This window comes from Rattus norvegicus, chromosome 20, assembly GCF_036323735.1.
Source record: "Rattus norvegicus strain BN/NHsdMcwi chromosome 20, GRCr8, whole genome shotgun sequence".
NCBI lineage: Eukaryota > Metazoa > Chordata > Mammalia > Rodentia > Muridae > Rattus > Rattus norvegicus.
This window is the reverse complement of record NC_086038.1, coordinates 36383284-36455372: the sequence shown is the minus strand read 5'-3', so window position 1 is coordinate 36455372 and position 72089 is coordinate 36383284. Positions and strand designations below refer to the sequence as shown.

General features: G+C 41.4%; 1 long non-coding RNA gene and 1 pseudogene across 2 annotated transcripts; one reads left to right on the top strand and one right to left on the bottom strand.

Moving 5' to 3' along the window:
* The first annotated feature begins 21895 nt into the window (after positions 1-21895).
* On the top strand, positions 21896-69851 carry LOC108349074 (uncharacterized). 2 transcript variants are annotated; one of them, XR_005497556.2, is made up of 3 exons: positions 21896-22804; positions 28529-28815; positions 69213-69851. It is a non-coding gene; the product is annotated as an uncharacterized LOC108349074 (long non-coding RNA). The 2 variants fall into 2 exon arrangements; XR_001842481.3 differs by lacking the exon at positions 69213-69851 and adding an exon at positions 37435-39144.
* On the bottom strand, positions 47229-47837 carry Rpl15-ps15 (ribosomal protein L15, pseudogene 15; annotated as a pseudogene).
* Positions 69852-72089: the final 2238 nt, after the last annotated feature.

Genomic DNA, 72089 nt, shown 5'->3' with positions numbered 1-72089 from the left:
GAAGAACAGTTAAGACTATCTCCAGCATTAGTACCATTCCAAGCCACAAAGAAAAATGGAGGAATTACACAGGTGAAGGAAGAGATATTAAAATTTTTACTAAACCTACTATTTCAAATTTAAGGAAACCTTCAAAAGTGACAGACATATTCCAAGAGGCAGTGGAATTAAAAGTTACCCCCGTCTTAACATCAGAGGAGCAGCATCCAGGTATGTAAGAGGACCACAAAAAAACATTACAGGGAGAAGTGGAGGGAACAATGTGTCCTGTCTATAACTATTCTTGTACAAGTTTATGTGCTGCCTCCGATTTTTCAGAGGAAAGGGGCCACTGTTCCACCCATACAGAATCATAACAGGAGGCAACTTAGCAGTGGCCTCCATGATAAACTTCCTAATCCTGTCCCATCTGCATGGTCTCAAATAACTAGGTCACATCAGACACAGATTGAGAGTCCCCTTGTAGGTACCTACCAAAACCCTTACCGGGGGCAAATCCCTGTTTTTGCAGCATCCTCGTACTGGTTGGGTGGTAACCACTGCTCCCATATCATGTAAAATGTCCCTCCCCCATCCTGCAGCAGCATCTCTTGGAGCTGTCTGGGTGCACTGCTCCAGACATTCTCCTCTTGATCTGAGACAATCTCCCCCCCCAAAAAGCACCACTCCACACAACTGTTACCAATTGGAGGGTGTACAGTTTAGAATTGCAAAGGATTCAAAGATGGCCTGAGTTAAAGGAGCATGAGGTTAATAAGCTGTCACTGCCTCTCTCAATAGTTTCTACATCCTCAAAATTCAAGGGATTGTGTTCCCTCATCAACTGACCCTGAGGGTTCTGAGTCTCAATCACTGGATATGTGACTCCCCCTAAAATACCCTCTAGGGCAGCCCAGGCCAATTTTTCCAAATCAGGGTATAAAGGATTAGTCTTGGAGGGGCTCAAACATTTCTCTTTACTTTATACCTTTTCAGTTTCTTAAACAATTCCTCTATCTCTTTCTCTAGTTTCTTCTCCTCCTTTCCTGAGGAAGAAGAGATTGACTCATCAGAGGAAGAATCATCAGACACCTGTAAAGATTTTTTGGAACAGTCGTCTTATGCTATTTCAAAAGTTCTATTAATGTCAGCCATTTGTTCTTTCACTTTGGTATTTTCACTCAGTAGAGTGTCCCTTACCAACAGCCAATCAGGAACATTCAACCCTCCCGAATGTTATTCTAAGCTTGTAGTTTCTAGACTTGTAATGACTTTTTTAGTTGTTTTAACCTTATATCAGTCCCCTGCTGTTTTAACAGGTCAACCAGCTGATCCACAAGCTGCAAGCTTGAGTGGTACCCATATTCAATTCACCCCTCTTTTCTTACCTGCTGGTCAGTCTTCGGGGCCATCCTTCAGGAACTCCTTTCTTTCCTATCTCGGTAGGACCTCCACATGGAGGAGAAAACAACAAGAACATTTAAGACAAGTCATTGCTATGCAGCCCAGGAAGATTGGCCTGGAACTATATATGTACCTAAAATAGATTTTAGTTCATTCTAGTCCTCCAGCCTCAGCTACCCTAGTCTGAGATTACAGATGTATACTACCATGTCTGGCTAGAAAATTTATTTTTAGTGCTTCATAAAAATTTCCTCTCATTTGGGTCAAGTTGCAAGACCATAAAGAATTTGCTTCAAAGGTTAGTCTCAGCTACCAAGTGAATAAAGGCAAGAGCTTAATATTAAAGTTACATCTTTTACCACTAATTCCAAGCTCTAGGGCACTAAGACACAAGAGCAGATCATGATACATGATAGATGGGTGGGTGGATGGATAAATAGATCCATTCATACATATGTACATATATACATATATAGATACATGATAGATTAAAATCCACTTATCTGAGACTAAGGAGAGTTGATATTCTGGAACAAATTCAGTCATAAGAATAATTATATATTTTCCGATTGTACAAAGTCATAGAACAAAGAGTAGGTTGACCTGATATGACATTGTTGGTCAAATTTTCTCAAATTCCTACTATTTGTGGGACATTGGTCTGGGAATTTGTGCTGAATGTACAGCCAGGGATTAAATGGCTTCAAATGTGGATTGAAAGCTTGCCGAGTCAGGCAGATGACAAAACAAGGCTTTGTAACCTTAGAAGAGCTTCCTCCTACCCTCTCTTCCCTAATCACATACTAGGAACATTTGTGTGGTAGCACCAAAATGATGGGTGCTAGAACTAATACATGGGAATTAAAGGAAATGCTGTGATCATGAAAGGCTATAGCATGATGAATAAAAGGAAAGGATAAAAAAGTGAAAGAGAGGTCAGAAGTCCACTGCGTAAAACGGAAAGTGGCAGAAGTGTATGGAAATCCTAAGGTTTTATTAATTGTTCTCAAACACAATATGATAGTAGTATTGATGTTGACATTTACTTTGCTCCAGATTTTGACCCATCTTCTATTTTATCCTGACTTGGGTGACTATGGACTTTCTGTTCCTATGGCCAGTGTGGGCAGAAATCCTGTAAAACCAGTTCAGTGTAAGTCCCTACCTTTGGTCTTTAAATACATGTTTTGTCTTGTCACTCTGGGGTGGCTTCCCTGGTGACCTTGTCAAGTTTGTACCTATAAATACTTTACCCTAAATTTAATTGGGGTGACTTACAGTTACATATCATCATGGCAGGAGGTAGGGCAGCATGCAGGCAGACAAGGTGGTGGAGGAGCTGAGAGTTCCACATCTGGATCTGCAGGCAACAGGAGACTGTAGGGGACAATGAATTTAGCTTGAGCATAGGAGACCTCAAAGCCTGCCCTGACAGTGACACGCATCCTCCAAAAAGGCTACACCTACTCCAACAAGGCCATGCCTTCTAATAGTTCCCCTCCCTATAGACCAAGCTTTCAAACACATGAGTCTATGGGGGCCATACCTATTCAAACCATCACAACCTCCCAAGGCATAATCTACCACACCAGGGAGCATACTTTTTTGAATGATTTTTCATTAATATACAAAATCATGAGTTTTATACAATAATTTCATACATATCATTGTAGTCTGCTCATATTTTTCACCCCATTAGTCTCCATGCTCCCTCCTGCTCAACTCCAAGTGAAAAATGTTTTTTGAAGGACACAAAGAGTAATATAGAGACATATTTTACTTATTACAGGCCACATGGTATTCATTACAACTATTCATCTCTGTTCACAGCTCAAAAAAGACTACAGATAAATATATCAACAAATGGCATGTGGCTGTGTGCCAATAAAGTTCTATTTACAAAAAACCAAGCAGCCAGTGGACTGGTTCATAGGCTAACCCTTATATTAGTATGTAGATTTATAAATTAATGAGATGATATAGTTTATGTAACCCAGGTTTATTTTTTATACTTTTTTTCTTTTATTGAATTTTTTATTTACATTTTAAATGTTATCTCCTTTCCTGATTTCCCTCCAGAAACTCGCTATTCCAACCCTCGCACCCCCCGTGCTTCTAAGAGGGTGATCTCTCATCCACCCACCCACAACCTCCCACCTTCTCTCCATAACATTCCCCTACACTGGGGCATCAAGTCTTGACAGGGCCAAGGACCAACAAGGCCACCCTCTGCTACATATGCAGCTAGAACCATAGGTCCATCCCTGTATACTCTTAGGATGATGATTTAGTCCCTAGGAGCTCTGGGAGGTCTGGTTGGTCTATATTGTTCTTCGTATGAGGTTGTAAACCCCTTCTAGGATGATATTTCTAGTTCCATCTAGTTCAGCTCCTTCAGTCATTTCTCTAACTCCTCAGTTGGGAACCCCATTCTCAGTTCAGTGGTTGTCTGTGAGTATCTGCCCCTCTAAGGAGGCAGCTATATCAGGCCCCTGACAGCATGCATGTCTTGGAATCTACAATATTGTCTGGGTTTGGTGTCTGTTTATGGGATGGATCCCCCAAATGGGGCAGTCTCTGGATGGCCTTTCCTTCAGTCTCTGATCCATACTTTGTCTCCATATTTCCTCCTGTGAGTATTTCTGTTCCCCTTTCTAAGAAGGACTGACACAGCCACACTTTGGTCTTCCTTCTTCTTGAGTCGCATGTGGTTTGTGAATTGTATCTTCAGTATTCCAAGCTTTTGGGCTAGTATCCACTTATCAGTAAGTACATACTGAGTGAGTATGTTCTTTTGTAATTGGGTTACCTCATTCAGGATGATATTTCTAGTTCCAGATATTTGACTAAGAATTTCATGAAGCCATTGTTTTTAATAGTTGAGTGGCATTCCATTGTGTAAATATAACACATTTTCTCTATGTATTCCTCTGTTGAAGAACACCTGGGTTCTTTCCATCTTCTGGCTATTATAAATAAAGCTTCTATGAACATAGTGAAGCATGTGTCCTAGTTATAAGTTAGAGCATGGTTTGGGTATATGCCCAGAAGTGGTATAGCTAGGTCCTCAGGTAGTACTATGTCCAATTTTCTGAAGAATCTCCAGGATGATTTATTTCCAGAATGGTTGTACCAACCTGCAATCACACCAACAATGGAGAAGTGTTCCTCTTTCTCCACATCCTCGCCAGCATCTGTTGTCATCTGAGTTTTTGATCTTAGCCATTCTGACTTGTGTGATGTGGAATCTCAGGGTTGTTTTGATTTGCATTCCCCTGATGACTAAGGATGTTGAACATTTCTTTAGGTACTTCTCAGTCATTCAATATTCCTCAATAGAGAATTCTTTGTTTAGCTCTATTGTCTACTTTTTAATGGGGTTATATGATTCTCTGGAGTCTAACTTCTTGAGTTCTTTGTAGATATTGCATATTAGCCCTCTAATGGATGTAGGATTGATAAAGAACTTTTCCAAATCTGTCCCAATGACAGTGTCCTTTGCCTTATAGAAGTTTTGCAATTTTATGAGGTCCCATTTGTCGATTCTTGATCTCAGAAGATAAGCCATTGGTGTTCTGTTCAAGTAATTTTCCCCAGTGCTCATTTGTTTGAGGCTCTTACCCACTTTCTCTTCTATTAGTTTCAGTCTATCTGGTAAACCAGGTTTATTAATTAATCAAACATTGGTTAAATGTGGTTCAATCTTCATATTTTTAGCTAATCACTTATTTATTAAAATGTAAATTTTATAAGGGCAAGTCTTTGCCTACCCTTTTTTTTCTAGCACCTGAAAATGTCCCTGTCACATTGTAAACAGAATGCAAATATATTTCATTAATGAATGATCAGAACTGTTTTCCAGTCAGCAATGTTTACACCACATGAAAGCTAATGAGTCTCTTTCCCAGAGTCTTGAAAACTCATTTTTTTAAATAAAATTTCTAAAATTTGTCCTGTTTTGTTTACCAACTAAATAAATTTCCTGTCCAATCATCCCTTCCATGCCTATTAGAGAAAGGATAAGTTATCTATGTTTTAAGTCAACACTTATATTACTTAATTTTCTTGACAAGTAAAAGAACCATTTCTTTGATTTTGAATTTCTTCTTTATTAATAGTGTGGAACACATTCTCCACTCCCTGTTCTGTTTGTTCTTTTTTGCATTTCTTTTGTAGCAGTCAATACTCATTCTGAGCCTACAGAGAGTATTTTTGCCTGTCACAACCGCAGAACAAAGAAAAGAGAAAGGGAAGTTTTAACATTCATTTTCATGAGTATTTTATAACAGTGAACGTGTGTGGATAGTAATTCAGTCGTCCACCTAACCAGTGAGATATAGCCAAAGTGTTTGTCCCATTGTCCCCTCTCATCTGAGCATGACACTAGGTCCGGACTCTCCAAAGGTTTACTGGCCAACTTGGCACTGTGTGGCAAGATTATAACAGAATCCAGGCTGTGAACAGGAGCTGTTTCACAGACTCTTGCATAGGTGTCTACATGGCAGTGGAAGAAAGGAGGTATTCAGCAAAGTCTCAGGATACACATGCTGAATAGTCTTCTATGAGGTAGGCAGCTGAAATGTAAGGTCCATCCACAGTAGTCTGTACACTCTGGTTCCGTGTGTTCCCTGTCTGAGTTCAGCCAACTTACTCAGCTCTGCTGAGTCTATTGCAAAGTCTATGTTTCCATGAGCATGTGCTCTCCTAAACGTCATCCAGTGCACATGTATGCATGCGTGCACGCGTGCACGCACGCGCACACACACACACACACACACACACAGAGAGAGAGAGAGAGAGAGAGAGAGGGAGAGAGAGAGAGAGAGGGAGAGGGAGAGAGAGGGAGAGGGAGAGAGAGAGAGAGAGAGAGAGAGAGAGAGAGAGAGAGAGCTTATAAATCTGGAGAAAAAAACAAGGTTCTACGCTCTTTAGAGTATTGTACTACCATAAATAATGGTTTTCTACCCTTGGGTTTCATTGATTGATCGATGTTTGCTGTGCTGGGAATGAATGCCAGTCCTTTCAGTGTTCTAAGCAAGTGTACTGCCACTGAGCTCTACTGCTACCCCATGGTTTTTTCCTGAATTCTCGGGAGACTGAAAGTTTGAAAGGGAGTGTGTATCAGGATCCACCTCAAAATTTGGTCAACGAAACAAAAATTTTGCCCAAGTCCCTGGAGTACAGCCCACAGTGCCAACACACAGGCATATACACATGCACAGAGAAAGAGAGAGACAGAGACAGAGAAAAAAATCTTTCTCCCTGGATTCTTTGTGTAACTCCTTTCAGGCCTCAAAGATGATTCTGTTGCCAGAGAAAAGGTCAAAAATAAAGGACGAATTCAGTACTTTATGCATAAGGGAAGCAAGAGCCTTTCTTGTGGCCTGAAGGACTTACAGGATTCATCCATGTTTCTGATCTCACTGATCTCTACTGAATCTCTGCCTTCCACTCACTCCATTAGAGAGCTCTGACTTCTGCCTTTTTCTCAAAAATGTCAAACAGCATTCACTTGTCAGGGACTTGGTACTCCCTGTGGCCTTTGCTCAGGATTCCTTCTCACCCTCAGGCAAAGTCTCTGAATTGTCTGCCTCTTTCTTTCAAACTCATTTCTTAGCAGGAGCTTCTTTTGTCCCTTTACCCAAAATTACAGGCTTTCCTAGTTTTATGTGTTCTTGTTCCAGCGTTTGTCCCTAGCTAGCTGACATCCCTTTATCGTATTTATTTTACCTTGCTTACTGTCAGCCCCCTCCTCCAGAATGTCATGCAGGGTTTTCTCTACATTTTCTCTACATTTCAGTCCATAAATGATGTTCTAACATGTAGAGGCACAGCATATTTATTGAATGAATCAATCAACCAATGTTTGATTTCTTTTGAAAGAAGGAGCAATTTTCCAACGATTACTGTTTGCTGGAAGCAAAGGAGATTTATTGGTTTAAAAGTGTGATTTCTGGGGTGGGGATTTAGCTCAGGGCCTAGCAAGCGCAAGGCCTTGGGTTCGGTCCCCAGCTCTGAAAAAAAGAAAAGGGAAAAAAAAAGTGTGATTTCTAGAGGCATTTCTTGTGCTCATTCTAGAATGTTAGTCACCTCATTTTACAGGTAATGTTGTGACAACACTGGGCATAAAAATACATGGTGTTTCTCCGTGAAATAACCATACAGTCCTGTTTAATTCTTATGACAATAGGAACTTATTCATACAAATGTGGTCATTCCATATGTGACAGACAGGCATCGCCTTACTCTCTGGAATGAGCTGATGAGACATGACACATGATTGACTAGCAGAACCCTTCCATGATTATAAGATATCCTGACTCAGCCTAGAGACAGAGCAGGTCACTTAACAAAAAGATTTGATAAAAATTCCTATTTGCATAAGGTTTTTGCTATTCACATTTATGAGGTTTCTTGAATCATCTAATCATTGTATTAAGCTTTTAACATAGACCTTTGGAATGTGGAGGAATGTTTTTTGTAATAACAATGTCTCAAGAGACACAGACGCAAATATCCTGGGATTTTGCTGTGATGAAATTTCGCCTTAAGTTCTCAAGGTTGTGTCCAGCTGCACGACAGCTTCAAGGACTTGAGCTCAGCTCTTGGAAACAGTTGCTCAATATGCTCTTTGTTTGTTGGATTATGTCTATCTCTGTCCTAGAAGATTTAAAAACCAGTACAAGTGCCCTTCAATCTGAAATTCAACATAGTATCACAGTAAGTGAACAAAAAACCGAAGCAACTCTCCTTTCTAAATGAATGAGAACCAATACAGTAGCATTTGGGAGTAGCCAAGCCATACTCTAGTTATCATTTCTATGTTCAGTGTGTGCCTCAGCAAATATATTCACTCTTTAATTACAGTCACAGATTGATGTAGATCATACTTTCTTGCTTATTCCCAACCCGTGCCACCACCACATACAAGTTTTCGGGTGCATCAATGGGTGCGACTCAAAGGCAGCTACATTAGTAAAAAAGTCTTACCATGGAATGGGTACCAACTTTCAAGAGGCAGGCCACTGAAGTGTTCCCACCTCAGTTATGTCAGTCAGAAGTCTCTCAGTGAACAGAACTGATAGAATGGAGGTGTGTGTGTGTGTGTGTGTGTGTGTGTGTGTGTGTGTGTGTGTGTGTATACATATATATATGTGTACATATATATCACATATTATATTTATTATATATATATTTAAAGGTTATGTATTCGACTGGCTCACAGATGGCATCCAAGTGTTCCAACAATAATGAGAGAAAGGCTGAACATCCAATAGTGGTTCAGTCAATGGAAACGAATGTCTCAGCAGACCCAATATAGAACTAGTGTTCTAGAGGACTCCTGGAGAGCTATTGTCTTCAGTCTGTATTGGAAACCTGAAGAAATTGAATTTAATACCAGTCACAGCAATAGGACAGACACACTTATCAGTGAAACCACAAACAGGCAAAGCTTCCTTCTTCCCTGTCCTTTTACAGGAGCTGCTGCCAGAAGGTGTCACCTAGATATAGGGTGAGTCTTCCTTCTTCAAATAATCTAGAAAATCCCTCAGTGGAGTGCCCAGCAGCTTGGGTTCTAGTTGATTCTAGCTGCAATTGACAACCAAGATTAACCACCGTACCAGTCAAAACTTTCTCTCTTATATATTTTCATATGTAAAACCACGTGTAGCTGAAAAGGAAGGGACTGCTGGATAGAATCTTCGTTGAGGTTCTGCTGTCCAGAACCTCTGTCTTCATACCAGGGATGTGAGCAGCCAAGCCAGGACCACAGACCTCGCTTCAGTTATACTGTTCTGCTTATTCCTGTACCATGATTGATATCAACATCTTCTTTAGGTCACACCATGGCTTCTCTCCTTCATGGTGACAGACAGTCATATTGTGACCTGAGGAAATGAATCCACTAAAATAATCAAACCACTACTAGATATATAACTTTTCTTAATAATGATCTTTTTTTTAAGAGATGGTATTTGAGAGTACTATAATAAAGTAGATGTCCCAGAATCAAACAATAAACATATTGCATAGATACACATAGGTATTCAAAGTGATGTAAGACTGTAATCTCTCAAGGAGCAAACATTACTATATTGACTCTTTCTAGTTAGGCGTCTTTTATTAAATCATCTCTAATCCTTTTTATTTGGTTTTGATTGGGACAGGGTTATCTGTGTCTCCAGCTGTCCCTCAACTTCCTATGTAAAGGAGGTTGCATTTGAGCTCTGAACTATCCTGCTACTACCTCCTGAATGCTAGGCTTATAGGCCTAGGCCTCCAAGCCTTGTTTATATGGTGTTAGGGATTGAACCCGGGGATATTAGGCAAGCATTCTACCAGCTAAGCTACTTCCCCAGCCAATTTCCCAGGGGGAGAAACAAAACAAAACAGCAAACAATAACTACTTCCTTCCTTAGGAGTGTAACAGAAGATGCAAAAACAGTGAACAGTGAACCGTTTAACAGAAATGTAAAGTATCATTGGGTAATGGATCCAACATCCAGCTTAAAAATACACAATCACCATTTGGATGGGGTGTGATGGCCATAGAATTCAGTTTTTCTCACTTCCAAGCCTCCATTAAAAGTATAATAAAATATTTTTAAATCTATCCAGACAAAACTATAGGGAAATGAGAACTCAGGGAAGCTACAGAGCAGATGTAGGAGTAGCAACTGATTTTTAACAGATCTAAGAAAGCCAAAAAGGAGTATTATCTCAGGAGTGGCTTGAGGGCCGTGGCTCAGGAATTAGAAATAAGAGTTTAATCTCCCAAGGAGTACAAGGAGGCAGGGAGGGAGAGTACAAGAGAAACGTATCAAAGCAATTAAGCCTCTCCATCATTTCTTTTCTTTCTTTTTTTTTAAGAGCTGGGGACCGAACCCAGGGCCTTGTGCTTGCTAGGCAAGTGCTCTACCACTGAGCTAAATCCCCAACCCCTCTCTCCATCATTTCTGTAGGTCCAAGACCTTGGTGACTGTCAATTTCTCAACAGAACATTAATGGTTCAAAAGACAGCAAATCAGAGGGCATCCTTGACATAAAAGTCACAGGCAAGGCCAGACACTGTTCAAGCAAGAGTGGAAAAGTAAATGTTCAAATACACACTAAGGGATTTAAAGACCAGCCCCCTACGCTCTTCTCTTTACAGTATCCTAGCAAGTTTTAGTAAAAGAAAGCTTAATGATTCTGGTAAATAGTCTAAGCAAATTGTGTTGGTTTGACACAAGCTAGATAATGGACTCATTTTGGAAGAGGGAATTTCAACTGAGAAAATTAGATTTTGGTCAAACCTATGGTTCACCGCCTGCTCCTCCCATTGCTCATCAATGTGGGAATGCCCAGATCATTCTGTGTGTTGATACCCCTGGGCTCTTCATCCTGGGTGCTCCAAATACAAAACAAAACCCCCAAAATATCAATAAGCTTCCTTACAACCTTGAAGGAAATGGGAGTGTTGAGGCCAGGCCTGTGAGGAAGTTCTGCAATCCTAGTGCCTTATGAGACTAAGGCAGGAAGATTGCAAGTTCAAGGTCATCCTGGGCTAAATGAGACTCTGGGTCAAACTGAAAAGTAAAAAAGAAATGGGGATCCAACTCCATAATAGAGACATTTGCTAGCAAATAGAGACATTTGCTAGCAAATATGAATGCCTGGCTTGAAGGAAGGGGAAGTGAAGGAAGAGGAGGAGGAGGAGGAGGAGGAGAAGGAGGAGGAGGAGGAGGAGAAGGAGGAGGAGGAGGAGGAGGAGGAGGAGGAGGAGGAGGAGGAGGAGGAGGAGGAAATGGGTCTACTGTGAAATTAGGGACATTTTCATTTGTTCACTCTCCTCTGGTTTCTAAGATGATCAAATAAAATTCAAGTTTAGAGCCAGAAATGTTGGGGCATGCTTTTAATTCCAGCACTCAAAAAGCAGAGGGAAATGGATCTCTGAGTTTGAGGCCAGCTTGCTTTACATAGCAAATTCCAGAAAAGCTAAAGTTACATAATAGAGAAACTCTACTGTGTTTGGGGTTGAGAGGTCAGGTCATAAAGTTTGGAAAACAATAAGAACCAAACAAGCAAGCACTTGATTGTATTTAGTGATTTAAAATGTTACTATGGTTCCATTTTTACTTTCAGTTTTGGTGTGTATTAGAGCCTAGGTCAGGAATTTAGCCTACACAAAAACCTTCTGTAAATTTTGTTGAACAAAGTAAATGAAATAATCTATCAGTTAACATCATTGAAGGTGTAGAAAAAAACTACAAGGAAAAGATATTGTAGAGGGAAGGAGAGCTAAACCTTCAGAGAGGCAGACACGACTGGGAAACCAGAAGAGACTGCACTCTGCACACATTACTGATTCCAGAGGAAAACACCAAACACCATCTGGAACCCTGGTGCACTGAAGCTCCCGGAAAGGGCGGCACAGATCTTCCTGGTTGCTGCGGCCACGGAGAGCTCATAAGCAACACGACATGAGCAAACTTGAGCCTCGGGACCACAGGTAAGACCAACTTTTCTGCTGCAAGCGACCTGCCTGGTGAACTCAAGACACAGGCCCACAGGAACAGCTGAAGACCTGTAGATAGGAAAAACTACACGCCCGAAAGCAGAACACTCTGTCCCCATAACTGGCTGAAAGGAAACAGGAAAACAGGTCTACAGCACTCCTGAAACACAGGCTTATAGGACAGTCTAGCCACTGTCAGAAATAGCAGAACAAAGTAACACTAGAGATAATCTGATGGCGAGAGGCAAGCACAGGAACCCAAGAAACAGAAACCAAGACTACATGGCATCATCAGAGCCCAATTCTCCCACAAAAGCAAACACGGAATATCCAAACACACCAGAAAAGCAAGATCTAGTTTCAAAATCACATTTGATCATGATGCTGGAGAACTTCAAGAAAGATGTGAAGAACTCCCTTAGAGAACAAGTAGAAGCCTACAGAGAGGAATCACAAAAATCCCTAAAAGAATTCCAGGAAAACATAAATAAACAAGTAGAAGCCCATAGAGAGGAGTCACAAAAATCCCTGAAAGAATTCCAGGAAAACACAATCAAACAGTTGAAGGGATTAAAAATGGAAATAGAAGCAATCAAGAAAGAACACATGGAAACAACCCTGGATATAGAAAACCAAAAGAAGAGACAAGGAGCTGTAGATACGAGCTTCACCAACAGAATACAAGAGATGGAAGAGAGAATCTCAGGAGCAGAAGATTCCATATAAATCATTGACTCAACTGTCGAAGATAATGTAAAGCAGAAAAAGCTACTGGTCCAAAACATACAGGAAATCCAGGACTCAATGAGAAGATCAAACCTAAGGATAATAGATATAGAAGAGAGTGAAGACTCCCAGCTCAAAGGACCAGTAAATATCTTCAACAAAATCATAGAAGAAAACGTCCCTAACATAAAGAAAGAGATACCCATAAGCATACAAGAAGCCTACAGAACTCCAAATAGATTGGACCAGAAAAGAAACACCTCCTGTCACATAATTGTCAAAACACCAAACGCACAAAATAAAGAAAGAATATTAAAAGCAGTAAGGGAAAAAGGTCAAGTAACATATAAAGGCAGACCTATCAGAATCACACCAGACTTTTCGCCAGAAACTATGAAAGCCAGAAGATCCTGGACAGATGTCATACAGACCCTAAGAGAACACAAATGCCAGCCCAGGTTACTGTATCCTGCAAAACTCTCAATCAACATAGATGGAGAAACCAAGATATTCCATGACAAAACCAAATTTACACAATATCTTTCTACAAATCCAGCACTACAAAGGATAATAAATGGTAAAGCCCAACATAAGGAGGCAAGCTATACCCTAGAAGAAGCAAGAAAATAATCGTCTTGGCAACAAAACGAAGAGAAGAAAAGCACACAAACATAACCTCACATCCAAATATGAATATAACAGGAAGCAATAATCACTATTCCTTAATATCTCTCAACATAAATGATCTCAACACCCCAATAAAAAAACATAGATTAACAAACTGGATACGCAACGAGGACCCTGCATTCTGCTGCCTACAGGAAACACACCTCAGAGACAAAGACAGACACTACCTCAGAGTGAAAGGCTGGAAAACAACTTTCCAAGCAAATGGTCAGAAGAAGCAAGCTGGAGTAGCCATTCTAATATCAAATAAAATCAATTTAAAACTAAAAGTCATCAAAAGAGATAAGGAAGGACACTTCATATTCATCAAAGGAGAAATCCACCAAGATGAACTCTCAATCCTAAATATCTATGCCCCAAATACAAGGGCACCTACATACGTAAAAGAAACCTTACTAAAGCTCAAAACACACATTGCACCTAACACAATAATAGTTGGAGATTTCAACACCCCACTCTCATCAATGGACAGATCATGGAAACAGAAATTAAACAGAGACGTAGACAGGCTAAGAGAAGTCATGAGCCAAATGGACTTAACAGATATTTATAGAACATTCTATCCTAAAGCAAAAAGGTACACCTTCTTCTCAGCTCCTCATGGTACTTTCTCCAAAATTGACCATATAATTGGTCAAAAAACGGGCCTCAACAGGTACAGAAAGATAGAAATAATCCCATGCGTGCTATCAGACCACCACGGCCTAAAGCTGGTCTTCAACAACAATAAGGGAAGAATGCCCACATATACGTGGAAATTGAACAATGCTCTACTCAATGATAACCTGGTCAAGGAAGAAATAAAGAAAGAAATTAAAGACTTTTTAGAATTTAATGAAAATGAAGATACAACATACCCAAACTTATGGGACACAATGAAAGCTGTGCTAAGAGGAAAACTCTGAGTGCCTGCAGAAAGAAACAGGAAAGAGCATATGTCACCAGCTTGGCAACACACCTAAAAGCTCTAGAACAAAAAGAAGCAAATACACCCAGGAGGAGTAGAAGGTAGGAAATAATCAAACTCAGAGCTGAAATCAACCAAGTAGGAACAAAAAGGACCATAGAAAGAATCAACAGAACCAAAAGTTGGTTCTTTGAGAAAATCAACTAGATAGATAAACCCTTAGCCAGACTAACGAGAGGACACAGAGAGTGTGTCCAAATTAACAAAATCAGAACTGAAGAGGGAGACATAACTACAGATTCAGAGGAAATTCAAAAAATCATCAGATCTTACTATAAAAGCCTATATTCAACAAAACTTGAATATCTGCAGGAAATGGACAATTTCCTAGACAGATACCAGGTACCGAAGTTAAATCAGAAACAGATAAACCAGTTAAACAACCCCATAACTCCTAAGGAAATAGAAGCAGTCATTAAAGGTCTCCCAACCAAAAAGAGCCCAGGTCCAGACTGGTTTAGTGCAGAATTCTATCAGACCTTCATAGAAGACCTCATACCAATATTATCCAAACTATTCCACAAAATTGAAACAGATGGAGCACTACTGAATTCCTTCTATGAAGCCACAATTACTCTTATGCCTAAACCACACAAAGACCCAACAACGAAAGAGAACAACAGACCAATTTCCCTTATGAATATTGATGCAAAAATACTCAATTAAATTCTGGCAAATCGAATCCAAGAGCACATCAAAACAATCATCCACCATGATCAAGTAGGCTTCATCCCAGGCATGCAGGGATGGTTTAATATACGGAAAACCATTAACGTGATTCATTATATAAAGAAACTGAAAGAACAAAACCACATGATCATTTCATTAGATGCTGAGAAAACATTTGACAAAATTCAACACCCCTTCGTGATAAAAGTCCTGGAAAGAATAGGAATTCAGGGCCCATACCTAAACACAGTAAAAGCCATATACAGCAAACCAGTTGCTAATATTGAACTAAATGGAGAGAAACTTGAAGCAATCCCACTAAAATCAGGGACTAGACAAGGCTGCCCACTCTCTCCCTACTTTTTCAATATAGTTCTTGAAGTTCTAGCCAGAGCAATCAGACAACAAAAGGAGGTCAAGGGGATACAGATCGGAAAAGAGGAAGTCAAAATATCACTATTTGCAGATGATATGATAGTATATTTAAGTGATCCCAAAAGTTCCACCAGAGAACTACTAAAGCTGATAAACAACTTCAGCAAAGTGGCTGGGTATAAAATTAACTCAAATAAATCAGTAGCCTTCCTCTACACAAAAGAGAAACAAGCCGAGAAAGAAATTAGAGAAACGACACCCTTCATAATAGACCCAAATAATATAAAGTAACTCAGTGTGACTTTAACCAAGCAAGTAAAAGATCTATACAATAAGAACTTCAAGACTCTGAAGAAAGAATTGAAGAAGACCTCAGAAGATGGAAAGATCTCCCATGCTCATGGATTGGCAGGATTAATATAGTAAAAATGGCCATTTTACCAAAAGCGATCTACAGATTCAATGCGATCCCCATCAAAATACTAATCCAATTCTTCAAAGAGTTAGACAGAACAATTTGCAAATTCATCTGGAATAACAAAAAACCCAGGAGAGCTAAAACTATCCTCAACAATAAAAGGACTTCAGGGGGAATCACTATCCCTGAACTCAAGCAGTATTACAGAGCAATAGTGACAAAAACTGCATGGTATTGGTACAGAGACAGACAGATAGACCAATGGAACAGAATTGAAGACCCAGAAATGAACCCACACACCTATGGGCACTTGATTTTTGACAAAGGAGCCAAAACCATCAAATGGAAAAAAGATAGCATTTTCAGCAAATGGTGCTGGTTCAACTGGAGGTCAACATGTAGAAGAATGCAGATCGATCCATGCTTATCACCCTGTACAAAGCTTAAGTCCAAGTGGATAAAGGACCTCCACATCAAACCAGATACACTCAAACTAATAGAAGAAAAACTAGGGAAGCATCTGGAACACATGGGCACTGGAAAAAATTTCCTGAACAAAACACCAATGGCTTATGCTCTAAGATCAAGAATCGACAAATGGGATCTCATAAAACTGCAAAGCTTCTGTAAGGCAAAGGACACTGTGGTTAGGACAAAACAGCAACCAACAAATTGGGAAAAGATCTTTACCAATCCTACAACAGATAGAGGCCTTATATCCAAAATATACAAAGAACTCAAGAAGTTAGACCGCAGGGAAACAAATAACCCTATTAAAAAATGGGGTTCAGAGCTAAACAAAGAATTCACAGCTGAGGAATGCGAATGGCTGAGAAACACCTAAAGAAATGTTCAACATCTTTAGTCATAAGGGAAATGCAAATCAAAACAACCCTGAGATTTCACCTCACACCAGTGAGAATGGCTAAGGTCAAAAACTCAGGTGATAGCAAATGCTGACGAGGATGTGGAGAAAGAGGAACACTCCTCCATTATTGGTAGGATTGTAGACTGGTACAACCATTCTGGAAATCAGTCTGGAGGTTCCTCAGAAAATTGGACATTGAACTGCCTGAGGATCCAGCTATACCTCTCTTGGGCATATACCCAAAAGATTCCCCAACATATAAAAAAGACACGTGCTCCACTATGTTCATAGCAGCCTTATTTATAATAGCCAGAAGCTGGAAAGAACCCAGATGCCCTTCAACAGAGGAATGGCTACAGAAAATGTGGTACATCTACACAATGGAATATTACTCAGCTATCAAAAACAATGACTTTATGAAATTCATAGGCAAGTGGTTGGAACTGGAAAATATCATCCTGAGTGAGGTAACCCAATCACAGAAAAACACACATGGTATGCACTCATTGATAAGTGGCTATTAGCCCAAATGCTTGAATTACCCTAGATGCCTAGAACAAATGAAACTCAAGATGGATGATCAAAATGTGAATGCTTCACTCCTTCTTTAAAAAGGGAACAAGAAATCCCTTGGCAGGGAAGAGAGAGGCAAAGATTAAAACAGACACAGAAGGAACACCCATTCAGAGCCTGCCCCACATGTGGCCCATACATATACAGCCATCCAATTAGACAAGATGGATGAAGCAAAGAAGTGCAGGCCGACAGGAGCCGGATGTAGATCGCTCCTGAGAGACACAGCCAGAATACAGCAAATACAGAGGCGAATGCCAGCAGCAAACCACTGAACTGAGATTGGGACCCCCATTGAAGGAATCAGAAAGAACTGGAAGAGCTTGAAGGAATTTGAGACCCCTTATGAACAACAATGCCAAGCAACCAGAGCTTCCAGGGACTAAGCCACTACCTAAAGACTATACATGGACTGACCCTGGACTCTGACCTCATAGGTAGCAATGAATATTCTAGTAACATCACCAGTGGAAGGGGAAGCCCTTGGTCCTGCTAAGACTGAACCCCCAGTGAAGGTGATCGTTGGGGGGAGGGCGGCAATGGGGGAGGGTGGGGAGGGGAACACCCATAAAGAAGGGGAGGGGGAGGGATTAGGAGGATGTTTGCCCGGAAACCGGGAAAGGGAATAACACTTGAAATGTAAATAAGAAATACTCAATAAAAAAAAAAAGATATTGTAGAAATTATTTAATCTCACTCAAGGGCTTCTACCCTACGTTTGATCCATTTAGTTCTCAGATAAAAAACACACAACTTTTATGGTTATAGTAAGCCTTAATCAGCACTAGAGCTAGGCAAATATGTATCTTCTAAGCTACTAGAATCTATTTCCCCATTAACAACCCCGAATTATAATTTACCATGTTTTATCTGAACTGTTCTTAATTTCCATTGGCCAGCCTCATGGCCATGCTTTTATGACTCAGTTAACTTCCCATAGCATCTTTCTTCTCCCTTCCTTCTCCCTCTCCTGATGGTTCTCCTTTAATCCCAAGTCTGGGAACCCCAAATCCCACCTATCTCAGTTCTGCCCAACTACATGCTGTAGCCATCTTTATTTTCTAATCAGGGATAACTTGGAGGGCAAGGTCACTTGGGTCACTTGGGTGTACATACTGATTCTCTTGTCCCTGGGGGCGACTGGGTCTTGGAGGCCAGTGTTTGGCATTATAATACATAGCAAAAGACCAGATGTTAACAAAAAAGGTACTGGACATTGCTAAAAAGAGATTTTCAGGGATAAAGTTTATCTTGGATATAAAAAAAACAGGTCAGGGGAGAAGTATCTCAAGGTGCTAGGAACATGGCTCAGTCCCTCAGCTGCTGACCACTGAAGCATGAGGAACCCAGCAACCAGGTCATAAGGCTGTGCAACACTTGGGGGTAAAGTCAAACTCATGATAGAGTTTGCTGGCCAGACACTCTGGCTGAATCCAGGACTTCCGTGTTCAGTGACAGACCCTGCCTCAAACAGTAAAAGGAGATAATAATAATAATAATAATAATAATAATAATAATAATAATAATAATAATGATGATGATGATGCTTGTGCCATAAACTACTAAAGAATCTGCTTTGTTATCAGGGCTGGAGAGTTGGCTCAGCTATTAAGAGTAAGTCTTGCTCCTCCAGAGGACATGAGTTTTATTCCAAGCACCCACTCAGAGGGTTCACCTCACCTGTAATTGTAAGTCTAGCTCCATGGAGATCTAATTCCTCCAGCCTTCGAGGGCACCCACGCCACAGGTCAAAGATGAGAACTGAATAATGTGGAGAGCCAACCTTGACCTGTGTCCCACACCCACGCATGCACACAGATGCATGCACACCAAAATGCTACATGTGTTCACACACAAATAGTTTCTCCACAGAGACTCAGGAGAAGTTAAAGTTCATAAACCCTTCACTGGAGGCGAAAGAGTTACAAGAAAGGGGACAAGAAAACTACAGGGTGGTGTGGACGCTCCAGTAAGTCACAGGAGTCTAGAAAGGAAACCAAGGAGATGGGAGAAAGTGCCAGGGACAAAATGTGGGAACATCCCTGCAATCCCAGCATTTGGGAGGTAAGAAGTCAGAAGGATCAGAAGCCAGTCTTAGTTATGTAGAAGGTTTGTAGCCAGGTTAGGATACATGACATGCTGTCTGACATAGAAAAGAAATATCTCAGAATGAAAGTTCAGGAATTTCCAGCTGCAAAGAGCCAGTTAAGCATGTGTAGCAAATAAAGTCACACTGAGATCTGTTCAAAAGAGGGTAGGCTATATGCAGCATGCTCTGAGCCAGTTTGGCCTATGTAGTAAATGTGAGGCTGGCCTGGGCCACAACATGAGATCCAATCTCAAAAACTAAAAGGAAGAGCTGGAGAGAAGCCTCAGTGGTTAAGGGCACTGACTACTACTCTTCCAGAGGTCCTGAGTTCAAATCCCAGCAACCACATAGTGGCTCACAACCATCTGTAATGAGATCTGATGCCCTCTTCTGGTATGTCTGAAGACAGATACAGTGTACTTATATTAAATAAATAAATAAATAAATAAATAAATAAATAAATAAATAAATAAGAAAGCAAGCAAGATGCAGAAGACAACATGGAGAATAGAGAGCAGGAGAGGGAAGGAGGGGAATAGGAGGAAAGGAAGGAGGGAAGAAGAGGCAAAAGAAGGAGGGGGGAAGGAAGAAGAAAGAAGAGAACGGGAGGAGGGAAGGAAGAAGAAACAGGAGGAGGAGGAGGGAAGGAAGAATAGACAAGAGAAGGGGAGGAGGGAAGGAGGAAGTTTTATAGATCTTAAAAAGATAGTCCCAAGCATTTTGAAGTAAGGCATGATGATTGTTACCTATAATCCAAGTGCTCAGGAGGCTGAAGCAGATAAATTGTCATGAGTTCAAAACCAGCCTGGAGTGCACAGTGAGTTTAGGACAACCTAGAGTACAGAATGGCTGGGGAGATGGCTCAACAGTTAGGAGCACTGGCTGTTCTTCTGAAGGACCCAGGTTCATTTCCCAGAACCCACATGGCAGCTCATAACCGTCTGTAATTTCTGGTCCATGGGATCCGATTCCCTCACACACACACACAGGCAAAGCATCAATGAACATACAGATAAATGAATTACTTTTAGAATACAGAAAGAAACTCTGGCTAAAGAGAATAAGAAAAATTAAAAATGATATAAAAATGCATAAAATAGATCAGAAGACAACTTTTGGGAGTTGGTTTTTTTCCTTCCACTGTTGAGTTCTAGTGATCAAACTCAAGTTGTCTGTCTCAAGAAACAAGTATTTTAACCCAGTGAGCACCTTGCCAGCCTGGGTTTATTTATTTGTTTGAGACAGGTTTCACATGGCCTCAAGCTTACGAATTCATCATCATCTAACTCTGTCCCTGACTACTACTGATAGATATTACAGGCGCGTATGGCTGGCTAAATATTTAATCTTCTGAAAAAGTCAGAAGAAGAAGCTATTTACTTAAATTAAAAAATAAATCATGAAGGACAGGATTCAGGAAAAAGATCTGATTCAGACGTGAGTGAACAGGACAGGCTTAAATATGAAAAACGATCTCCGAGGTCTTGAGCTGGGTATTGGATTACACAGAATTGATGAGCTCACGTGTGCTCAGGCACGGGTAGAACCTTGGCTTAGGTGACTACTAAGAGGAGAAGAAACCCAGTAAAGATACAATATGGCAGTTATGAATTATTAGAGGAAGTCAGAGACAGCACTTTTAGCTGTCATAGCCCTGTAGACAATGGTCTAAGGTGTATTAAGTCAAGAAAACGTAGCATAAAATTAAATAAAGAATGTGAGGAACAAGAAGAAAGCACATGAAAACTAGGGTCTCAGGACCGAACCCCAGGAGACAGAGTCAGAGGTAGACATAAGAAGAGGGAGCCCGGGGGCTGGAGAGATGGTTCAGTGGTTAAGAGTACTGGTTGTTCTTCCAGAGGTACTGAGTTCAAATCCCAGCAACCACATAGTGGCTCACAGCCATCTGTAATGAGATCTGATGCCCTCTCTTCTGGTGTGTCTAAGACAGCTACAGTGTACTTAAATATAATAAATAAATAAGGGGTTGGGGATTTAGCTCAGTGGTAGAGTGCTTGCCTAGCAAGTGCAAGGCCCTGGGTTCGTTCCCCAGCTCCGGAAAAAAAATAAAATAAAATAATTAATTAATTAGAAAAAAAGAAGAGGGAGCCCTATAAATGCCTAATTTATAGACACGGAAGGCAATAAATAATCAACCCAAAAGAATAAAAAGAATAAAGAAAAAATGGGATGGGAGATCTGGAGAGATGGCTCAGCAGTTAAGAGCACTGGCTGTTCTTCCAGAGGACCCAGGTTCAATTCCCAGCACCCACAAGGCAGCTCATACCCGTCTGTAACTCCAGCTTCAGGAAATCCAACACTCTCACACAGACAACACATGCAGGCAAAAGGTCAACTCACATAAAATAAATAAATCATTAAAAAGACCAATGAGAATGGGGGAAAAAAGAAATAATGATGTGTAAGTAACTTTAAGGCTGAACTGTTGGGGTGTGAGAGATGGCTCAGTGAATGAGAGTGCTTTGCTTTTCTTCCAGAGGATCCAAGTTTGAATTCCTGCACCCAAATCAGACAACACCCAACCCCGTTACTCCAGCTCCCGAGGACAAGGACACCTTTACACATGGGTCATACACACATATACATATGCATAAATCTTAAAAAGGAAACTAAGATTTTAGAGATAATTTACATCTATAAAAAGTAAATTTTAAAATGTATTTTCAAGGCATAACACATTATCCGATATATAGATATAAATGATACAAAGAAAAATATAGAGATATCAAAATGGTTATGATGGTAAGGCAAATTACTATATCCATCCTGGCAGGCTTTCTTCCCCTTTATTATTTCTATTGTTGTATTTTGTTTTTGTCCGTCGACTTAAAAGGCAAAATGTTTTGTTTTTTAACTTGTAAAGTTTAAAAAAAAAAAAATAGACTAGTTCAGTTGAGTTTCCAAGCTGACTGCATTCACGTGGAACTCGGTTTTTGGATGGTTATAAGTTTCCTAACACCCTAGAGGAGCTCATGTGTTCTGACTGCTGGTAGAATTTCTTTATCTCCTTGGTAAGAAGCGTTAACAGAGTTTCTGTTCTAGTCTTACACAGCCGGAGTCATCTCGAATGTATTCTGGGAGACGCACAACTTGCACCGAAAGCTGTCTTCATTCACCTCTGATCCTCCTCAGACCAGGCTGTGCCGGTCCTCCGGGAGGAAGGTTTGTTTGGTTAGCGTTGCGTTGTAAGTGCCTTCAAATTATCTGGATAAACTCGCTCAGATTGAAGACGTCGGATCCAAGGTACAGGACACGCAGCTGCCTCTCAGCCTTGTCTGGTTGTGTTATCCTCGGGATCTTGGTAGAGTGCTGCTCTCGGATGAGCTACAAAGCATCTGCAGATCTCTGTTCGAATCTTCTGCCCTCCTTGAAGGTCTTCTCCAACGGCTTGGCGCAAGGGTCCGGGTTGGCCGTTCTGCTTCCTGCAACTGTCACTTCCCTCATACTTGTGGGTGTTTTGTCTGCACGTATGTTCGTGCACTGCGTACATGCAATGTTTATGGAGGCCAGAAGAGGGCTTCAGACCCCAGGTAGGACTATAGTTACAGACAGGTGTGGACTGCTGCGGGGTGATGAGAAATGAACCCCAGGTTGTTTGGAAAAAAACAAAAGCTGCTCTTTTTCACTGAACCGTCTTTTCACCCAACATGGTTTCTGATCTTTATTTTGTTGATTTATGGCAAGAGCAGCTAAAATCTCTTCATTTAGCAAGAATCACGATGTCATTTTTTAAAACATTTATTCAGTGTGTGTTTGTGTACCTCAAATGCACAAGGGCCATGGTATACATGGAGGTCAGAGGATAACTAACTGCTTCTACTGGCTGGTTTTGCATGTCAACTTGACACAAGCTAGAGTCATCAGAGAGAAAGGAGCCTCAATTGAGGAAATGTGTCCATGAGATCCATCTGTAAGGCGTTTTCCCAATTAGTGATCAATGGGGAGGGTCCAGCCCATTGTAGGTGGTGCAGTATCACTGGGCTGATGGTCCTGGATTCTACAAGAAAACACCAGTAAGCAGACACACACACACACACACACACACACACACACACACACACACACACACACTCCACCCCCATGGCCTCTGCATCAGCTCCTGCCTCCAGGTTCCTGCCCTGCTTGAGTTTCTGCCCTGACTGTCTCCAATGATGAACTATGTATGACCTGGAAGTGTAAGCCAAATAAATCCTTTCTTACCAAACTTTATTTTTTTCTTTTTGGTTATGGTATTTTCATCACAGCATAGAAACTCTAACATAGATACTGCCAGAGTCACTCATTTCTTTTTACCACCTGAGTCCTAGGTATCAGGCTCAGGTCTGTCCAGCTTATCAGCAAGCACCTTCCTTTTGAGCCATTTCCTCGGCCAATGAAGTTCTAAATTTTATTGCTTATTGTGGTGGTTTGAAAGAGAAATGTCTCCCATAGGCTCTAATATTTAAGCAATGGTTTCTCATGGGTCTTAGTTATTGTTCAATTGCTATGAAGAGACACCGTGACCAAAGCAAGTTATAAAAGGAAGTATTTAACTGGGAGCATGTGTTCAGTTTCTAAGAATGAGTCCAGGAAGCCTGGCAGCAGGTAAGCAGACACGGGAGTGGAACAGTAGCTGTGAGCCTACATTCTTACTCACAAACTTGAGGCAGAGAGAACAAGACTAGGCCCGGGTTAGGCTTTTGAAACCTCAAAGCCCACTCACAGTGATATCCCTTTTCCAGCAATGCCGGACCTCCTAAGCCTTCCTAAACAGTCCATTACTGGGAACCCAACGATAAAACACATGAGACTATGGGAGTCATTCTCAAGCAAATCACTATGGTGGCGCTGTTTGGAGAGGTGGTCAAGCTTCCCAAATTATCCTTTGGGAAATACAGTACCAGAGGCAGGCCTCCAGTGTGTGGTTAAAATGGGACCTTTCAGCTTCCTGCTCCTACTGCCCGTCTTGCTGCTTGTGGCCATGCCTCTGTCCCATCATGTCGACCATTATCTCTTGAAACCACAAGTCAAAATAACTCTGTCATCCTTTAAGTTGCTTTTGGTCATGGTATTTTATTACAGGGGCAGAAACGGCTTCACATTTCTTCTGAAAACTTTGCATTTGTACCTTGAGGAGTCAAGAAATCAGGGAAGCATTTGTGATTGCATTTAGCTAACTGCATTTATAGAGGCATTGCTTCTGAGTAAAGTCACACATCGAGGCTCTACTTTAGTAAGGACACAAACGCATACCTACTCAGTCTCCCTCCAGTCCCCAACCCCCCGCCACCCCACATTGATCAGAAATAAAAGGAAATTTATGCTCACAAACTATATAGAAAACATGAGTTTGTATTTCAAAACAACAAGGATATTAAGAAAATAACGTGACTTGAAATCCAACATTCTGACTTAAATTAGAAAAACCAGAACGGATGTGACAGATCATAGGAAAGAATGAGATTCAGACATGAAACATGAAGGAATTACTAACACAGAAATGGTTACAGCAGGGAGGCCTAGAAATTTTTTTTTAAGATATTTTTTTCCACAGTCGAAGACATACATTATTAAAGGGTAAAAATAAACAAGGGAACGTGGATTCAAAGGAGAGTGGTTCCCTGTGGACCAAAAGAACGTGACACGTGGAAGGGCTTCTCACCCAGGAAACCACATAAGAGAAAGCAAAGTGTAATTTCAGAAACTTCATGGTAAGGAAAGAGACGAAACTGAATTTGAAGAGGGTATTTCATACTTAGGAATGTCTGTCTAGATAGCCAATGCTAGCAGCATCCCTGGCCCTGGAAATGTTTAGGATCTTAGGGATGTGAAAGGTAGACGATTCAACTTTCAGCATACATCTCTGCAGACGTTGACAGGAGAAGAAAAGAGTGCTTAAGATATTCAGGAGAATAGCGCACCCTCCTCCCCAACCCCAACTGACATCCAGCTAAGGAAAAAAGAAAACGAAATAGCCAAGCCGTTATCAGCATTCAATAGTGTGACTTCCTGGTGATTTAATTAAAGCAGTCAGGAAAGAAAATGACTCAATGAAGTACCACATAGTAGATTTAAAAAAAAAAAAATTCAGAGTTGGGGTGGGATATCAAAATGACTTTCAGTGATCTTTCATTGACACAAGTGACAGCAAACCTAGGAAAACTTTCATTTGGGCTTCTCCTAACCGCTTGTTGTACAGGACACCAAAAGTACAGGAATAGTCTAACCCTTCGTTGAAACAAAGTTCTGGCTTATCGTAGGTAGGACGTGTCATAGTCTTCTATGTACAAAATACTCCAAATATCATTAGCTCTGGTTCCTAGGCCGTCCAACGTGCAACATGGTCTCTATTTTAAATCAAAGAATTTTTTGCATAAAATTATTTCAAAGAAATGTTTTTCATTAAAATGCTGGCTTTTAAAAATAGCTTAAATTAAGTTTTAATAAGCATCAAAGATTGGTTTGTGTCAGAACCAAATCCAATAAAAACTCTGAAGAATGTTTTCATGAAACAGCATTTCGAGTCTGTTTGAAATACTGACAATGAACATTTAAGTTGTTTGGCACTCTGACCGTTTATTTCTTTGTTTTATTGTGCCTGTTAATTTCCTTAATAATGCATTATAATGGCCCTTAGTGTGTGTAAAGACAAATGTGCTACAAGCCATCCTAGCTCTGTTCCATATGCTTCCCTGAGTCAGCTCTGTCTGAGACAAGCTAAGCCACGAGAACTGCAGCTCATACGTGCCTCCAGACATGTTCACAACTTGGCTGGATTTACCCAGAGAAAATGAGTCATGCAGCACGAAAATCTCTGGCTCTTTGCATCTTCTCGAATTTGCTTCCTATGGAGTCCAAACTTCTTTCCCATGGTGATGATAAATAGAAGGAAGATAGGGCTGTGCCCAGAGCATCATTTGATTGACAATCTGAGCCAAATGTATGTCGTTTGACTTCAGTATAACACATTTTAGCCACTTTGTTTCTTCACATCCCAATTTAACCTTCACGCCAAGCTATCTCCGTGTATTATCATGGGGGAAAGGTACTCCTTGAATATTGAACATTTTAGAGAATGTATAATTAGTGTCAGAAGTCAAGACTTTCTGTAGGAAATTTATTCCTCATCTGCCAACTTCCTGAACTAATGATTTCAAACATTCTGTATAAGAATGTCCAGTTCCCAGTGTGATTGTCTCCTAAGCCTCTCTTCCCATTTCCACAGCTATGTGTGTCCATTAAAGGTGGAATTTATGGGTAGGCAGTATTGCTAAGACTTACTGGAAATCTTTGTTGACAATTCTGAAAGTGTTTATTCAGTGGAGACAGAGGAATGTGTACTAATTAAGAAATGAAAAAGAGGAGTAAATATGTCCAAAGTGGTGATGGTAAGCAAATTTCCCATCACAATCTCGTTATGACTGAGATATACGAAATTAAATACCAGCTACACGGGGTGCTGAGACAGGAGGATCACCAAGTTCAAAGTTTTCTTTCACTACAGAGTAAACTCATTGACATTCTGAACAAGTTAGTGAGGCTCAAAAAGAGAGCTGGGGATGCTTAGAGACAGAGTGCTTACTTAACATGCAGAGGATCATAGTAGATCCGTTTCCCAGTGCTACTACGGAAAGGGAGGGAAGGAGCTTTAAAGGGGGAGAAAAAAGATGTTTACAGGAAACATTTCGCACAGTGGTCAGTAGCAAGGCTTGCTAGCTCACACCTATAATTCCAGCACTTGGGAAATTGAGTCACAAGCTGAGGCCGGCTGAGTGGAGACCATCAGACAGCAACCAAAGAAGAGAGCTCACCACCAGCAGAGCAGAATAGGAGGCACTCTAATTATTATAGGAAATATTCTCTTGAATAGCATAGAAAGAAATGTTTGGGGTTAAGTGATGTAAAGGGATCAGAAAAGTATCATTGTGTTCTAAATTCATTTAAAGACACGTAAACACAGACTCTTGCAGGATAAATATAACACCCTCTTATGGCACATCGGGAGTTTAGCTAACATAGCAATTTAATTCACTCTTCCCTCCTCCAATGTTATAATTTTCAGCAGTTAAAAGCCAAAAAGGAAAAAAAAAGGCTTCTCTATTTTTGGTGTTAGTAGTTCATATAAAAACAGTTTCTGTGCTCCAGGGAGGCATTGGGATCTGACACCACAGTCACCTGCAAATTCTAAGTATGGAGAAACAAGGGGAAATATTTCTGGATCTAAAGCAATTAGATCCTCATGAGAATCTCCAACCAATCCCCAGAATTCCTGACAGCTCTTGCTAATGAGAGCACAGGGTGAGGTCTGCCTTGCTGTTTGCCACAAACAAGTCCTCTCACCGAGAACCAGACAGTCTCTGAATTTTGCAATGTGCCGTCATTCTCTGATTTTAGCAATTACTACAAAAGCAGACTTCATTTGAACATATTAGAAGCATTTTGGCATCTTGGGTGGAGCAGATTTTAAGGGAAACAGTGAGGTTATCTGCTCCATGACACAGCGGACTGGCCACTCCCAAGTAATTCCAGCCTTCAGAACTGTCAGATTTCCAGCCACAGTGAGCGAATTTACTTTGCGGAAATGATACTCACAGATAGATATGATTGTCAATTTTTTTAAGTTAACTAATTAATTTTTTAAAACACCAATGTAGCAAACCTGCCACATTTTTCCAAAATCTTTTTAAAGGAAGGAAGGTTTGCACTACTCTTTCAAGCTGCACATGAGGGGAAAATCTTTTATAGGAAGATAGATGGTCTTAGAAACATTATGAAAAAATTTGACAAGTTTGATTCGCTGGTTCAACTTATTTTCCATTTATATTTTTGCCAAGTTGATCTTTATTTTTTTGTTAACAAAAAAAATGTATGTGTTCTTTGTACAAGACATGTTATCATATATGTATGTAATATGTGTATTATATATGCATATATGTTATATGTGTGTTACATATATGTTATATCTATAGATGCAGCAGTGAGTGACTAAATCAAGCTAACAGTATGCATATAATATATGCATAATGCATACATATATAATAATATACATAATATGCATATATACTAGTATGCATAATGCATGTAACATATGCATTATTTAATACTCATGTCACTTTGTGGTGAATGATGAGGATACTTAAAATCTACTGCAATTTTGGTTATAACAATACATTTTAACAACTGTCATCTACTGTTCCAATTTAAATGGGGGAGGTGGGAATTAAAATTTGCTTTTGAGAAAGTTTAGAAGGGTATACTCTTCCTGTCAACTCCAGGGCTCAGCTCTCGCCCTGTGTCTGTGATGCCATCACCAGAAGAGGTTTCTGTCTAACAAAACTCCACGATGAGCCCTGTAGAACAGCCATGCTACCGAGAATAGACAAGAATTGCCAAAACAGGAGGAAGGCAGCAGGCTCGCAATCCCCAATTTACAAGACCATTGATCCTAATTGCACAAGCAATTCTCAAACTGATATTCCAAGACAAAGAAGCAAATTTGCTCACAAACGTTGATTCTCCCATCTCCTGCAGACTAAGTCCTGACTTCAACACCGTGCACCAGGTAAGGCTTTCCCATCCATCTTTGAAGCTCCTTCGGGCAAACTGCCACATCTTCCTCACGTGCCTTTAGCATTTTGTGCCATTTGAAATTCTCTCGTCGTTTCTTATTACAGAGCTGAGAGTTCTCTGTTGTTGTTAGCAGGATTTGGGGGTATTTGTTCTTCTTCTGTATTATTGTTGTTGTTATTCTTTTGTGTCAATGTTACTGTTCTTATCATCTCAAGTAGCTCAGGCTAGTCCCAAATTCTCCTGCCTCTGCTCTTGAGTACTGGGGTTACAGGTATGTGCCACCAGACCTGAATTATTCTATGCTGAGGACTGAACCCTAGGCTTTGGTCATCCTAGCCAAACATTCTACCAACTGAAATACACCTCCAGGCTTCTTTCTGATGGTGTTGTTCAGGCTTTGGTGTCTCACAGCAGTATTACTCCTTCTGTGAGTCCTTGTAACCACGGCTCCCCATTTCATATAGCACCCTGCCCTCGCCTCTTTTGTAGAATTCATTCAATATTTTACCATGGACTTGAGAAAGGGTCCCCGTGACTAAATAGTGAGGGTCTCCTGGGCACAGACTTAGCATTGATGACGATTTGAGCACCAATACCATGTACAGTGCCTGAAACATGGTAGGTATTTATTTAACCATGTCTAAAAACACAAACAAGTGCTGTGTGTATGTGTGTGTGTGTGTGCGCGTGCACGCACATGAGTGTTCACATGTGTGCCTGTGAACCTGTGTGTTGAAAGAAGACTGCTCTACTTCTTCTAAGCCAAAACAAAAAGAAAAATAACTTTCTAGATAAAGCTTAAAAGGTAACCAATTATCAAATAATTGTACATTTGATGATACACATTCCCTCTAAAGGGATTAGGATTTTCAGCCCGTCATTGACTTCAGGGTGTTAAAAACAGTCTCTGGGCTGGTGAGGTGGCTTCACAGGTAGAGAGAGCATCTGCTGCTACACCTGATTCCCTGAGTTTGACCCCAGAGCCGTGCATGATAGAACGAGACCGTACACTCCCCAAGTTGTTTGATCTCTATGTATGCTGGGGTGTGTAAAAGCCTGTGTATACACACAGACACACAGACACACACACACATACACACACACAGACACACACACACACTTAACACAAGCATTTATACATACATACACACACACATATATATAGATAGATAGATAATATATAACAAAAAAAGCTTTGAAGTAATTCTTGCTCTACACCAGAGTCCTTAAATTACTGTACTGTCAAAAGCAAGAAAGAGCTACCAAGGAAACATTCCCAATGTGGCTTCATTTATTCAAAGGGATGAACTACCATGCTGTGAGGACACTGCTGTACTTTCCAAAAATTCTTAGGAAAAGAAAGCTTGCTAAAAAAGAGGCTGCTGTGTACTTCCAGACACAGCGAAATACTTTAGCGGAGGAATTACGTCATCCGTGGGCGCCCACCAGGAGGGGTCTGAGGACAGTGTAATACATACCAGGCTAATGAGACGACTTGGCTAATGAGGAAATTCACAAGGATGAAAACTTGGGCTGACAAAAATAACCAGTGCCGTCATGACTTAACCAAAAGTTGTTTGTGCCCTCAACCTCCCCCCCACTAATTAATTGTTGCTTAATAGACCACAGGTGTGTCGAACAGCTCTTTCCTGAAAACCGGCAAGGCAGCGGAAGGTGTCTATATATTAAAAGAAAACCTAGGAGCTAAAAGCATTTCATTTTCCTTGCCTAAGATCAGCATAGAGTCTGATCTGGGGCTCTAATGTCATTTTACAAAGGGATTTTACAGGGTTAACTGAGAGACAAAGGAATAGGACAGTCCTTGCTAATACACCACATCTGACCCAACTGGAGCAAACTCTGTGACCTGCGCTCGACCAAACCTGTGACGTGGATGGGCTGCCAAAACACAGAGGTGTTCCCAGGTCCTGATGGAACTTTACATTTCTAAATTCAGCTGGCTCGACTTGCTTGGAAAAAAGTTCGAGATGGTAGAGAATTGTTCTGATAACGTGTGTTGATGTTTGAACTGTCGGTGTGTGTACCACTAAGAAGCCGGTATGAAGAGAAAGGAAGGAAGGAAGAATAGGAAGGGAGGAAGAAAGGGAGGGAGGGAGGGAGGAAGGGAGGAAGGGAGGGAGGGGGGAGGGAGGGAGGGAGAGAACGAATGATGAGTGGAAAGCAGTTTGCAGGCACTCTTCCATAAAATAGTCTCGCCATGCCAGTACTTGCCACATGGCACACTGGTATATTAGAACCCTGCCAAAGTCCACGTTTAAAGAGCGTCATCCTTTCCTTGGTCCTGTCACTTAAAACAGAAGCTTCTTCACAAATAAAGCACTAAGCTAAATGGCCTGTAGCATCCTGCTTTCCACCCCAAATCCATGCTGAAATTACTGTTGCATGCAGCATCTTACTTCAACTCCAAATGCCGCGATCACTTGGATTATCCGGCGCCTCATGAAGGCTGGGTCACAGAGAATTCACAAATAATTAAGCCAGCCATGGTCTTAAATTCTTGGGGTTCTTTTTTTGTATCTCGGAATGGGACAGTTGCTGAGAACGTTCAAAGTCTGGAGTTCACCCTTAGCACTTAAAAATAAAGTAAATAAAAATAAAATAAAATAAAATTGGCATTTCATTTTTTTTAAATTTCTGCTTTGAAATTGTAGAAATAAAACTAATCTCTCTTCGGGAGCCACATCTAATCAGGTCAAAATGCAGAAATCCGTATATATTTTTGATCAGTTACCTATAAACATAACACAATATTCAAAAAAGACAAGAAGTTATGGGAAATGGGTTTTTTTCTCACATGGTTGTGAGGATGAAGAAAGATTTACGTTTTGTTTTGTTTTTGCTATTGACAAGGTCTCATTGTTTAACTCTCACTGACTGGCCTAGGACTCACTGTGTAGACCAGGCTGCCCTTGAATTCGTGGCAATCCTCCAAGTGTCGAGATTAGAGCCCTGTTGCACCATGCCTAGCTTCATTTACTTATTTAGGGACAATGTCTCATTAGGCAGTCCAGGTTAGCCTCAAACCTACTATCCATTCTCCTCAGCCTCCTAAGTTCTAGAATTACATGCAAACGTGATCATGTGTCCAGTTCGAATATACTATTTGAAAGGTGATTTATAGAATTTAAAGAATATAGATGAGTGGGTAAAAGCTGCTGGCAAGCCTGAAAACCTTAGTTTAATCCCCAGTACCAACATGATGGAAGGCGAGAAATGACTTCCACAAATTGTTCTCTGACTTCTGAAACACCCACTTGGCAAACCTTACACACACACACACACACACACACACACACACACACACCCCACATGTCAGCAGAGCATACAGCACTATTCATGAAACGCTCTTCTCCCTAAACCAGTATCAATGCACACCCCTCCCCACCCCCACCCCCACCCCCACCCAGAAGAATAAGTTGTGGGTAGAAGGTACATTGGAAACTTCACAACAAACCATGCAGCCATAACAGGAAATTAAAAGATTACAGCAGCAATGAGCAAAACAAAGGCTCAAGACAAAACTGGCTTGTGTTTTTCAAGGCTTCCTGGGAAACAACATTGCTTCCATTGTCAGACAGATCTGGATTTAAATTCTGTGCGGGCAGCTCTATCTTAGCCTAGTGGCCCTGTGTAAAACAACCAGTTCTCTGGGCCCATTTCCACTTCAAAACTCTAACGCGAAATAGTGCATGCTATAGTCCTGAAGACTGCATTGGGGGTTGCTTGATTAGGTGTCTCTTACAGAACTGTGTTTTCCACTGTTTGGGGTGGGGGGGATATATATATACATACATACATACATACATACATACATACATACATATATATATGTGTATATATATATATATATTCCCATAGTTCCCTTTTTAAAAAGAGAAATGAACTTTACAAAAACAATAAAAATCATTAGGGCCAGTCCCCCGTGATGGTGTTCACCTAAGCCATTCAAAACCCAAATGCAATTGAGAATCATATCCTTGGCTCCTGGAGCTCTGGCCAGCCCACAGCAGGATTGCACAGCTGTTGTCCCATTCTCCTTACAGCCACTTGGCCCTTGACTGTTTTGCCATTTTCCCACTGGCCATTATATAAGGCAGTTCTCTATAAAACAAATAACATACACTTTCTCCTCTGGATGAACTAATTCTACACTTCTAATAAAAAGTAAAACTGCCAAAAAAAAAAAAAAAAAAGTAAAACTGCCTTTGACATACTTTGTTTTGCCAAAGTGGATGTAATTAAATGTATTTTAAAACTATGACATTTTAAGCCAGGCTTGTAATGTCTGTACCTGAGAAGTAGAGGCAGGAAGATTGGGAGTTCAAAGCCAGTCCCGGAAAACTTAGAAATATTTAAGGCATGTTAACACGTCCCTTTAATTACAGCACTCGGGGTCAAAAGGCAAAGGAATCTCTGTGAGTTCAAGGCTAGCCTGGTCTACATATAGCATTCCAGTCTAGCCACAAATATGTAGTGAGACCCTGTCTATAAATAAATGAGTAAATAAATAAATAAACAGACAATTTAGGGGCAGGAAAAATAATTCCCTCACTGCTCTTCTAGAGAACCCATATTCAATGCCCAGCATCCATATAGGCTGACACACAATGGACTGTAATTCCATTGTGTCTGACCTCTGCAGGCACTCTCACTCCTATGAACAGACACACACACACACACACACACACACACACACACATATGTACACGGGCACACGCAGACACACATACATACATACACATTATTGAAATAAAATGAATTGGTCTTTATTTTTAAAAATTAAAAGAAACTAGTTTGTACAAAACTCTCTGAGAGTTGACTTTTCTCAATTTTCATACCCTAGAAGTCACAGTTTGTAAAACTGGGGACCATTCATAATTGTCAGATATTTTTAAAAATCATCTCAGAACATCACTTTTATGTAGAGATATTTAAAAGATTTTGAGAGCAAAGAAAATTAAATACATATGTGGCCCCAGGTGTTTGTACAACTCTAGGATGGTCTAGACTATGTATGTTCAAATTGACGTAATTTACTGTACAGGTGTCCAATGCTGACAGAATGATGCATGATCTTTTTAGATCCATGAAGTTCGATTTGCAAACATTTCTATAGCTAAACTTGTAATATGAGGTTGCCTCCTCAATAAACAGCCTGACCATAATGTTTATTTAAAAAAATTTAAAGTTTTAAATGGGCTTTTGAAGTAAAATCTTTCTAGTGGCTATCTTGGAAATATCCAGAAAAATGGAATGTTTCTCACCTTAGCCAGGGGTTGCTGGTTTATTGTGTGTGTAAGGAGTCTGACTAGAAAACACACCTATGGGAGCATATGTGGATTGAACTTCACCATAAGTTAATTGGTCTTTTGACCTAGGAGTTTGGGCTCACTGACAAACCACATTCTCATCTGTAATTTCACCCCGGTAGTCTTAACTCATTGATGTATTAAATCATTCCTTTGACATTTGGTCCTTTCTATATGAAGTTATTAAATTAAAAAAAAAAGAACCAAAAAAAATCAAGTAAATGCAAAGCCTGACCCCATCTTCAGCAAGTAACAGCTTAGAGAAAACTTTCTTTTCAAACCAAGGCCTTGAAGGAAACTGTGCAAACATTCTGAGATATCCTTGAAATGGGAGCAAACGTGAACAGCTTGCAAGGCCCAGTGAGCACATAGCTAACGCTGTTTTCCATAAACTCTGCAGCTCCGTGCCAGTGTCTGTACTAACATGGAGATAGGAGCAAAGAAAGTTGGAGTGTTTGTGAAAACAATTCATAATGTGTGAGATATGGCAGGTCAGGTCAGGTCAGGAGACACCGCACGACCATCGTCTACACTTGCAACTGGTCCAGGGTCAGGAAGCATAAGCAGTGTGTCAAATTCATTCTCATGTTCATGTCCTTGTTAATTACTAAATACACACTCTTAAACGACAACATAAATGTAGTTAGAAATCATAAGGAAATTTTATATAAGAAAATACTGAATAGGGAAGATTTTTTTTAAAAAGACATTTGAAGTTACTGCATACTGAAAACAGTATGGTAGGGTGTAGTTTGGTATTGATTTTGTTTTGTTTGTTTGTTTCTTTTGAGATAAGTTCTTATGTAGCTCAGGCTAGCTTCCCATTCTAGTCATAATGTCTCTGAAATCCTGATCCCCTTGCTTCTACCTCCCAAATACTGAGATTACAGTTGTAGACTGACATGCATTTTTGTTTTGTTTTATTTTGGGTATAGGGAGTGCCATTCTGTAGCCCAGGCTAGCCAGGAACTCAGGTATCCTCCAGACTCAGCCTCCTCACTGCTATGATAATAGGCCTGAGATAGCTTAGATGGTAAAAGTACTTGCTGTGTAAGATTCGACACCAGGATCCATGTAAAGGAGGAAGAATAAAACCAACGTGTAGTGGTTAGAAAAACGTCTCCATGTTTGAATTCCTGGTACCCAGTTGGTGGAATCATTTGGAAAGGGTAAGAAGGTGCACCTTTGCTGGAGGTGTGTTACTTGAGGGCAGATTTGGGGGTTTCAAAAGACTCATGCCATTCCCACCCCAAGCCCCTTCTTCTTTCTGCCTTGCACTTGTGGGTGGAGCTCTCAGACATTGCTCCGATACCACACCTGCCTTCCTGTTATTATATTCTCAACCACAATGACCATGGACACTAACCCCCTGGAACCATGAACCTCAAATTAAATGTGTTCTACAAGTTGTGTTGATCCTGGTCCTGATGCTTGTTCACAGCAATTAGAAAAGTCACTAGGACCAAACACCTCAGAGTTGTCCTCTGACCTCCACGTGGGAAATATGATGTATACCCCTACATGCAGAATGCACACAATAAAATAATAAATAATGTGTAATGCAGAAGATGACCAGTATAATTCTAACCCTCTGAAACCCATAAGCATGATTAAATACTTTCTTTTGTAAGTTGCCTTGATCGTGGTGCCTTTTCCATAGCAATAGAAAGATCAAGACAGAAGTTGATACCATGACTGGGTCAGTGCTATGGCAGGCTTGACTATGCGGTTTGTTGGGGAAAAGTGAAAGACCCAGGAAACAATTGAACTCTTTAAGTGGGGTTTAATGGGCCATCCTAGTGGGGCCTTGTGGTGGAAGACAATAGTAGAATGTGGGCTGATATTTTGATTAAGAATGTGGCTGCTCTTTGCCCTTATCATAAGAATCTGCCAGAGGCTAAGTGGAAAAGTTCTGGAATAATTTTGTTAGCAGAGATTTCAAGACAGCCTAGTATTGACTGCGTCATGTTGTTGTTATGCAGACCTACAACGGAAAAGATCAAGCAGAGTAAAAAAAAAAATAATAATAATAATAAAATGTACAATTTGGGGATAAAAGGAGGACTGAGAAATGTTATGGAGAAGGTTAATAAAAGGACTGATGCTGATAGGAACAGAGGAAGTAGTACTCTTGGTACTGGGCCCCACAGAACTAATCATGCAACTCCTGAAATTAAAAGGCCTTAGGAACCATTTGTTCCTGAAGAGCAACCATGAAGGAAAGTCTATGCAAATGTAATTCAAGGGGAAGGGCCAGGTTCCATCCCAAGCAAGTGTAGACATTAGCAGCATCAGCCATGCAGTTTAGGGTCATGGAGGGTACAGGAGCGAAGGGGTTATGGAATATTCCTCTATGGCTTAGGAAAGCTGATGAGGCCAGTCATTTGTCAAGAAAGTCTCTGTAGCGAGGCCTAGAGGCTATTGAACGGAGCTGTGAAAGTGAAGCATAGATTGCCTTGGAGACTCCAAGATGTTAAAGATGCCAGAGCCCTGAGATTCTGCTGAGGAGAGCCACAAAGAGGGAGGGAAATCAGTACAAGAGAGAGACATGTGTTGCAGTCAACAAAGCGGGAAGGCATGGGTGGTCTGAAGAGCCATGTTAGCCCTTCACACTTCAGTACAAAACTACAGGACTTGGAGTTTGTCCTGCTAGGCTTCCATCTTGCTTTGGTCTACTATTTCCTCACCATGGTCCCCATTCCTGTCTAGAATGGTAGTATATGTTCTGTGCCAATATATCTTGGAAGTACGCAATTTGACTTTTGATTTTTCAAGGTGTCAGAAGTAAGACATTGCCTCAAGTCTCAGAAAATACTTAGGACTTTTATGCAGTGTTGAGACTGTACAAAAAAAAGGGGGGGAACTTTTGAAGTTGGAGTACATACATTTTGCATTATGTTACAGCCACAAGCCTATGGGGGCTAGGGAGTAGAATGTGATATTTGGATGGATATGTCCTCCATAGGCTCATATATTTAAATATTTGATCTCTAGTTGGTGGAATTGTTTTGGAAGGATTAGGAGGTGTGGCCTTGTTGAAGGAGGTGTGTCACTAGGGATAGGCTTTGAGGTTGCAAAAGTCCACACCCGGCTCTCGTCATCTAGCTTGCAGATAATATCTAAGTTCTTGGCTACAGTTTCAGCACCATGCCTGCTTTCCTGCTGCTATGTTTTCTACCATGATGGTCACGGACTCATCCTCTGAAAGCATAAGCAAACTCCCAATTAAATGCTTTATTTTCTGAGTTGCCTTGGTTATGGTATCTTTTTCACATTCACAGAATGATAACTCAGACACTAGCAAGAGACCTGCATTATTTTACAAAAAGGACAATGGCATCGGCTAGAGGAGGAACGAAAGGCACCAAATGAAAGGATCTTATAACTATTGGTAAAAATATCGTTGCCCAGTACTACTGTCCATAGCCTACCTCCTTCATTTGCATCTATTCCAAACACAAAAATAAAGCATGGGCTAACAAGATGGCTTGGTGAGTAAAGGGGCTTGCCAATCCCCAGGACTCTCGTGGTGAAGAAAATAAACTAACTCCGTTCAGTTGGCCTCAGACCTGCATGTGTACACTGGCACATGCACATGCACACAACAACCTTACTCATACACAAATATGTAGGGAAATAAATTTAATTTTAAAATGAAAATCTTAAAACAGAGAGAGAGAGAGAGAGAGAGAGAGAGAGAGAGAGAGAGAGAGAGAAACAGTAAATAATAAGGGAAAATGGGTTCACTTAACATTTTGGGCAGGGCCAAGGAAAGAAAAGACTTCATTTCTTATCACCATGCCATGACAGCTTAACAGTTTTAAAAAAAAATAGTGAGGAAGGCCAGATGATATATGTACAGCTAGCTGTGAAACAGATTAATTTTTTCTGGGAAAAAAGCAACTTGGGTGTCTGGTTGTGTGCATCATCTCCACTTATCATTATCATCAACAACAACATTATCATTATCATCTTCATTATCATCATCATCATTAGAATCTAGGCCTGAGCAAAAATGCCCCTTATTTTTGAGACAGGGTTTCATGTTTCCCACATTGACCTCAAACTCGTTACACAGTCAAGAATGTCGTGAGCTGGATCCTCTGATTCTGTCTTTGCCTGTTGAGTGCTGGGATTACAAACATGTCCCACTGTGCCTAGTTTGTGTGATGATCAAACACTGGGCCATATATAGTCAAGACTTCTACCCATGGAGCGATATATCCAGTCCCCCTCCCCAGTTTCCCCATTTTGAAAGGGAAAGGAGCCTTGGGAATTTATGGAATGGAGTCTATAAGATCCATATGTGGAGAGATGGCTCAGTGGTTAGGAGTTTGTACTGCTCTTGAAGAGGACCTGGGCTTGTTTTCCAGTATCCACACAGCAGCTCATAACCGTCTTTAACCCCAGTTCCAGAAGATCTGATATCTTCCCCTAGCTTCCACGAGCAAACCTGGCAAATTTGTGGTACACACACATACATGCAGTCAAACATTCACAAAAATAAAAATCAGCTGTTTGAAAAGAACCACATCTGTTCCAAACTTGGCAAATTTCTTCGTCCCTCAGCCCATTGCTTTGCTATTTTTTTTCTGTTCGTATTTTAGCAGAGCCTCACAATGTAGCCTCGACTATTTGTGAGCTTACTACACAGCCCAGGCCGCCCTCTAAGTCAAAGCAACCCTCCTCTGGGTTCCAGTGCGGGGATGACAGACATGAACCACCACACCCAAGTACAGTTCCTTTACTAGGTATAGGGCCAAAGTGTTTTGATCAACTTTAAGCTCTAACTCCTGCATGCCTGTTAATAACAGTTAAAAGAGGGGATACAAATGTCTGTGGAATATCTCCTCTGTCTGCCAGGGCTTCAGCTATTTCTCCTCGCCCAGGATCGATGTTTCTGGATGGTTTCACGTGTGAGGGGATCGATGTTTCTGGATGGTTTCACGTGTGAGGGCTGGTTTCGTTGCGTTAGCTTGAGGCACTATTTCCCATTTGTCTTTATTTGGAAGTTAAGCATCACTAAAAGGTGTGTGAGGATGCCAGCTTGACAGAAGGCTAGATCAAAATAAATAAATAATTTATAATAATAATAATAACAACAATAACAATAATTTGTATCACCCAAGTAAGAGCTTAGGTTGTTGGCCTCTCCAGTTCTGCGTCATTCAGAGCTAACGTGAGCCACAGAGATAGTTTTCAGAAGAATTTTTAGAACACAGAAAAGAAAGTGTAAAGGGAAGTTGGTGCGGGAATGGGACAGCGCTGCACCTCTAGCACTTTCTGCTGACTCACAGCGTCAGAGTTGGGTGGGGCCACAGCTGGGACCTCGGTGTTGCAGCTCCAGCCGCTCCAGCCGCTCCAGCCGAGGTCATGATTCACTTTCTCTGACTTCTGGGCCAAGTGCAGCGTCTGTCCCGTCCCGTCCCCGTCCCCCCCCCCCCCCACCTCCTAGACATGTGGGACACTAGTTTCTCTTGCACAGTGTCTCTATCCTAAGCTTTAGAGGCCTGGAGGCAGACAGGCAGGAGTTCTGGTCCCTCATTGCGGTTTCCAGCCAAGCTTCAAAGACTCTGGTTCTTCCTTGAACTTCCCATTTGATGCTCACACGCCCCTCCCTTGCAAATGTCAGACTCCAGCACGGGGCAGAAAATTCAGCCCCAGCTTGGCTGCTGCTGCTTGGGGCGTTGAGGGTGCTAGGAATGGAACCTAGGGCCTTGACCTTTTGGGCAATGACTCTAGGGCTGAGCTTTTCGTTGTTTTTGTTTTTTTTTTAAACACTGTATATTCCAGGCTGATGTCAAGTTTTCTGCCTTCCTGACTTCACCTCCCGATTAGACGTAAACTAGTTATTCTATAAACTCAAATCCCCACAGTAAATCTTTTCTTTTATATGCCCATATTTTGCACAAATTCTGCGACTCTCATCCCAGAATGAGAAGAGTCTGATTGCCAGACATTCAGCTTTCCTCTTACAGAGAGCCCTTTTAACAGCGTCAGCAAAGGTGGGCCAGGCATCTTGGCTGACCCGTAGAGGGTGTGGAAGAGTTGAGACAGGGGGATCGGGAGTTTAGACCACTCTGAACTAGATAAGACCCTGTCACAAAGAGCGGTGAGGTGTGGGCAGATACAGTGTAGCACAACTTTAATCCCAGGGAGCAGGCCAATTTCTGCGACTTAGAGGCCGGCTTGCCATTTATCATGTCCAAGGCCAGCCAGGGCTACACGATGAGACTATTTCAAAAAAACAAAAAAACAAAGAGAAAGAAATCAGGGACTAACGAGACAAGGTCCTGGCCTTCAAATATCTGACAAATTAATAAAAGACACACTGTTCTTAAGGATTCTTGATTTAAATTATGTCATCTTGCCAACTGTCAGTATGTTCTTGTCGTAATTTGAAAGCACATCTCTTAGCTGAAGATGTGTTGTTTGGACAGCAAGTGATTCCCCCGACTCCCCGTTACTCACACACCCTTACGCCCAGCCCAGCACCCAGCATACGTCTAAAAACCTTTGCAAATATAATCATCACCCGAGGTTAGTTTGTCATTATATGTTTTGTTCTTTAAAGATAAAGTTCAGGAAAATAACATCAACTCATTTTAGGAAATGAGTCATTAGATTTCCAAGAACTGACAGGTACCATACAGGATATACCCCTGAGCCTGTTCTAGAAAGGGAAAGCTTGAGAGTCATCAAGGATCTGACTGAAAATTCAGCTTCAAGCTAAGGTCGGGCAACACAGATGGCTTGGCACGAACAGGACAATGGTTCCACAGTATGGCAAGTGCTTCACCAGTGAAAACAGATCCCAGCATCTGGAGTGACGGCAGAGACTGCCATGTGTGTTTGGACAACACTCATCAGACATACACGCCACAGTGGTTATATCACACACACCCCCAAAACCCCACATCAGTGCCCATCTGTCTTATATGATAGTTTTGCACCCTGTCTGGGTAATTGTCATTTTTAGCACCTGCAAGAAAATCCCAGACCTTCTCTGTACAATTCATATATACACCTGCTGAACTTGAATTTAATTAACGTTTGGAATGCATCCACTTCAATACAGTTTTAATCTTTGCCACCAAATTAAAGCCGATCGATAGACCTATTCAAAATTTCTACCTGGACAGAGCAAAATTTACAGACTACAAATGATTAGAAGTGACAATAAGAGCGAAAAGCACCGCACATTTTTTGATCTTCAGCATAGAAACAAAATCAATATTTACCCCACACACACACACACACTGACACGCACATTTTTTTCTTCTCTTCAAGCACAACATGTTCCTCTGGGGAAATTGTGTATTTCTATTTCTGGTTATAACCATCAGGCCCTTGAGGTTTATTCAAGTAGCTGCACATTCTCTGCCAATATTGTTTCTCCATGTGCTTAATCACCAGTCATGAATCCTGATGCTTCTGCTGATTTCTTCCAGTGGGTTCTATGTCCCAAGACTCTGGTGTGCTAACTCTAGCAACTGAGAGTGACAGAAGACCTCCACATTATTTTGGGATGCATCAGGCAAGCTAGCAGACCAATAGAGGCAGAGCAGCAGGAGTGGGGAGAAAGAGGAAGAAGAGGAGGGAGACAGCATCCAGAGTCATATTGGGACTTAAGTCCAGGAAAGAGAAAGCCAAGTATTAAGTCTTCGATTTCTAGTTACTCAAAGGCTTGAGACTCCTGCCTTTTCTGCATTGTGGATTTCAGTACATATCGCAAACAGACAGTAATACTAATGTATCTAAACCATTTGTCTCTTTTTATAAACTTAAAAAATTTTCTTGTAAGCTTCAGGGAATCGACTTGACTCCACTTCTGACAGGATGAAGGACTCCAGATAAGTACTGTCAATCAATAACCTTTTCCCCATTTGCCACTTCTTTCTATTTTGGAGGGTGGAATGTCTCTCAGTCTCTGTGGTCTTTGAACCCCCATAATTTTCGGGCCCAAAGGTTTCAAATGTGCACTCAAGATAAAAATTTTCTCCTAACCTCCTGAACTTTGCCTCCTCTCCCTCTCCTCTATCCCAGCAGATCTCAGACGCACTGCAGAACACTGCATCAGTTTGCCCGCTCCACATGCTCCCTCTAATTCTGCATCCCGGCAAACTTCAAAGAGGCCTGCTCCTCCCTAGCCATGGCCTCACAAACCAGAGTTTCCTGCAGAGTCAGGTCAGTCAACGACCAGCCTGCTCTTCCAGGCCCTGGCCAGCATTACAGCTCCCCCCAACAAAGATGCTCCAAAGTCAGCAGGAAGTAGCCACAGAGAAGATGGCATCGTCCCACATTACTTATTTATTATCCATTAAAAGGCTGGGATGTTAGGTCCCAAACCTATAACCAATAATTGAGGTGCGTATTTAACGTATCAAAGTGTACAGTGGTCACCAGGATCTCCAAGTTGCTCTTTCCTATAAAATCCAACTATTTTGGTTACCAGCCCCTTTGTGCCTTTGGGCCTCCTGGCTGCTGCACCTGATCCCCTCTGTCCCCTCTCCTTCTCCTCTTCCCTTCAACACTCACGTCCACTCTGGCGTCTCCTAGATGCCCCTGACTCTGGCTATTCTCTCCCACATATATAAAATAGACTTTCTCCTCCACCATACCTAAGAGCAATCATGTTTCTTTCCTCTTTATTTCTTTTTAATTCATTCAGACATAAAATGAATTGTTTCCATTTAAAGGGAGACCAAGTCGAAATAGTCTATCCTGAGTTCCTTAGTGTGTCAGTTACTGCTCCTTACAGGGGCAAACACACAACAGAAGCAACTTAAAGAGTTCAAAGAAGATGGCTGGACAGTTCAAATTTCCACAATGGCCAGAGTTTGTGGCTGCTGCTATCATACCATGCTGGATCATAAAGCAGAACCCTTGAGCTCAGGAACAGAAGTGGATGTCACCTTCAACAGGGATCCCAGAGAACTACTCCTGCCTCCTAAACCAAACTTCCACAGACTCTCTAAGCAACACAAGTCGGGAACCTAGTGTTTAAACCCTGACCGATCTATACACAACCAATCTTCTGGATAGGGGAAAAAGTATTCATGGTTTTAACCCCAAATCATTTGTGGGTCCCAAGCTTTCATTGTGACTCAAAGGCCCGAGTCTATTGCTTTTTCTACAATGTTGATTTCAATATGGATTGCAAACAGTGGCAACACTAACAGTCTAAATCTTTTGTCTTGTTTGTAAACGTAAAAAGAAAATTCTTGCAAGCTTCAGGGAATGAACTTGAATCTATTTCTCAGTGGTCAAAGGGACACCAGATAAGTACTGTCGATCAACAACTGGTTCCCTACTTGCCAGTTTCTTGTATTCCTAAACCAATGAGCAGGCAAAGGGATAATTCTATCCAAACTCTAACAGTTGCACTCACATTTGATTTAGCTGAATCTTGCTTTGTTCTTCTATAAAATACAAGCAATACTTGAGCGTTCCTGAGATGAGAAGATTAGCTCAGTGACAGTAATAAGAGTGTTGATATATACGATAGGCTAATAGAGGAAAGGCTTGCAGAGCAAGGCTCCTGTGTGCATCATATCCTGTCCCTGAGAATGCTGTCATTTGCATTTCAGCTAAAGGCAGTTAGTTATTCAAATGCAGTGACTCGCAGAACTGGCCACAGGTTAGAGTAAGTCAGCGTTTTTCTTGAAAACTAGGTCACACGTTCTAGAACACTTTTACTAGGCTTGGGAGCCCCAGAGCGGGATCTGCCTCTACCTGCCTGGTTCTAGAAAGTTCTTGTCGTGATGACAAGATAATTATCTCCGTTTTTCTATTGTTTCCCCAGCTGATCTTAGCAGTGGAAGAAAATATCTATTGTTACTTCTCTTCCCATAGAGGCTGTGGTTCGACATTGTAAAAATACGCGACTCGTAATTTCGGCAGTACCCTGAAACTCTTGGACTAAGAGAGTTAGATCAGGAACTTTCAGTTTAAATTTGTAATTTGGGCTTCAGTAGTCATTATGAAACTCAAGTCATGGCTGAAAGAAATTCTCTAGAATCTGTGGAACACGGGTCTGTCTCTGACATGAATAAAAGGTCCATCTCTAATGAAACACAGATCCATGCCTTATTATTTTTCCCCCACAAGTGAAAAAGCACTTTAAGCCTGCCTCCTTTCTTTCCTTTACTCTCAGACCTGTAAAACCCAACACATCTGACTGGCCTCTCAACCGTAATTGTCCAAGCAGCTGTGAGATACATATTCAATTTTTTTTGAAGTTGAAAATGTCTTCAGAAAATAACTGAGTTAATTTCTGGGTTGGTTTTTCTTTTCTCATTTCTTTTTGTAAAAATTGTGCTTCTACGTGCCACGACATTAAGTCTCAAAGGCAAATCACACCTTTATAGTGCTTACGTTGTAGTTGTACATAGTGGCACATGCCCGTAATCCCAGTACTTGGAAAGCTGGAGCAGGAGTTTCCCATCCAATCAGGGATCCCCAGCAAGACCCTTTCCCACACAAACCAAAATGAAGAAGGTGTGTGTGTTGTTCAGACCTTTCCAGGTTTCTTTTTACCCATCACCAGGGATCTAAGGTAGTAAAACCATTCTACATAGAACAGTCTGCCCACTTACAGCCTTTGTTCCTCACTGCTCCTAATCTGCTGAGCCAGCTCGCAAGCCCAGTAATAGACTCTTGTATTCTAAGAGTTTCTGTCAGCAGACCTTGGCCCGTGCTGTTAGGCTGTTCATCCACAAAGGCCTTGTGAAAGAACAGCTACCATGGAACAAGTTACTCTGTGTATCCATTCTCTACTGAACAACGAGACCCACTCTTGGGATATTAATACTATCTTTGGAAATGATAAGCCTTTATATTCTGTAACCTATGTTTATCTTCAACATCAATATGGAATACACAACAGTAAATGTGTCTAGAGCTCAGTCTCCTTCTCCTCTCTCTGTCTCTCTTTGTCTCTGTCTCTTTCTGTGTGTGTGTCTTTCTCTCACTCCCTCTCCCTCTCTCTCTGTCTGTCTCTGTCTTTCTGTCTCTCTGTCTCTCTGTTTGTCTGTCTGTCTCTCTTTCTTGCTCTCTCTCTCTCTCTCTCATAGTCTTATATGGGAACATCATAAATATTTCTGGAAAGCTATACTGGGTGTAGCGGGAACCTGGCATCTGCTCAGGTTTTTACAAAAACACACGAATTACCTTGATGATCCGATGGATCAAGAAAACCCTGTTTGTTGGGTATTTCAAACAAGGGCTTTAACAAAATGAGTTCAGTTCTCTGACAACAGCCTGTGAATCACTGATAGAAAAGCATGAGAACCCAGTCAGCAACTTAATTATATATCATTACCCAGGACAATGGCAACATTTTAGGTATGAATTAAACCTTTCGTGGTGGCATCTTGCATCATTCCATGATGTCCATAGAGCCAGTGATTCTAAAAATCTATAGACAAAGTCCATTTAAGAGTGGTTGCAACCTTTCTTTGTATTCATTTTGCAAAATAGTCAGAGGAAAAAAGAACTTTCTGTTCTAAAGGTAGAAAAGCAGCCCTGATGACAGGGAGGAGGTAACAGTCGCATCAGAAGGACTGGAACACACCACAAGAAATGGGTCAGAACAGTGTGGTTAAAACCTGGGTCAGACCCTGGAAACTATTTGCTCTGACCTGGCCCGACTGTGGGTAGGACTGAAGCTGGGTCTTTTTCTAAGCTAAGACCAAATTACTTCCTGCACTCAGGACCCCAGTTACTCACTGCCCACAGAGGATTTGTGTTCTGATGTTGTGAGGAGGGAAACATCTCATCCCTACAAGTACTGGTACCAACATCCCTTCCCTTAATTCAACAGCAAAGTTCAATATGCAATGGAAATAAACTAAGGTTAGAGAAAACCACAGGAGAGTCATGTAGGTAGACAGCTATCTAGCCGCAGGGTCTTGAATGCTCTAATCTTTTTTAAAGAAACATCCAATCTAAACTCCTAAGGGTCACCTTCCCTAACCAGACTTGGTCCCCACTAACATTGATTAGTTTGACCCAAATCATTTCTTTATTTCAAGTTTGTTTTAAAAGTCAAATTTCTAGCAAAAAGTATTGGCTTCTAATTTCTGGCTTCAGCTTTGAGGCATCAGACAGCCCTTACGTGGGCATTTCTTAAGAACACCAACCCAGGTATTGAGTGGAGTCCCTGGAAGATGTGGCCGGGACACCAGCCAGTGTCTTTCAAAAGCCAGGCCTGCTTAGAGAGTTGGTGTTGTCTAGCAAGCCCCACAAATCTGTAAAGACTTAAATATAAAAGAGTTCATAAGCCATTTTAAGTGGACTTTTTGTGATTTTTGCTTCATGGTGTTTCTTGGGAAATAGGTTTATAGTGTGTCCTATAAGCCCATTTCTGCTTTCTCACAGTGGTTAGAAATAGAGAGTTCTCACCACAGGTTAACACTTTCTTCTGGTCACTTCCATGTGTAGAAAAGAACCACATACTATTACATTTGGGGGGGGACACGTATGTTTGGTGATTTTCTTCTTCTTTAGGTCATTTTTTTTTTTCGGAGCTGGGGACCGAACCCAGGACCTTGCGCTTGCTAGGCAAGCTCTCTACCACTGAGCTAAATCCCCAACCCTGTTTTTTTGTTTTTTGTTTTTGTTCTTGTTTTTGTTTTTGTTTTGTTTTTTAATGTGTGTGTTTGGGCTTTGAGTTTTGTGTGTGTAGCCCCAAGTCCAAGGTTGCTTGGAACTCTCTGTATAAATCAGACTGGCCTTGAACTCACAGATATCTGCCTGGCTTCTCTCTCCCAAGTGCTGTAAATTCTCTTTCTTTTTTGAGACAAAGCCTTAACAGGAAGTTTAGGCTGGTTGTTTTAGGTATACTTTTCTGTGATCTTATGTGTATGTGTGTGTTTGTATGAATATATGCCACATGTATGGTTACCTGAGGAGGCCAGAAGGGGGTGTCAGATGACCTAAAGCTGGACTTACAGGCAGTTGAGAGCCATCTGACATGGAAACTGAATTTGCATCCTCTAGAAGAGCAGCAAGCACTTTTTTTGTTTGTTTGTTTGTTTGTTTGACTGTCCTAATTTTACTAATATTACGTGTATTAGCGGTAACGGTGAAGCTGAAAAGTATCGCGCCTTCTCCAGGCAGCACGGCGAGATCCACCAATAGTGTGGTGGAACTTGTGGCCCTTTCCAAGGCCACGGCTTTTGCAGCCAGCAGATGTCAGCCCACGCAATCTCCCTGTGCTTGTGGACTGGTTTGGTGATTCATTGGGTGTCAGGATTTCTTCTGATAGCTTTATGGAATGGAGCAATGAGGATAACCTCGAAAAATTTATATGTGGAATCTTCACCAATCCCGTAGGAATTCAGGACTCTCAAAGCCCCACAATGGTGCCCAGCTCTCTGCTCAGCAACAAACTGAAGGCTTCGGGCAAATTTCAGCTGGTTAACACCATGGTGGACAGGCTTGCCATGTTGCACCCTTAGGAACTGGGCGCTTGTGACCTCCATGGCAGACACAAATCCTGTAAATGACATAACCTTGCTTAGCCTTGTATCCCAGCCTTCTCGCTTTATTAGGCTGGGTGGGAAGCCCCGTGCAGCGCAAAGAGCTGGCGGTATTGCCAGCAGCGGACCCTTAGAAGAAAGCACATCACGTCAGACAGCTTCTTCCTCCACAGCTCCTGGATTTATTTGTATGCACCCATCTTGGCTCACCTGATGGCTGCCACTAGAGGAAAGGCAGCAGCAAGCACTCTTAACCACTGATCCATCTCTCCATTCTTCAGGGCTCACCTTCAACCTCTGTCTCCTGAGTACAGAGCCCATGTCATTATGCCTAGCATAGATGTTTTTGGTTGATGTTATTGCTCTTATTGTGTGGATGTTAAATAAAGAACTCTTCTCATTAGAGACCTCCTTTTCTCCCCAGAACCACCCAGGAAATCCCCTTGCAGTTGAAGAAAGGTCTCTACGAAGAAATACAAAGTATTAAGACTGTTCCCACACTCTTATCTGTCACCCATGCTGAGGTTACATTAATTATGCTCCCTCTGGATCAGGGATAAACAAATCATTATGAGGTAGAACTTCCTCTACTCAGACAAGAGGAAAATCTACCCAAATTAACCCAAAGATGGGACTGTCCTCCACCTCCAGGATGGGACCCTCCTCCAACTTCAGACTGGAACTGTCCTCCACCTTCAAGATGGGACTATTTTCCACCTCCAGTCTTACATTTATGTCATTAATGTGGAGTTGAAAGTCTTTTTGTCTACATGGGCTGTTACTGGACTTGGTAGAGAACCAATTCATGGCCTTTGTTTTCACTGTCATATTGTGATTGGCAGGAGACGGAAACTGTGGAACACATCTTCTGTTCTCCTCGACCGTGGAGACAAAGTGCTGCTTTCTCTCTTCCAGCTGAAACGCCACTGTTATTTTAGCCTTTTCTCCCAGGACAGTTTCTCAACTGTAATTATCCTTATTGTGCTTCTCCGGGTACCTCCCAACCCTTCCTTTTGGAACAGTGGTTCTCATGACTAGCATAGGCTCCCGTGTCTGGTGTCTGTCTCTGCTCTGCAGGTTTCTTACACTGAGGAAAATCAATTCTTTAAAAAAAAAAAACAATTAGTAAGTACTTTCTTGTATAGTTTAACTTCAGACATTCAACTTTTTAGTCATTCTTCCAAAGTAAACAACTACGACATCTGTAAGAATTCCTGGACAAATAAACGTTCTTGTGTTTAAATGCATCTATATTCTTATTGTTTCCCATCTCATTCAACTTTTCTAAATTTCCCTTATCAGGCCCCAGAGTGGACAAAGCTCTGTAACTGTAACAAAAGCCGTAAGCACACTGGAGAGAGGGAAGAGTTACAGCTCGGAAGATCACTCTTGTCTTCTAATTGTTCTATTTACCTTTTATACTTAAATCGTGATTTTTATTGCCATGATACTACATTATTAGCTCATGTGTACTTAGTCACATATAGAGAGTTTGAGTTCTGGAATATACAGTTTTTGTTTCTTAACCTTGAAATATCATATTGGTTATTATGTCTTAACTAGATGTGTCTACAAATTTATGTTCACCTTGGCTCTCTCTCTGTTTCTGTCTCTCTCTCTGTCTCTGTGTCTCTGTGTCTGTGTCTGTCTCTCTGTCTCTCTCTGTCTCTGTGTCTCTGTGTCTGTCTCTCTCTCTGTGTGTGTCTCTCTGTCTCTCTGTCTCTCTGTCTCTCTGTCTCTCTGTCTCCCTGTCTCTGTCTCTGTCTCTGTCTCTGTCTCTCTCTCTCTCTCTCTCTCTCTCTCTCTCTCTCTGTGTGTGTGTGTGTGTGTGTGTTTGGGAAGGGATTGTGGGTGGGGTAGGGTTTGTTAGCCTAGCTGGTTTTCACAAAGTTTGACATGCTCCATAGCTCAGGCTGGCCTCAACTTGTGACTTTGCCTGCTTTCCTTGAGTTCTGGCATCACAGGCTTTGCCACCACACCCAACTCTGTGTCTTTAACTTGTATGTTACATTTGTTACTCTAATCCATTCATCCTTGAAAACTGTTTCCACCTACATACTGACTTACTATGAGAAAGAGAACTGAGAAGAAATAGGAGCAATTAGAAAAGAAGAAAATTTCTGGGAAAGTAAAGTTTAGAATCCAGCCAATGGTGAAAAGTGTTTAATGAGATGCTATAAAAATAATATGTGTTTATAATTTTATGTGCTTCGAAGACTATGAAAACACAAACAGTAATAGACCAAAGTCATCCTGAGCCAGTGTTTTGTTTATAACACTTTAAATAGTACTGTGACTTTTCATTATTGACCACCGTGCCTTGAAAAAGTCAAATGTAGTCAGCCACAGTGGTCCACACCTGGAATCCCAGAACTCTGGAGCCTGATACAGGAGGTGGAATATTGTGGAGTGTTCAAGGCTAGCTCAGACAATAGAGTGAAAAACTGTCTCAGAAAGAGAGGGGAGGAGGGAGAGAAAAGAGAAGAAAAGAGAGAGAGAGACAGAGAGACAGAGACAGAGAGACAGAGACACACACACACACACAGAGAGAGAGAGAGAGAGAGAGAGAGAGAGAGAGAGAGAGCGCTTACATCCTTACTTTAGAGGCTGAACGTGGAGAATCCATAAGTTCAAAGACAGCTTGAGTCACTCAGTAAGAGCCTGTCTAAAATGAAAAATGCAAATTCTTACCGGAGTATTTTTTTCCTATTTATTCATCCAGTTTCAGTCATTCAGGAAAAGAATTTGTCCTACTATGCGATGCTATTAAAAGCCATTGTCGTTCACTGTTTACTGTTCCACTTTAAATGGTTGAAGTTAATAAAATTCCATAATAAATATGAATCCCACTTAACTCGAATGCTCTTGCAGAGCAGTTCTCTCAGCTGAATCTATGAAAGATTGCCTGCATTGCTTCTTGAAATAACAACTCTTTGAAAATGCTGAAATTGTAATTTTACGTGGAGATGTGTGGAATGTATATTAAATGTCCACCACACATGGATAGTGTCTATGTGGCCACTGTCTGCTCCAAAACATATGCGTGTGTTTGTGTGTGTGCCTCTGTGTGTATGCATATGGGTATGTATGCTTGTACAGAGAAGCTCACATTTCTACCTCATTTAGTAGAAATTAAAAGACTTCCTACATTCAAGGAAATGCTAAAGAAAGACTGTTCTTTAGTGCAGGGGAAGCTCAGAGGGAGATCACAAGTCTGACTCTAGAGTTCTGTCTCAGCTGCGACCATTCCTGTAAATGGAACGTCTCCTCCTCTAGACTGAGGCTGGGAAGCAATCTTACACTGCTCCTTTTAAAAGACAAACTGAAAGAACAAAACCACATGATCATTTCATTAGACGCTGAGAAAGCATTTGACAAAATTCAACACCCCTTCATGATAAAAGTCCTGGAAAGAATAGGAATTCAAGGCCCATACCTGGACATAGTAAAAGCCATATACAGCAAACCAGTTGCTAACATTAAACTAAATGGAGAGAAACTTGAAGCAATCCCACTAAAATCAGGGACTAGACAAGGCTGCCCACTCTCTCCCTACTTATTCAATATAGTTCTTGAAGTTCTAGCCAGAGCAATCAGACAACAAAAGGAGGTCAAGGGGATACAGATCGGAAAAGAAGAAGTCAAAATATCACTATTTGCAGATGATATGATAGTATATTTAAGTGATCCCAAAAGTTCCACCAGAGAACTACTAAAGCTGATAAACAACTTCAGCAAAGTGGCTGGGTATAAAATTAACTCAAATAAATCAGTTGCCTTCCCCTATACAAAAGAGAAACAAGCCGAGAAAGAAATTAGGGAAACGACACCCTTCATAATAGACCCAAATAATATAAAGTACCTCGGTGTGACTTTAACAAAGCAAGTAAAAGATCTGTACAATAAGAACTTCAAGACAATGAAGGGGGGGGGGGAGACAATGAAGAAGGAAATTGAAGAAGACCTCAGAAGATGGAAAGATCTCCCATGCTCATGGATTGGCAGGATTAATATAGTAAAAATGGCCATTTTACCAAAAGCAATCTACAGATTCAATGCAATCCCCATCAAAATACCAATCCAATTCTTCAAGGAGTTAGACAGAACAATTTGCAAATTCATCTGGAATAACAAAAAACCCAGGATAGCTAAAGCTATCCTCAACAATAAAAGGACTTCAGGGGGAATCACTATCCCTGAACTCAAGCAGTATTACAGAGCAATAGTGATAAAAACTGCATGGTATTGGTACAGAGACAGACAGATAGACCAATGGAATAGAACTGAAGACCCAGAAATGAACCCACACACCTATGGTCACTTGATTTTTGACAAAGGAGCCAAAACCATCAAATGGAAAAAAGATAGCATTTTCAGCAAATGGTGCTGGTTCAACTGGAGGTCAACATGTAGAAGAATGCAGATCGATCCATGCTTATCACCCTGTACAAAGCTTAAGTCCAAGTGGATCAAGGACCTCCACATCAAAGCAGACACACTCAAACTAATAGAAGAAAAACTAGGGAAGCATCTGGAACACATGGGCACTGGAAAAAATTTCCTGAACAAAACACCAATGTCTTACGCTCTAAGATCAAGAATCGACAAATGGGATCTCATAAAACTGCAAAGCTTCTGTAAGGCAAAGGACACTGTGGTTAGGACAAAACGGCAACCAACAGATTGGGAAAAGATCTTTACCAATCCTACAACAGATAGAGGCCTTATATCCAAAATATACAAAGAACTCAAGAAGTTAGACCGCAGGGAGACAAATAACCCTATTAAAAATGGGGTTCAGAGCTAAACAAAGAATTCACAGCTGAGGAATGCCGAATGGCTGAGAAACACCTAAAGAAATGTTCAACATCTTTAGTCATAAGGGAAATGCAAATCAAAACAACCCTGAGATTTTACCTCACACCAGTGAGAATGGCTAAGATCAAAAACTCAGGGGACAACAGATGCTGGTGAGGATATGGAGAAAGAGGAACACTCCTCCATTGTTGGTGGGATTGCAAACTGGTACAACCATTCCGGAAATCAGTCTGGAGGATCCTCAGAAAATTGGACATTGAACTGCCTGAGGATCCAGCTATACCTCTCTTGGGCATATACCCAAAAGATGCCCCAACATATAAAAAAGACACGTGCTCCACTATGTTCATCGCAGCCTTATTTATAATAGCCAGAAGCTGGAAAGAACCCAGATGCCCTTCAACAGAGGAATGGATACAGAAAATGTGGTACATCTACACAATGGAATATTACTCAGCTATCAAAAACAACGACTTTATGAAATTCGTAGGCAAATGGTTGGAACTGGAAAACATCATCCTGAGTGAGCTAACCCAATCACAGAAAGACATACATGGTATGCACTCATTGATAAGTGGCTATTAGCCCAAATGCTTGAATTACCCTAGATGCCTAGAACAAATGAAACTCAAGACGAATGATCAAAATGTGAATGCCTCACTCCTTCTTTAAAAGGGGAACAAGAATACCCTTGGCAGGGAAGAGAGAGGCAAAGATTAAAACAGACACAGAAGGAACACCATTCAGAGCCTGCCCCACATGTGGCCCATACATATACAGCCACCCAATTAGACAAGATGGATGAAGCAAAGAAGTGCAGACCGACAGGAGCCAGATGTAGATCGCTCCTGAGAGACACAGCCAGAATACAGCAAGTACAGAGGCGAATACCAGCAGCAAACCACTGAACTGAGAATAGGACCCCCGTTGAAGGAATCAGAGAAAGAACTGGAAGAGCTTGAAGGGGCTCGAGACCCCATATGTACAACAATGCCAAGCAACCAGAGCTTCCAGGGACTAAGCCACTACCTAAAGACTATACATGGACTGACCCTGGACTCTGACCTCATAGGTAGCAATGAATATCCTAGTAAGAGCACCAGTGGAAGGGGAAGCCCTGGGTCCTGCTAAGACTGAACCCCCAGTGAACTAGACTGGTGGGGGGAGGGCAGCAATGGGGGGAGGGTTGGGAGGGGAACACTCATAAGGAAGGGGAGGGGGGAGGGTGATGCTTGCCCGGATACCGGGAAAGGGAATAACACTCGAAATGTATATAAGAAATACTCAAGTTAATAAAAAAAAAAAAGAGGCTCGGTCAGGGGGCTGGGGATTTAGCTCAGTGGTAGAGCGCTTACCTAGGAAGCGCAAGGCCCTGGGTTCCGTCCCTAGCTCCGAAAAAAAAGAACCAAAAAAAAAAAAAAAAAAAAAAGAGGCTCGGTCAGGCAGCAATGGGTTAAATATGTATGATGCGTGTTAAACACCCATCCAGACCACAGAAGTGGTCTGTTCAGGAGAGAGTTCTTAGGCTGCTGTTATAACAGTGATAGGATCCTCCTTTAACACGAGCAAGGCACTGGGATTGATCCCCAGTAAATGAAAGTTCTCTGTAAGCGGTAACATTAATCAACTTTAAAACAACTCACTGTGAAGTGATGTCTCATTTGCACTGAAGCCATTTTATTAGTTTCCAGATTTATGTGGTAGCTGTTAGATTACAATGCCCTGAGAGCTAACGATAAAATAATATTTGAATAAAGAACTAATTTTTAGCACAGTTGGAACTTCATTACATCTTGCCAACTATACCTTCATGAAATATCCCATTCATAAGCATCTCAGCGTCAGCCATGAGCCGGTTAAAATGACACTGCAAGTTTTAACTTGGCTCATGGAGAGACAGAACTTTCCAAAGACAAGGATCTGCTCCGTGACAGAAGAGGTTTTAAAAGTATTTGCCAAGATGAGATAAAGGTAAATATTCTCTAGGGACAACAAGATATATTTTGGTTTCTTTAAAACATAAAGTAAGAGGTAGTAATAGTTCTTGGCTCACTATCTGCCTCTCATCTCAATCCAGTGAATGTGAACAATAAAGAAAAATCATTAAATTTTCTCAGAATGAACACCTTTTAGGTGTCCTACAGAAACTTCATTTAAGGCTGTGTTCTTTATGAACCCTTCCTCATGAAATATTCCCTTCTATCTGCCAAACCTTAGAACAACCCTTGTAAAAATATGGTGCAGATAAACAGTGGTGGTCTTACATAATGGGAACAAAAAAAAAGACAAAATGCCTGCCTCCCACTGTGCAACAAGTTCCAGGCCTAGCAGAGCCCGAAACGCCATCATTCATGGCATAGTCTGGCTCCTAAGAGAAGATCAGCATCGAGCTGGGCTACTGGAGACAAGAGTAAGGCAGAGCCTTTCACAGCACAGAGGCATCAGCTAGCTCCTTTTTCCTGCTGTTTGAGTGTGATGGCAACACCAGCAAAGATTCTGCCATCATCAGCATACACAGAGCAGTGTCATGTCTCACAGGTCTTGAGAAACACCAGATGGATTGAATTGCTTTCCAGTCTCCCCATAAGTGTGTTTGGGATGACTTGCTCCATGCACAGAGCTGGTGGTGGAAACCAAAGTGCAACATACTTTCTCCCAGGGATTGTTCACCTCCCTGAGCTGACGTGCAGTCTACAAGGGACAAAGAGCCATGCTGTTGGGATAAAAGTTGAATATGAGTAGGAACTGACTTCCATCTCCCCTCCCCCACTAAGACGGGTTCTCACATATCCCAGGCTGGTTTTGAACTTGCCAAGTAACTAAGGATAACTTGATCTCCCTGATCTGCCTGTTTCTACTGCTCAATCACTAGGATTGTAGGCTTGCCCACGACACCCGATCTTATGTTGTATTAGGGATGGAACCCAAGGTTTTTGTGCATGCTAAGCAAACAGTCTACCATCTGAGCTGTATTCTCGGTGATCAATTAATCTTGATCACATGGAGAGTAGTCACAATGACCAGACAGTTAGCCTGGCCAACCTATTAATCTCAGTGCTCAAAGAGGATAGATACTTCCCTGGACACAGTTCTTCAGAAAGCTAGTGACCCCCCTATTTTTCGCAGTATTCTTTACTACATGGGGAGTGCCTTAGCTTCTCATCAAATTGAGATTGGAGTACCACCCACTTTTCACTGTTGCCTTAGGTTTTGAATGAATTAATTTGATATAGTTCTAATTGAGATTAGAGTACTGCCCACTTTGCATTGTTTCCTTGATACAGTTCTGAGAACAGTGTCTGGCACTCTAAATGGAGGACCTGTAACCTCTCAGTTAGTAACTAAAGCAGGCTTAGACTCCAGATTCAAAGCAACATCATACTATACCAGGAAAGGCTGGACACCACAGAAGTAAGTGACAACCTGTCCAATCTTTATAAGTACTTTTTCTTTTAAAAAATTAAGAAATTGCTAAGCTTTGTGGCACATACCTTTAATCTACCCAGGAGGCAGAGGTGGGTGGGTTCTAGGCCAGTGTGGTCTATGCACTACATTCTAGGGCAGCCAAGGCTACAGAGTAGGACCCTGTCTTGAAAATACAAAAAAAAAAAAAATTTAATTTCTCTTTCACCAGTCATGGTCATTCTCATCCATTATGTATAATATTAGCCTGTACCCATATGCCTGCCTTTCATTTCTCCCTAGCTTTTGACACAGAATCTCATATATCCCAGACCAGCTTCCAATGTTGCTAAGGATGACCGTGAATTCCTGTATCTCTCCACTAGATCACAGAGACTGTGATCATTCTTCACTATGGCCAACTTCAGGATCCCTTTCTGTCTGTTCCAAAAGTACAAACTCTTAATGGAACCAATACAAAGGATTTTTATTTTTAGACAAAATTTTAAAATTCAAGAAATAGATGCAGGACAATGCCATTCCTTTCTGTTGTCTCCTCTCCTGCTCAACTTGGTGTTACTGTGCAAGGAACTTTTGAGTCCTGGATATGAAAGGTAGTTGTGGTCCGTAGCCTCAGAACCTGGGCACCTTTTTATGTTACTATCTCACACTCAAAACGTCAATTACCAGAAATATTATTCCAAAGCATAACTGCTACTTACTGGTTAGTATACTATGGGACAAAAAAATCTAATGACATTTTAATAAATGCCAACCCTAAGGCTTTGTAAACATCATTGAAAAATGATTCCAGGACCTCATGTCTAAAGTCTATCTCACTCTCCATCACTAATCATCTTTTTTTTTTTTTTTCGGAGCTGGGGACCGAACCCAGGGCCTTGCACTTCCTAGGCAAGCGCTCTACCACTGAGCTAAATCCCCAACCCCCATCACTAATCATCCTAAAAACACTTTTTACACCTTCTCTGTTTTAGCTTTCTAGCTCAACAGGAAAGGAATACATCTCTTTTTAAAATTATGCACATCTGGCTAGCTTTATGAAGGCGTTATGGGAATTGCTGTGGGGGGAAGTCATCAACTGTCTTGCCTACCTGTGAACACTGTAACCTACAGATACAACTACCCTAGCAAGTACACCCACTGGTACCATAGTGGCCCAGATGTTTTCAGTGTAACCAACCATTTTTTTTAAATACATTTATGACTTATTTCACACATGGCAATTTATTCCTGGTGCTGTAGCTATGACCCAAGAGCCATGACTCATAACTCTTTGGGATAACATAATACTATTGCTGTGTCCAAAAGACATAATACCAAATTGTCATTAAATACTTGTCTTTATACTCAGATCTATGTAGATCTTGGCCCTCACAGAGAAGCTTCTTTGTATAGAGAGACTCACAACTGGTTAAAGTGCAGAGGATGACCTATGGATCTATCGGCCATTAACAGGAAAACTATATCACACCTTCTCACAAAGCTTGAGCAACTTCACAAAAGAGGAGGTAGAAAGAGAGTCAGAGCTCAGGGAGAACTGTGACAAAGCTGTGTCTTCTAGACACAAAAGATCCATGACATTCATGAACTCACAGCAGATGTGGTTGTCTGTACAAGATGTGCAGAAGATCAAGTCAGTCAGCATTACAACCTGGATGAATGAAGGGCTTCAGAGAGGGTCGGTTTTCCTCAGAGTGTGTATCCCCCTCATAGGTAGACTATTCCTGAGTGTATGGCCCCACACACCTATGCACTTACAGACAGAACTTTATAACTGAGCAGCGTTCCTGTGTTGGTCATCTTGACAGAAATATCCATTGAAATATTTTTCATAATTCTTATTTCGAGATCAGAAAATGAAGGTTAGCAGATTACCCTTAATCATTCTCCATCTGATTTTTTGAGACAGGTTCTCTCTGTGAGCCCGGAACAGAGTCCTCCTCTCCCCCCTGATTCAGTCGGACTCCAGGGAACCTCCTGTCTTATCACCCCTGAAATGTGATTACGGGCTCAAACCGGAGCCTGGCTTTAGAGTCTGGACATTGAACTCAGGCCCCCATGCTTTTACAGCAAGCTCTGTACTAATTAAGCCATTTCTTCTGCTGTTATCACAAATTTGCTATTCATCAACAGGCAGAACATAAGGAATGATATCCTAGACAATGCACACCGGGAAATGGCCAGCAGCACGGGCTACAGTAGCTCCCCTTCCTTACAGTCTCTGGCAGGGAGGTTACGGCTGTGCACAACCTCTGCCAAGTTAGTCTATCCAAGAACGCTTTTATTCCAGGTGAGACCCAGTCCAGCTTCCAGTCAGCTTGTCTGAATAGAAAGATAGGGACACAGAGCTCTCACAATGACAGACGGCAATTCTTACAAGCAGGACTATTTCTCAGCTGCCTCTCCAGCATCCCACTTGGAGGAGGCAGCCTCACTCCGGGTGTGAACGTGGGAGGGGAGATTGTGAGGTGACTTGTCTAGTCCCTGTTTCATAAGCTGGCACCGCACTGGTTTAGTCACGCTGGCTTTTGACAGCCTCCGGTTAACTTTGAAACGAACTCCTCTTGTCTTCCATAGTAACCCCAGACATCTTTCCTCCGTTTAAAAAAAAAAAACAAAAACAAAAAACACTGTTAGGCAGGAAATAGTCAATAATATCTTTGGATTTCTTAATGGATATTATTATCCTCAACAGTCTAGGTAATTGATATTTACATGAGGTATGCTCTGCATTGCTAGGAAAATGCCTTATGCAGTAATTTATTTCACCTCTGTTCATGTATGGATCGAGAGGCTGCAGAAGATATGAAGCTATAAGACTTGAACTTGGAACCAAACTTGTGGGCCTGTGCATAACGGCAAAAATTTCCTGTCATAGAAATACCTCTGCGATATTTATATTTATATTTACTACGGTAAAGTGCCTAGTATATTTAAGGGGGGGAAGGGACAGAAATAAAAACAAAAACAAAAGATGATTTTTTTTTTGAGGCACATTTTTTTCTGCCAATGCGTTTACTCCCAAGGCCTTTTCATTACCGTATTGCAAATTAGTAACAAAACAGAATGGAAAAACCCAGATGTTCAAATGATCTCCTCGGAAAAGCTGCCTGCCTCTCGGATAGCCTCTCTAAAACTGGGTATGTTTTTTCAGAAATGACGGCTTTCCTTGCGGGGAGGAGAGTGCAGAACGGAAAGCCTGGAATTCCTGAGCGAGGCTCCAAAATGATCAACTTTGCTTTTACAACTTTGTTTTGAATTTCCCTGAGCGGCACTGAGAACCTTAGGAGCAGCCTATCGCTGTTGTCCGGGTTTTACTCCTTTCCTTTAGTGTTAACCTGAAGCCCATTTCAGCGAGCCTGTGCGCAGCCCCGCTCTGAGCCAAAAATCCTAGACTTGGGATTCTAGGCTTGCTTCCTTCCGTGTGGCATCCAGACTGCCAGCGTTCTTGCTGATTCACTGGGACAGGCTGGAAGGGTGCAGGGCTGTGATCCGGTGGAGACAAGACCCGGAGTTTCTTTGTAAATCCCAGCTTTATTGCGCTCAACCGGAACTTTAGACTCCCCCATCAGCTCCTTCATCGGCAAACTGGGAATCAGCCTGGTATTAAGCACTTAACTTTGTTTTCTTTGAGGAAGTGCTTTGAAGATGAGAGGGGTTGCATTTATTTGGTTAGCAACGTAAATTAATGGGGTCAGAAACAAGACCGGGCTGAGTGTTGGATGGTACTTCTTGATTTTCTTGCTCTGCCTACCCAATGCTTACACAGCCCGGCTCATCCCAGCCTATCCCTGATCACTATCTCCAGTTTTCTTTACTTTCCGGATTTAAACTCAAAACCTGTATGATTGAACCAACAAGCCAGGCTTTGAGGAATGTGTCATAGTTATGTCTCCAGGCAGACTGTTGGATCACACCCAGGAAAGCTGCCCGGACACTTCCACACATCCTACTTTATTTTAGGTCAGTTAGGAAACTCAAAGTAACAAATATGACCACTGAAGAATTTGCAAAGCAAACTTCCTCAGTTTTCATTAGAAAGGTAAGAATTTGGCTACTTCCTGGACTATATTACCTTTTGCCAAGGCTCAAGATAATTATATACTTAGCAAGTAAAGCATAAACATACCTGCTTCCTGTTTTAAAATTTACAAGGACTTTCCAATAGCTGAGAAGCACTTAAAGAGATGGTCAAAATCCCTAGCCATCAGGGAAATGTAAATCAAAACAACTCTGAGCTTCTATGTTATACCCATCAGAATGGCTAAGACCAAAAACTCAAGTGACAGTTCAGGATGGTGAGAAGCAAGGGGAGCACTCCTCCATTGCTGGTGGGAGTGCGCACTTGTACAACTACTTTGGAAATCAATTTGGTAGTTTCTCAGAAAACTGGGAATAATTCTACCTCAAGACCCAGCTATACCAGTCCTGGGCATAAACACAAAAGATGCTCCACCATCCCACAAAGACATTTGTCCAGCTATGCTCATTCAGCTTTTTTCATAATCGGCAGAAACTGGGAACAACCTAAACGTCCCTCAACTGAAGAATGGATAAAAAAAAATGTGGTTCATCTATTCAATGGAATACACAGCTAAGGCTCAGAAATTAACGGGGGTGACATTAGCTGTGTCTCACTACATTGGAGTTATAGAACCTGAAGAGGCCACTTCCTGTAGCTAGACGGGAACCCCAGTGCAGTGATGGAGACACCAACCCACCCACAAAACTTTCAACTGAAAATTTATCCTGTCTACAAGAAATCCAGGCACAGGGGAGGGAGCAGAGACTGAGGGGACGGCCAACCAATAACTGGCCCAACTTGAGACACATCCCATGGGCAAGCACCGATCTCTAACATTATTAACGACACTCTGTTATGCTTGCACACTGGAGCTTGTTGCCCTCTGAGAGGCTCCACCCAGCAGCTGACTCAAACAGATACGCCCACAGCCAAACAGTGGGTGGAGCTTGGGGATTCTCATGGAAGAATAGGAGGAAGGATTTAGGCCCCAAAAAGGGGTAGGAACTCCACGGGAAGACCAACAGAGTTAACTAACCTGGACCGTTGGGACTCTCAGAGTCTGAATCTCCAACCAAAGAGCATATACAGCTGCACATAGGTCTCTCTCCTCATATACCAGATGTGCAGCTTGACCACAGCTATCCCAAAAGCTGTTGCCTGTACATGGGATATGTTCTACTAGCTGGGCTGCCTTGTCTGGCCTCAGTGGGAGAAGAAACACCCAGTCTCCAAGAAACTTGAAGTGCTAGGGTAGAGGGATACCCAGGGGGGCATCCAGGCTGCTCAGAGGAGAAGGGGAGGGGGTGGAGGAAGAGTTGTGGGAAAGGGCAACCAGGACAGGGTCAGTGAGTGGAATGTAAAGTGAATAAATTTTAAAAAAATAAATTAAATTTAAAAGAAAGAAATTAGAGGCCAGCCTCTAATACTCCAATATCTCATACATGAGATACTGCCACTAAATAAATAAATGACAAACAGAACACTACATACATAAAATATTTTATTTTATGTATGTAGATGTGGTGTCTACATATCTGTCTTATGCCAAGGTGTGTGCCTGGCACACAAAGAGGCTAGAAAGGAGTCACCACACTCCTTGGGACTTGAGCGGCACATGGCTGCGTGCTCTCGTGTAGGTGATAGAAACCAAACCCAGTCCCTCTAGAAAAGTAGTTAGTGCTGTAATGACTGAGGCATCTCTCCAACCCCAAATAGAGTATTTATTTTAATTTTATTTATTAATTAATAAAATTTATTAATTAATAAAAATTAGTTAATTAATTAAAATTTTATTAATAAATTTTATCTGTGCGTGTGTGTGTGTGCGCGCGCGCGTGTGAGAGAGAGAGAGAGAGAGAGAGAGAGAGAGAGAGAGAGAGAGAGAGAGACAGTGGTCACCACATGACATGATACTTAGGTGAGGATCACGGAACAATCCCCAAAGGTTAATTCTCTCCTTCTACCTCTACATGGGATCCAGCCACGGATCTCAGGTCTCCAGGCTTAGGCAGCAGTTACTTTTATTCACTGAGTCATCTTGTTGGCATATCATAAGTTATTTTTAAAATTCTTTTAATGATGTTAATTAATGTTATGGGCATTGGTGTTTTGCCTGCATGTGTGTCTGTGTAAAGGTATCAGGTCCCCTGAAACTGGAGTTATAGACAGGTGTAAGCTGTCAGGTGGTTGCTAGGAATTGAACCCAGGTCCTCTGGAAAAGCAGTTGGTGCTTTTAACCACTGAGCCACTTCTCCAGCCCCATAAAGAATCGGTTTTAATGGTCAAAAGCTGATTCTAATGTAAGTTTAGGAAATTACCCAAAAATAGCATTCAAGAGAAAAAAGACAAGAATTTCATTTTTTTTCTAATTTGGGGGCTTGTGTCCTGCAATTTCCTCAGACATTTTAGCCAACATTGTATTGACTCTGGGCAGACTGAAAATCAATCATAATTACATTTTTCTGTAATATAGGGGCATTCTTTATTAATTCTAGAGTCTAAATGTCCTTTTGATTGCTTCGAGTGACTATTCTACAGCATGATAGTTAATTTTCTGTGACAATTTGGCTCAGCTAGTATATCCAGATGTTTGGTCAAACATTAGTCTAGATTTTAGGTCGTAAAGTCAGCTTTTATGTGTGATTAAGTTTTAAGATGATGAACTTTAAATAAATCAGATTAACCTTCATAATGTGCTTAGACTTCTTTTAGATGGGTTTCTGGAAGCTGTGATTAGGATACATGGAAAGAGTGACCTAACAGACAAGAGGTTCACTTCGGCTCATAGTTTGAGAGGCAAGGAAGACATCATAACTCCGAACAGCAGGCATGTGTGGACAGGGGACAGACATCATCACATCTCTGCAGAGAAGCAGAGAGCACGTTCCTAACCAGGGCAGACTACAGGTCCCAGAGCCTACTGCCTAGCAACCCACTTCATGAAAATTCTACAAATTCCTGAATCGGTCTCCAGCTAGGGACCTCATGTTGAAACCCATGAGGCTACAGGGACATTTCATACTCTCTCCACTTAGAGGTGACTCAGCCCTATTGTTCATACTCTGCCTTTCTAGAGAACTATTGTAAGCATCCAAGAATCGATGGAAGAAGACCCTAGACTCTAATAGTGTGCAAAGACAAAGAGCATTTATTTGCAGAAACTGACAGCATGCTGGGGTCAACCATCAAAGGAAAGGGGGGGACCATGAGGGAAGCTCAAAGGTCCTTTTTAAAGCCAGTTAGCATACATGGACTGACCCTGGACTCTGTCCCCATAGGTAGCAATGAATATCCTAGTAAGAGCACCAGTGGAAGGGGAAGCCCTGGGTCCTGCTAAGACTGAACCCCCAGTGAACTAGACTATGTGGGGAGGGTGGCAATGGGGGGAGGTTTGGGAGGGGAACACCCATAAGGAAGGGGAGGGGGGAGGGTGATGTTTGTCCAGAAACCGGGAAAGGGAATAACACTTGAAATGTATATAAGAAATACTCAAGTTAATAAAAAAAATAAAAAATAAAATAAAAAAAAATAAATAAAGCCAGTTAGGGGATTTTCTGGTAAGGTTGGGTCACCTTTTGTCAAGATTGGTTAAGCTTATGTATGGGATTTTTGTATACTTCTGATTGTTTTGGAAAGAGAGAGAGACAGACAGACAGACACAGACAGACACACGACACACAGACACAGACACACACAAAGACACAGACACACACACACGATAGAGAGACAGAGAGAGAGAGAGAGAGAGAGAGAGAGAGAAACAGAGACAGAGAGAAAGACAGAGACACAGAGAGAGACAGAGAAGACAGAGAGATAGAGAGACAGAGAGACAAAAACAGAGACAGAGACAGAGAGAGCTTATAGGGACTTGTAAGTCCCTGTTCAGATGCCAAGGCAGTTGCAGATTGGCTGCCCTTTTTCTGAGGTTTGTCCCAGAAGCCTGGGCTCTTTCTGGAAAATTGAAGCTTAAGGCCCACCATGACTATCTGTTGAAAGTGGAGTTGGTTATGAGTACTAAAACTGCCTTTTTTCTTCTTTCCTTTTTCCCCTGAGTTTTCTCCTTGTCCTTTACCTCCTATATCCCCACACACACACCTCCTTAGATGACACTGAATCCATATATGGTTAAGAAATTTAGATGCAGGAGAATAGGAGGGAGCAGCAAAACCACAGTTGAGGAGAGAGGGGGGTTATACTCATTCCTTGGCTCTGTCCATGGAAGGGCATCCGGTGCATCACCATGGAAAGAGAAAGAAAAACTAAATGGAACACAGTGAATGAAGTCTGTGCAAGGAAGAGCAAAATACAGCTAAAAATAAGCATACTCTTGGTTCTCGTGGAAATCATAAAGGTTTTCAAATTTGTATCAGCCATAGACTTATAATATTGCAACTGATCTCAGATCACAGGCTTCACTTATTTCCTAGATACGCCATACCGAATTAATGTTATGTACCTTAGGAAAAGGCTTATATCATGCCTACGTCATTATGACTGCTTGAGACAGGTCATTCCTACTGCACTGACTAAGCTTTTCTCGGGTGAGTTGAAGGAAAAGGTGTCACTCTAGAAAGGCCATTGATATCTCAAGGTGAGAGGCTCACAGCTCATCATGAGGGAAAACAATATCATCAACAACAAGAAAACAAACAAACCAAAACAACAACAACAAAAAATTTGGGGGAAAGCTATTTCTGCTGGTGTGTGTGTGTGCGTGTGTTTGTGTGTGTGTGTGTGTGTGTGTGTATGTATGTGTGTGTATGTGTGTGTGTATGTGTATGTGTGTATGTGTGTGTATGTGTGTATGTGTGTATGTGTGTGTATGTGTGTGTATGTGTGTGTATGTGTGTGTGTGTGTGGTTGTTCTGGTCAGCTGTGGTAAGACTTAGTTTTATAGAAAATAATCCAAAGCCAAAGCAAACCTGAAGCTAGAGATCAAAGATTTGATAATTTCCAGCTTTCACTAAATGTGGTGGTTCATATCTACAATCCCAATATGTGGGAGATTGCAGCAGGAGGATTACTATGAGTTTAAGGCAAACCTAAAACATATATTGAGGACCAAGCCAGCTGTGACTACATAGCAAGACCCTCCACTACTCCCCTCCAACCCACCCTCACTACTGTAAGAAAAGTATTACCCTTTCCATCTTTTATAATCTCCAGAGTAATCCAGAGAGTACTAAGTGATCACTGTGTTTAGTCGTCACAAGAATTCTCTCAAATATTCAAATATGCAGATTTAAACCTTGTATTGTAGGTTAAAAAGGGTCAACAGAGGCCACACAAATTGAATAGCAAAGATTGTCCAAGTAAGCCAGTCTGTATCCATATGCATGTGTGTGTGTACTTTATTGATAAAGCAAACTATGCTTCTCATCGTGAGAGAGGTCTGGTGTCTGGCACACGCTTGAAGTGGGATGCTAGAATTCTTTCCCCAAACATCCTTAAGTTCATGTTGAAACATGCTTTCAAATACATAGAAAAAAGAATTTAACTCACTGTGGTTGTTTGAGTAAGCTATCCTCCCATAGCCCAGGCATTTGAATACTCGGTTTCCAGTTGGTAGATGTTCAGGGAAGCTCTCTTCTTGTGGTTAGATATACGAGCTCTCAGCTCTCAGCTTCCAGCTCCAGTCGCCATTTCTGCCTGCCTGCTGCTGTCTACGGTGTAATGAGGAGAGACTCATCCCACAGGAGCCATAAGCCTTAAATAAGCTCTTAAGCTATGGTGCCTTATGGTTGCCTTAGCTATGGTGCCTTATGGTTGCCTTAGCTATGGTGTCCTTTCACAGCAATAAGAACGAATGCGCTCATGCTTCCAAATTCTCATTCAGAGTTGCTCCATGTAAGTCTCCGTACAAGCCGAAGTGAGAGACTTGACTCTGCTGCATATTGAACCAAAACCAAAACTGAGCAAAGCCTACAGCATTCAAGAGGAAAAAAGGGGTTCCAAGTAGCTTCAAGTACACACTCTGCAGGCAATGTCTTTATTATCTCTCTTCTTGAAATGTGGAAGTGGTACTATTGAATTGGTACAATGTCTGATGTAAAGGCCAATGAACTTCAGCAATATATTTGTCTATTTCACATTACAAATAAGCCATCATGTCTAAGCAGTTGCTCATTACTATAAATGGAAATAAGGGCAATCATTTTTTTGTATAACGATTTACCTAGTATCATGTACCATGCTATTATGTTCGGTTTACAATAGGCAAACTATGTTAATTCATTTAAATTTTTTCTTCAAGGAAAAATATATATGTTTAGGTTAGGGATAAATTTTCAAAAAGCATGATAGTTTGGGTGTTGGGTAAAATATATTTCCATGGGAGTGCACATTTCTACCACATGTTTCCTGAGAACCTCGGTGACTTTAACTGGTGCACTGATGATAGGAGGCAGGCAGAGGAAATGACTAAATAGCACTTCAGTCATGTGCGTGTGCGTGTGTGTGTGTGTGTGTGTGTGTGTGTGTGTGTGTGTGTGTGTGTGTAAACATTCTGCCTGTCAGCCTCTACTCAATCAGCAGGGTGAGAGCTCCAACCTGCTTCACCAGAGACAGAGATTGGATAGTGGGGTAGGCTAGCATGGTACTCAGTTGGCAGAGTGCTTGCCTCCCAGCACTGAAAAACCCAGTGTAGTTGCACAAACTTTTAATGCTAGGTCTCAGGAAGAGGAGGCAGGAGGATCATCCTCAGCTTTAAGTTGAGTTTGAGGTCTGCCTATCACACCATATGAGACCCTGTCTCAAAATGGGGTGGAGGAGGGGGCAGCTTAACAGGTAAACATGCTGTCAACAAACCTGAAGACCTGAGTACTTCAGCCCCAACATGGTACTCTCTCAATAGTGCATTTATGTACACACACACACACACACACGTATAAATAAATAAATGTAATTTTTTAAACTCCAAGGAAATAGAAAATCAAAGGCTTCTGAGATGATTCAGTGGTTAAAAGAACTTCCAGATCTTTTGGAGAAGATGTAGCACACTATCATATCCCATGAACCGTAAAACAGGCATGCTCCTGAACTCAGGATACAGTTTAGCATTATGTAGAGGAATTGTAATCCAGGAGCATGGCTACTCAAGCAAGAGCTCACATCTAAAGGTATGATTCAGATGCAATGTAGACACACTCTGGATTACAATATGATCTAGCTGGACTACCAACCTGCCCTTAGTACATACCTCTAATCCCTAGCAATGAAGGTAAGGTTGGTTGTAGAAGGAAGCAGCCATGTTCGAAAGTGATGACGAAATGAGGGGCAGACAATGTGATGAATCAGAGAAAGAATTGACAATATATGTCAGAGATAGGATATGCCCAACTCATGTAAGAACAGAAGAGGAAGAAAAACTACTTAAGGGCAGAAAAAGAGAAGAAAGATGGTGGTGTGGTATGTGGTTAAGTGGTGGGTCCATATGGCAGTGTGACCAGGACAGTTTTACAGAGGCAGGTTACAGAGAGAACTACCTAGACACACATGAAGACAGAACAAGCCAGAGAATGAGAGGTGCCAGTAGATTAGAATATGTTGCCAAAGTTAGTATCAGGCCATGCACAGCAGTTCAGTCAGAAGCTGAGAGAAGCTGAATTGAATCAGTCAGCTTGGAAGATTAGATTGTACGGAGACTAGAAGCTTCCAGGCTTGCCTAGACCCAGGAATAGAACAGAGAGGCAAATGCCCTGGGATCACCCCAAGCTGTGTATTCACAGAGCTTGGGTAAAGCTCTCATCACTTCATCTGAGAAAATAAAACATTTACATCCTAGTTTAACTGTTAACATAGTTTCTCTTTATAAAGGCACGAAAGATACTATGACACCAAGTTTATAGCAGTTCAGATTTTCATTACATATAGAAAATTAAAAATGACTTGTTCAGTCTATTTACATTTTCACTTCATTTATTTCTGAGAAAGGTTCTCACTACATAGCACTGGCTGACTTGAACTCATTATGTAGATGAAATTGGCCTGGAACTCAGAGATCCGCCTATCTTTTTTAAAGGTGCTAGATTTTAAAGACATGTGAATTTTGGATTTTTAATTAATCTTTTTCGTTTACTGAGGCACAGTCTTGATATGCAACCCAAGTCAGCCTAGAATTTGTAACCCTCCTTTCTCTGCTTCTGCCTTCCAAGTACTGAGATTGCAGCATGTAATATGAGTCACACCTGGCCTTACAACAATATATTTACCATATTTTATCACTCAACTTTTGATTTATTGGAATGTATATTTTCAGAGACATTCATATGTTTTAGGCACCTCCTTTTACTCACATACAGATTTATGTTCATATCTTCATTTAAAAATGTCCTATGATCTTTGCTGTTGTCCCATTTCGCAGATGAGAACTACTGCAACCCACAGAGGCTGAGTGACTTTCGAAATTAGCAGTTGTGGGGCTGTGTGGAAATCAAAGGCATCTCAGATTCTAAGTTCACCTCTTGGGATCCTTTTTCTGTTTACAGATTGGTAAGGTCGTGTGGCCTCACTCCTAAGATCTTAAAGGACTCACTAAACTCAGGGCTCTGCCGGTGATAGTTTTATTTTTTTTTAAGGAATGCTTTTTATTTACTCTTCAGTAATTGCATATGTGTATAAGAATTCTTTGATCATATCCACCCCTGCTGCTTCCCTTCCACCCATTAAAAACTCTTTCAACCCCATGCCTTCTGTTTTTTATGACCCAGTGAGTCCAGCTAGCACTGCCCTCCTGAATGTGACTTTGGAACCACTATTACATGGTGTGGACAATCTCCCCAATGAAAATTACTCCCCTTTGACCAGCAGCCATCATCTGTCAGTTGTTAGGGACGGAGCCCCATGAGCCCCTTCCCCATCTGCGTTAAAGTTTTGACTGACTTGATCTTGAGCAGGTAAACATGACTGCTATTATGAGTTCAGGATTTTGACAGCCATGTCCTGTCAAGAAGAGAACATTTTTTTAACATTTGTCTCCACCCTCTATACATTCTTACAGCTCCTGCTTCCAGGACATTCCCTTGAGTTTGGCAATGGGCTACAGGATTGATATACAGGTCCCATTTCGAGATACATGCTTTTTTTTTTTTTTTTTTATTGTACAAATATTTAGGTTTCATGGAATTTTTCAAACAAGATTTGTCATTTCTTTCCTGTCCCCCTAGTTCCCCTTCTCTCCTTGTACCCTTAAAGCATATATTTAAAAAAAAAAAAGGTCTTTTGCTTCGGTTTGCTTTTTGTTTTATTTTGGTTATTTGTTTGTATCCAATTCTTATATTTTGGTTTATTTCTTTTTCCCTTTTTCTTTCAGAAACAATTGTAGTGCTGCTGCTTTTGGCATTTGCGTGCTGGAATTAAAGCCTGTCCCACCAGGCTTGGCTATACAAAGGTCTTGACCCAGTTAGGAGCTATGCCGATGTTTATTCCGAGGAAGCACGGATGTTTACAACTCTCAGATTCAAACTAAAAGGAAGGAACCTTGTGTATTAAAGTATTGTAAGCCTCTGTCTCAGTCACTGTTCTATTGCTGTGAAAAGACATCGAGACCAAGGCCACACTTTTAAAAGAAAGCATTTAATTGGGCACTGAATTATAGTTTCAGAGACTTAGACCAGTATCATCATGGCCGGGGGTGGGGGGGAGCATGGCAGCCGGCATGCATGATGCTGGAAACATAGCTAAGGTCTACATCCTGATCTATAGACAGGAAGGTAGAAAGCATGGACCTGGCTTTTTAAACTCCAAAGTCAACCCACAGTCACATACTTCCTCCAATAAGCCTACACCTCCTAGTCCTTCTAATCCTTTCAAATTGTACCACTTGCGCCTCTGGGGGATATTCTTATTCAAACCAACACAGACCCTTTATCCCTTAGTGTTAGTGACATTGGGTACTGAATGATTATATGGTATACCTTTAATAAATTTGACATTGTTCTGGCTACTATGATTTTCTTGTTTTTATTTCTTGTTTTGGTTCTGTTTGGGTTTTTCAGACCTTGAGTTCTGGTCCTCTTGCTTCTATCACCCCTGTTCTGAGGTGTACCAGCACACTCACATTTTTTTATTTTTTTTCTTAGCACTAAGAATTGAATCTACAGTTTCAGACACACTGAGAAAGTGAGATATATCCTTAGCCCTCTATGACTTAAAAATTAAGGAAGGAGGAATTATAGCATATAATTGAAAGAGCCCTAAATTCTTTTGTTCATCTTTATTAACTTGGATATTTCTTATTTACATTTTCATTGTTATTCCCTTTCCCGGTTTCCAGGCCAACATCCCCCCTAATCCCTCCCCCTCCGCTTCTCTATGGGTGTTCCTCTCCCCATCCTCCCCCCATTGCCGCCCTCCCCCGAACAATCACGTTCACGGGGGGGGGGGGGGGGGGTTCAGTCTTAGCAGGACCAAGGGCTTCCCCTTCCACTGGTGCTCTTACTAGAATATTCATTGCTACCTATGAGGTCAGAGTCCAGGGTCAGTCCCCTTCCACTGGTGCTCTTACTAGAATATTCATTGCTACCTATGAGGTCAGAGTCCAGGGTCAGTCCATGTATAGTCTTTAGGTAGTGGCTTAGTCCCTGGAAGCTCTGGTTGCTTGGCGTTGTTCATATGGGGTCTCGAGCTCCTTCAAGCTCTTCCAGTTCTTTCTCTGATTCCTTCAACCGGGGTCCCGTTCTCAGTTCAGTGGTTTAATGATGGCATTTGCCTATGTATTTGCTGTATTCTGGCTGTGTCTCTCAGGAGAGATCTACATCCTGCTCCTGTCAGCCTGCACTTCTTTGCTTCATCCATCTTGTCTTATTGAGGCTTACAGTCAACTCCATTATTAAACTGCAAATCAAAACCATTTTTTTTCACTTTTAATTCTAAACAGGAGAAATTTTATTCACTTGCTCTCTCCTACTCAAATAGACTTTATGGGGAAATGAAAAGCCCTATCAATTAAAAGTGCTGTTAACTTCTTAAGCCATCTTAATAAATGTTTTATTCCCCAATTCTACTTACTTTTCCCAGAGAGAAGCTAGGAATTTTTTGAAGGCTACCAGCTGTAAATACGATGTTATTCCTTGCTCTGGAAGACACACCCCAGATGTCTGTGGTATTATTTCACCAGGGTTATTTTCTTATCCTTGTGGGTTATCATTTTCCACCAACCAGAGCCCGCCCTTTTATTTTCCAAACCAAACTCTGCCAAACAATTTTGAAAGACCTGATGTTGTTGTGTTCAAGGCATGCTTTAGCTTAAAAGCTAAATCCCATCTGAATTCTTTCTCATTTGGCCAAAGAAAAACTTGAAGCCTATACGAGTACACAGTGGGATTCAGAGCCTAGGCAGCTGTTCTTACACGTCTGCTTGAACATACACAAGAAGTTGCACAAATGAACAAATAGTTTTATCTACAACGTTGTTAAAAATACAGTAAACTTTTAGATAGGATAAATTTAAGGAAGAGTAATAAATTCCAGTCTGTTCAATGAACTGGAAGTGACTATGATCATCAATATAAATTACATAAATCCAACAGATGTGCTGACAAGTAAGCGCAAGCAGGTGAAGAAGAGAGAGTCTTCCTTCTATGTTGCCCTTACACAGGCCTCCAGCAGTGTTATGGCCCAGATTAAAGGTGTGTGCCACTACACCTGGGCCTAAGCTATTCTTTACTTGGAACTTGGTCTGTCCTAGGCTGGCTTTGAACTCAGAGATCTGCTTGCCTCTGTCTCCTGGGATTAAAGACATGCAACCACCTTGCCTGATCCAAAAGCTTTGCATGGCCATTATGCCTCAAGATCTGGATCGAAATCACGTGTCAGCCTGCGTCAAGATCTTGATCAAAAGACAGTGTCTTCCAGCTTCACGATCTGGATCAGATCTAAGTCAGAAATGGAGCTGTGTCCTCCATTTCTGGATTGTAGCTCATTGCAGATGTAGTCAGGTTGCTAACTGGGAATAACCATCACAGAGGGTAACATAGCTTAAGATTTTTTTCCCTATCTAAGTATGAATCTAGTTTCGTTAAATCTCACCAACAGGCCCTTGTTTTAGTAATTTCCTACAAATTAATTGGTCTTAATTTTGAGTAATATTTTATATTTACAGAAAAGTAAGCCAAGAGCATTGTTATGTATGTTGATATGCTCACCAATGACATAATAAAACAACTGATATACTGCTGTTAGTTAAAAT